This window comes from Saccostrea cucullata, unplaced genomic scaffold, assembly GCF_032062105.1.
Source record: "Saccostrea cucullata isolate Sc308-1 unplaced genomic scaffold, CSIRO_AGI_Scuc_v1 ctg1810, whole genome shotgun sequence".
Lineage (NCBI taxonomy): Eukaryota > Metazoa > Mollusca > Bivalvia > Ostreida > Ostreidae > Saccostrea > Saccostrea cuccullata.
Window position 1 is genome coordinate 74,007 of NW_026923076.1, and position 70,994 is coordinate 145,000.

A 70,994-nucleotide genomic window follows, 5' to 3' on the forward strand; every position below is an offset into this window, starting at 1 on the left:
TCTTTTTATATCTCTTTGGTCGTTCAACATATGCTTAATGTCTATGCATCATTAATATGTACTTTTAAAACTGTGTCTTAGATTTCATTCTCGTCCCTTAAGATTGACCCTATTAAAAATTATTGCCCCTTGTACGAAAAACATTTTTATTGCTATTGCTCCAAAACCGGAAACCGCAAAGACACGAAACCTTCTCTAATGTTTTATGGGACTTTAGGCAAAACTTTTATGTTCAAGTGCAAAAGGATCTGGTGACTCCTTGAATGAGTTACTGCCCTTAAATGCTTTTGTGCTTAATATTAAACCTTATAACTTTTAAACTATAAGTCATAGAGACATGGGGTTAATTACAATGTGACCCTTGACCTTTGACCTTAAATATGACTTGAAGGTCAAAGGTCAAGGTCACCAAAAAAAAAAAAAATCATTTTCATTTTTTTTCTTCTTTTTAGCCATTCCTGGTTTCTTTTTTATGAAATTTAATTTTAAAATGATAAATATCAAATGAAATTGAAATTCAAAAGGTGGAAAGACCTCTTATTGTTCTGTGAACAATAAGTCTCCTAGTTAGGTCTTTCCACCTTTCTGTGGAAAGACCTATTGATTTTCTTCTGTTTCTTATTATTATTCTTCTTCCGCTGATTTTTTATTTCGACATTAATCGAAAAGACTTTTTGTTCATCATAAAGGTCATTAAAAGTTAGGAACAAATTTGACCCAACGCGTATGAACTATGACCGCTTTCGAAGTTATTGCCCCTTTCGCAAGAAATGCTTGTTATCGCTACTCCTCCGAAACCGTAAACCATAGAGGTATGAAACCTTCACCAATGTCTTCGACTACTTAAGGGGACTCTGGAATCTATTCATTGCGAAAGTATTCGGTGACCCCTTCAATGAGTTATAGCCCCTGAAACTTTTTGTATTTTACAAATAATTAAATATTTTAAAAATGAGAAGTGATAGATACATGGGAACAACTGCATAAGATTCATTGACCTTTGACCTTTAAATTTATGCAAAGGTCAAAGGTCAAGGTCATTCTAAAAATGAGAAATTAACCTCTTTTTATATCTTTTTTGTCTTTTAACATTTTCAAATTGTCTTAGCATCATTTACATGTACTCTTAAAACTATTTTAAAGAATTCATTCTTGTCCCCAAAGATTGACCCTATTTAAAGTTATTGCCCTTTTTGCGAAAATCCTTGTTATTGCTACTTCTTCGAAACTGTACACCGTAGAGACATGAAACCTTCATTAATGTCTTCGACAAATTAAGGGGACTCTGGAATCTTTTCATTGCGAAAGTATTCAGAGACCCCTTCAATGAGTTATAGCCCCTGAAACTTTTTAAATTTTACAAATAATTAATTATTTTCAAAGTGAGAAGTTGTAGAGACATGGGACCAACTGCATAAGATTCAATGACTTTAGACCTTAATATTTATGCAAAGGTCAAAGGTCAAGGTCATTCTAAAAATGAGAAATTAACCTCATTTTATATCTCTTTTGTCTTTTAACCTACACAATTTATCTTTGCATCTTTAATATGTACTTTTTAAACTATTTCAAAGAATTCATTCTTGTCCCTTAAGATTGACCCTATTAAAAGTTATTGCCCTTTGTACGAAAAACCTTGTTTTTGCTTCTACTACATTATCGTAAAACGCAAAGACATGAAACCTTCACTAATGTGTTAAGGGACTTTAGTCACAATTTTTATGTCTTAGTGCCAAAGGATCTGATGATGCCTTAATTAAGTTATTGCCCTTTAATGCTTTTGTGCTAACTATTAAACCTCAAAACTTTAAAAGTATAAGTCATAGAGGCATGGGGTTAATTGCAATGTGACCCTTGACCTTTGACCTTGAAAATTATTTGAAGGTCAAAGGTCAAGGTCATTTCCATTTTTTTAAAATTTTAATTTATTTCATCTTTTAAGCCTTTTCTGGTTTCATTTTAATGAAATTTAAAATCAAAGGAATAAATATTAAATGTAATTAAAATTCAAAGAAGGTGGAAAGACCTCTAATTGTTCGAGAACAATTAGTCTCCTAGTTTGTATATTTGATGTACACATTACCCACTGTATAAAGTTAACAACTGTAGTTAAAACTGTATTTATAGCATTGTTTTTTAAATATTTGGCATTTTTAGCTCACCTGAGCCGAAGGCTCAAGTGAGCTTTTCTGATCACATTTTGTCCGTCGTCCGTCCGTCCGTCTGTAAACTTTTCACATTTTCGACTTCTTCTCAAGAACCACTGGGCCAATTTTGACCAAACTTGGTACAAAGCATCCTTGGGTGAAGGGGAATATAAATTGTTAAAATGAAGGGACATATCCCCTTGCAAGGGGAGATAATCAAGAAAAGAGAAAAATAGGGTTGGGTCATTAAAAAATCTTCTTCTCAAGAACCACTGGGCCAGAAAAGCTGAAACTTATGTGGAAGCATCCTGGGGTAGTGTAGATTCTAAATTGTTCAAATCATGACCCCGGGGAGAAGGGCGGGGCCACAATGGGGAATCCAAGTTTTACATAGAAATATATAGGAAAAATCTTTGAAAATCTTCTTCTCAAGAACCACTGGGCCAGAAAAGCTGAAACTTATGTGGAAGCATCCTGGTATAGTGTAGATTCTAAATTGTTCACATCATGACCCCCGGGAGAAGGGCGGGGCCACAATGGGGAATCCAAGTTTTACATAGAAATATATAGGAAAAATCTTTGAAAATCTTCTTCTCAAGAACCACTGGGCCAGAAAAGCTGAAACTTATGTGGAAGCATCCTGGTATAATGTAGATTCTAAATTGTTCAAATCATGACCCCCGGGGGAAGGGCGGGCCACAATGGGGAATCCAAGTTTTACATAGAAATATATAGGAAAAATCTTTGAAAATCTTCTTCTCAAGAACCACTGGGCCAGAAAAAGTGAAACTTATGTGGAAGCATACTGGTATAATGTAGATTCTAAATTGTTCACATCATGACCCCTGGGGAAGGGCGGGGCCACAATGGGGAATCCAAGTTTTACATAGAAGTATATAGGAAAAATCTTTGAAAATCTTCTTCTCAAGAACCACTGGGCCAGAAAAAGTGAAACTTATGTGGAAGCATCCTGGTATAATGTAGATTCTAAATTGTTCAAATCATGACCCCCGGGGGAAGGGCGTAGCCACGATGGGGAATCAAAGTTTTATAAAGAAATATATAGGAAAAATCTTTGAAAATCTTCTTCTAAAGAACCACTAGACCAGAAAAGCTGAAACTTATGTGGAAGCATACTGGTATAATGTAGATTCTAAATTGTTCACATCATGACCCCCGGGGAAGGGCGGGGCCACAATGGGGAATCCAAGTTTTACATAGAAATATATGAGAAAAATCTTTGAAAATCTTCTTCTCAAGAACCACTGGGCCAGAAAAGCTGAAACTTATGTGGAAGCATACTGGTATAATGTAGATTCTAAATTGTTCAAATAATGACCCCCGGGGGAAGGGCGGGGCCACAATGGGGAATCAAAGTTTTATATAGAAATATATAGGAAAAATCTTTGAAAATCTTCTTCTCAAGAACCACTGGGCCAGAAAAAGTGAAGCTTATGTGGAAGCATTCTGGGGTAGTGTAAATTCTAAGTTGTAGGAATCATGACCCCCGGGGGAAGGGCGGGGCCATTATAGGGGAATCAAAGTTTTACATAGAAATATATAGGAAAAATCTTTGAAAATCTTCTTCTCAGTAACCACTGGGCCAAAAAAGCTGAAACATATGTGCCCATGGAAGGATCATGGGTTAGTGTAGATTTCAATATGTCTAAATTATGATCAGTGGGGTAGGGTGGGGATGCATTATGTATAACAAGGGGGAAATCTGGTAAAGAACAGAATGGTCAAAGCTTCTCAGGTGAGCGATGTGGCCCATGGGCCTCTTGTTTGAAATTAATCTAATTAATGTTTCATATTTTTCAGGCCCATGACAGAGTAAGCAAAGCAGGAATTCCTCCAGGATTAAAGTATACTGGTCTTCTCTTTGGACCTAAATCCAGGTGATGAAATTCTATCTGTTAAAATAGTGAAAATTCAAGCCAGGAACTTCTGTTAATCAGACAGTGGCATTAAAACCGATGTGATGATGTGCGCCAAATCCATTGATGACATACATATATACATTTTATAGTTATCTCCCACTTAGATCTAAAATGAAATGGACAGAATTTAAAGTTTAAAGTGGATTTCAAGTGATTTGTGTATTGTACATATTAATTAGATATGAGATGTATGTAAATAGCAATGCATCCCTGCTCTTAAAATGTACAATCTTACAACTGTTCATGATAATTGTCAATATATAAATTGATTTTATAGAATAAATGAAAACATATTTTACAATAGTGTGATGTTTGTTTTAAGTATAATGTACTAATTGAGAGATACTGTATACAGTGGAATTTTCACCCTCGTTTTATTTCGTCCCTTTCGCCCAATCCTTGATTGGGCGAATTTAAAACTGGGCAAATTCAAATTACACCTCATAATCTCTTACACAGAAGTATGACTTGGGCAAATTTAAAACGAGGGAAAATTGTTTACAAGTTCAAAAGGGCAATAATAACACGGGGCGAAAATAACCCTGTATACAGTACATGTTAATATGATATTCTGTCCAAGTTGTATTTTTAGTATATACATTTAAAAAAAAAAAACTGTCCCTGATATTTTATTTTTTAAGGACACCAACATTCTATGTAAATAGGCAATATTTCTGTTACATGTAGTGTTCTTATTGAAGCTGAATGATGCTTAATTGCATACTCTAAAAATAGATTTTTTAGATCACTTGAAAAAGAATATCAAACACTTACATGTATTGCTGACTGGTAAAATTTTCACTGATGTGCCAAGATTAATGAATTGTAATGCCAAAAATAGTACATGTAATACCGGTGTGTCCTGATTCATTTACTTTAAGTTTAACTCATTAAAAACTTTAATTTGAAAATTCCATATTTATAAATCTGCAATAAGAGAATGATTTGGGGGTAACACATTGTTATGTAGGGTTTTTAGACTGAAGTAAATCATTTAAATACACAGAAAAATAAGCTTGTAGTATTTTAAATGCTTGGGAAACACACTTTTTGACATTTTAAAATTATGACTTGTTCACTATCCATAGGATTTTAAAACCAGTACAGGGAATGAAAATGACTCCATCATCAGCATGAATTCATTAGGCCGAAATAAAAAATACTCTTGTTTCCTGTCACCCGTCCTACCCTACATTTTACCCTCCACCCAAAAAGTTTTTATTACATTTTCATTTTTTGGGTTACTATTTTCCTAAAGTACTAAAGTTGACCAACAACATTAACAGAACTAATACATCATAAGTGTACAGGATACCTTTTCTTTATAAATCTTTATTAACAAACTTTTGTGTTATTACATACTATATGTTCTGGCAGTTCTGCATTCATTGAGTTTTGAAAATAAATTTTTTCCCAAAATGAATTTGTTTCCCTAACCTACCTACCCAATTTTTTTTTGTCAGGGGACAGGAAACAAGAGTATATTTTCTTTTGGCCTTAAAGCGTGTTCGTTATAACCATGATTTACTGTGTAGGTATTTCTTCCCTTATATCATGATACTAGACAGTGTAATAAATACATTTTCCTAATTGTTTAAGCCAGTAGTTTAAATCATCCAATATTTATATATGCTCTAGTGTACCATAGATTAAGAGTTTGCTGCTAGCCAGATAATTCTTTTCATCTTGATGATATACATGTGAAATTAAAACTGTTTATTAAGTACTGTACAAAACAAATTTTGCAATTTTAAAAATGAAAACTTAACATGCTTAACATGAAATTTACAATAACATTTTCTATCAGTTTTTCTGTTCTGTCTTAAGTAACCGCCCTTGGTAAAATGATCATTTTCTGAAAATTTAGCAAAATCTTATATCATCTTTACCAAATTTTTCTTCTACCACTATTTAGAAGCTAATAGTGCTGTATGAGGGCACAATATATTTCAAGTAGGATGCAAAATAAAGATAATTTTATGTTTGTTGTAGAACAACAAAGTACACATTTAAAATTTTAACTTCACAGAAACAATAAAAACAAAATTTCCAGTGTCTAAAAATTACAATTTATTTATAGTCATGCAGTGCCAAGTTAACCAATGAAATTATAATATAGATAAAATTACAAAGTGTCCCATAACATCTTTTACAATTTTATGAAATAGTGTAATCATGGAATTATTAGATTAATAGTTTTACAATTTATGTCCCATATTCAGACTTTTTCACTTGTGTTATATTATGTCATTAATAAAGTCTAATAAATAAATAAATAAATAGAATCATGGTGTTGGCATGAACAAATGAAGTTTTTATTCTTTATCACCAGTAGTTTCTTTCAACAAATTCACTTTCTAGAATTTTTTTTATTGTAAGTTATAAATCCACCATTACATCATAGTGTTCATGTCCTCTACTGTCCCTGTCCTCTACTTTTAGGAATGAAGAACACTTGTCTTTTTTAAAAAGCAGAATTTTGTTTGAATCATCAGTCTCCGACATCACTGTATGTAGATAGTCCGGTCCTTTGAATGAAACCATATAAACCGAGTTCCAGGGTCGCAGTTCATGTAGGTGTTGTACGAAAAAGATCTCTCACTTTTCAAAGGCTTTAGTGCTGAGTACAGGTTAAAATATGCAGCCCTTCACCGGAACCTGTTGGCGTCTTCATATGAATGAATTAGATCTAGATTCTTGTGTGCGGTGATGAAGCAACAAAACTGTTGACTGTTCATATAACTCCATTTCTATAAAAGTACAAAGAAGACAAGATTTATTCATTGATGATTGATCACCTAAATATTATTATTTTTTTTTAATCTCCCACAATTTTTAAAAATATGGGAAAAACACAAATAATTTTTTATAGCATATATAATTAATATATAGACTTCCTATTGATTAAAGTTTGTGTATCTGATTGAAATGAGATCTTATTTGCAAGGGTATAAATGGATTCATTAAAAAACAAATTCTACATACAGGACATACGTACTAGCTGCAGATCTGTAGCTCTCCGAAAAAAAATATTGATAGACCGGAGAGATACAGTGCCACCAATTGAAAAAACTGTATATTTATTGCGCACAAAATAGAGCGCTTGGTTTTCAATTTATTTCTCCATGTTTTTAAAACTGTAATCTCAACATATTACTAACCATGGGTTCCTAACATTTCTTTCGCTGTTTCCACAACCAAACATTCCTCATAATTGTTGTAATAGTCCTCCTGACCCTGATATTGTCGTCATTGAACAGTTTGCTTATTTATACTGCCATTTTGGTTTCAAAGATAATTCGGTCCGATACGTTTCGTTGACAGATGACAACTATGAGAGTACTTGATTAAGGATAAAGGAATTTTTTTTAAATCTTTCCTTTTTTGTAATTGAGGTAAGAATTTGGAAGAATTAATCAAGAACCGAGCACACTTTTTTGTGCGCAATAAATATATACAGTTTTTTTCAATGGGTGGCACTGTAGCTCTCCAGTCTATCAATATATTTTTTTTTGGAGATCTACAGATCTGCAGCTAAGGACATACAAACTACTTTGTATACACAATTTTCCACTATGAAGATGCTATTCATCAAACAAGGAAAAGAATAAGTAGTGAAAAAGTTTTAAAATAAATGTATGCATATTTTCAAGCACAGGTCCTCTCTCCTATATATCATGATTATTTTAGCTATTTCAAAATGATTTTTTGTACATACACAAATTCATTTTCCAGCACAAGTTTTTATAAAGTTTAACAGGTCCAGTCCAAAGACTATTTCTACCTACGTAGCTATTAATAGCTACCTAGGTATTTAGAGCTACCCAAAGTAGCTATTTTTACCTACTTTCTGTTTTACTTGCATTTTGTGGCCAAATGCAGGAACGGCGCAGCATGGTGAGCACAAAATCTCTTGATACAGTCACACTGATGATGGATATGACAAAAATTTGGCCAAAAATTGATTACTTCATATATTATCAATTTTCCATAGAAACTAATGTAAAATTGCCGATTCAGAAAGTAATCATTTTTTGTCCAAAATTTTGTCGTATTCATCATTAGTGTGACTGTATCAAAGGATATGGTATTTACCATGGTGCGCCGTTTGGTCTTTGGGCCACAAAATGCAGAAATCATAAAAAGTAGGTAAAAAAAAAGCTTTAAATGCCTAGGTAGGTATTAATAGCTTTGTAGGTAAAAATAGTCTTTGGAATGGACTTGTTTAAAGAACTTTTGCAATAAAAATATTTACACCAGATTCATTAACATAATATCAACTATTGCATTGGATTAATTATTACGTTTTGTTCATTACACCTCAGTCTATGATTAATTGCTTGCAGATAATATCGTCAAATGCACTGCGACTTTTATTTCTGACTTCCGTAAATTTAGAGAAAATTCGGATTGAAAAACTTCGTAGCATGTGTATGCCTATAAAACCCAATGGAATTTCGTAGTAATTAGTCATACTCACAATATCATACTTTTATTATATTGTTTAACTGATTTTTCATGTGCAAGCCTAACTACTTACCCCTTTTTCACCGATCTCAATATCAGCAATCCGTGGCGTAGCTATTCCACCTAAAAATTAAATAGAAATCATTGGTAATATAATGATCATCAATAGGTCCTCAAGTGCAGAACTTAGTTATAAATAGAAAGAATTTCATTGGTTATCCTTCCCATTGTTATTGAAATAAGTTCAAATAACCTCTACCTGAAGTGGAGGTTGGCTCCAAAGGGCAGTAACTCAATCTCATTATTGAAGGGGTAATTCCTATAATGAAAGATAACTCTCACTTCATACCTTCTATAGTCTTTTTCTCAAAATGTAGTAAATAATCTTCAACTCTGATCTCTCTCTGTTAACTGAAACTCCCAGTCATTCTTCCAGTCTTTATCATCCCAGTACACAACCTAAAATATTGTTTGTTTAGAGATTATAAACCTGTTCTTATCAGCTCCTTAGTTTATTAAACAAGTATACAATGTAAAATATAATTCATAGATGTTCTTATTTATAGCCATAAATAAGTAATTAAATATATATATAATTTAGAAGTATGGCGGATACAGTTATAAATATTTTAAGTTAAATAGATATTACATATATTTCAAATGAACATTTAGGCAATACACCTTACACCAAAAACATTAACATAAACAATGTATGAACATTTTAAAACATGCACAAGACATAAACATACTACCATTAATAATTAGACAGTTATGAATGCATCATATGAAGAAGAAAAAAAGATTGACTGATGTATGTTCAAATTGTTCAAATAGTAAATTGAAAGAAAATGAAATCTTGTGACTTTTTACACCTTGAAAGACTTATTCAATAATATCCATTTTTACAATTCTAATGAATTATTTTACATTCAACCTTTTCAGTCGTTGAAATTTTTTGACTTATTTCCACAATTCCTAGTATTTTTGATAATAAAAGCAGACTTTACTTTAATAAATGAGTAGTATGTTTCTCTTGTTAGACAATGGATATTTTCTTAAATTCTGAATTGACTTCTAAAAGTTCCCTTTTTTAAGTCATCTATGTACATATATGTACTTCAGTCTTCTATCTTTTTTGTGTGTTATATATTGTGCATTGTGTGTGAACATTTTATTATCATCAGCTTCTTTTCTGGGACTGCTGAACCAGTGACAACCAATTTTGGCATATAGCATCTGTGGGTAAAGGGAAACAGTCAAATATTGTGAATTTCATGCCCACTCCCCGCAGCCTATGGGATGGGAGCAAAACCATCAGAATTAATGCAATCTTTAAATAATCTTCTTCTTTATGGTTGGACAACAGTCAAACTTTTGGCACTAATGTAATAATTACAGAGCCCTTTAGCAAAATTAAGTGTCAAATGGACAGGGATTCTGGAGGAAGTGTGGAGCTTTAGGTAGTCATCATACAATAAAAATGCATTATTTCTTGGAAAATCTTTTTCTTTGCCCATGAGCTGTATTTTACATATTTACTTTTATAGATCGTTTACATTGTTGTATTGTACTGTTTTATTATTCTCGGCTGATCACTATGGCCATTTGACATCTTGTAAATTTATTTAGAGGATATGCTTTAAAAAATTGTTATTAAGTGCCATGCAATTTTGTGAAACAGTGTAAAATTATCATTATTGAAGATAAAATAATTGTATGCAAAATTTCTTTCCCTACCAAGTCATTTGCCTGCAAACTGGACAAATATTAGACTTGGGTTCTGTATATCTTGGTCTGTTTCCTCAGGCCCAGCAGTCTCTTATAGATTGATCTCTGATTTTTTTCAACCAAACTTTGGCAATTAATGATCCTGGATGGATTCCATCGGCCAAAAGGGAAAAATTTGTAAATTTCCTGAGTTTTGATGTTTTCTTTGTTCCTGATTTTGTTTTGGAGGTTTTGTGTAGATCTACAGAAAATGCTGGTGAATGGGTTTTAAGATTAGTGTTGATTTCCTTTATTTTGTTGTTTAATTTAAAAAGTTGTTCTTCTAGTTCCTTATCTTGTTCTTCAAAAATTTGTGGGTTTGGGTGTCCTTTCTTTATATTCCAGGCTTTTATTGAATAAGGTGGTACTTCTAAGATGGTGACTTTCGAGCCTGGATATTTATTCATAATGTTAATTATCTCATAAAATTTTGTTTCTATATTTTCTACGACTTCATTTTTATTTTGGTTTAGACTAATGTACTTATTGTTTCTACTGGTCAAATTGCAGGTACCTAACCAGACATAAAGCCACACATTTCCATATTTCCTGATTTTGTTATCTATGTTTCTTTTGAGCCACTCGGTACTGTCCTCAATCTTCGCGCCACTTTTAGAAAACCAAATAATGTCTACCTTGTTGGTTATTGCTCTTTCGAGCCATTTTCCCTTACTATCAGAGAGAACAACAGGCTGGTATATTTTTTTTCCAGATGGTTCTGGTGCGGGAAGGTTTAAATATTTCAAAAGTTTTGACTCAGTCATGATGATGATATGTAGTTGTCAGAGGAAGGTAGAAAGCAAGATGGTGGATGACGTCACGGAAGGATTATATATAAATGTGCACAAAAGTGATTGTTAACAGAATTTTTACCATAAATGCTGTGCAAAATGAAACGCAAACAAAACAAAAATGAAGATTGACACACACAAAAAACAAAGACAATAAACTAAATATAAAAGATGAAGAAAATGAACTAAAAATAAAAGACAAAGACAGTGAACAGAAGATAAAAAAAAAAAAAATGAAATAAAAATATGATATGTATATATAATATAAAATGAGTTAATATTTTCTTCATAAAAAATGTATTTACCTTTTATGGAAATTTCAGTCACTGTATCACTGTAATTTCAGTTTGCAAAATCCAATATTTGTTCAAGGGTTATTAAGGTCAAGGTATTCACAATGGTATACAGTATAGCGCGGAGTCCCACACTGACTGAGTGTGACTACCTTGACCTCTTGTCCTGCACAAATATTGGAAAGCAAGATGGCAGATGACGTCACAGAAGGATAGGGTGTTTAAGAAGCTGCGTAGCAGTGGTCAAATCTAGTTGTGTCTGAGGAAATATATAATTATATGTATATTTAGAAAATAATAACTTTTACAATGCTGACATTAAACTGATGTCATTTAACAGTAATATAAGTAGAACAATAATGTTTTACAATTTGTGTAAGTGCATTACCTCTGATAAATAGAAATCCCTCTTTTATGTCTGTGTTAATCTCTCTTTCAGTCAAATCATAAACGTCACTTTGTTTTCTTTCTTTATCACTCCAGTATAGCACCTGTAATGCAAAATGTGAAAATAAGTGTCTGTTCTTATCCTGCTTTTCAGTTATATTAATATATTTTTTTTTTTGCCATGAAACATACCAAATATCTAATATTGAAGATTTAACATTTCTATTCAAAAATGAGTGTAATTTTTTTAAATAGTCTTAAATTCATTAAAACTTTTCGCAATACAGACACAAACAATTAGACAAAAACAAAAAAAAAAAACAAAAATAAAACACATGCAGTTAAAAGGTGCACAGAAGTATTTTATGTTTGCAAATCCTTTATAAAAATATGGATTTGAAAACATTGATTTCAACATGCACTTTAAGATATGGCTGTATAATATTTATAGTCATATGGATAAAAATCACTTTGCTTTCAGTATGAATTGGTTTACTTATAAGATGTTCTATAAAAGCATGTTTCACTGTATGTCGATCTATTTAGAGTTTACTGATATGTGACATGCTAGTAAAAAAAAAGTATGTACATCATAAAAACTCTATGTAAGTCAGGAGCCTGATCCTTTTACTGAGATATTGTGATGAAGGTGATGAACTATAGTTAATGTACTTATAGCCTGATTAGCCTCCACCCATTATATGAAATTTTAAAGTGTATCTCAAATTTAATGTGATTGAAACATATTAAATGGCAAGTGGAAGAATTTTTTTTTTCTAATTACTTTAAAAACTCCATCCTTATAACTTAAAATCTGTCCTTCCCAATCAGAGTTCCCCCATCACTATTAGTCCATGTGTGTATTATTTCTTTCCCCACAAGGTCACTAGGAATCACATTAACACATGTTTGTCGTATATTCAGGAGTTGTAATAAATTATTTTTCAGTTGTATAATATCAAATTGTTTGCCCTTGCTCGAATACTGGCATAAATGTTTGTGCTCTTTGCTAATTTTAAAAACTTTTTTATACATATTTATCTGAGTTTTAAGAGCAGATAGTTTCTCCTTCTTTGTTTTCAACTTTTCAATTTCATTCTCAATCATATCCTTGTTTTCCCAAATTCCCTGCTTCCTCATATCCTCTAAAGCTTTGTCTACACCCTCTGTCTGTCTCTCTTTCTTCTTCTTTGTCTCCTCTTCTTTCTCCTTCAAACCTTGTATATGTTGTTGAAATAATATGTCTTTTCTTTCCTTCTGTAAGGCCATGAACTTTCGGTTTTCCTTCCGAGCATTTTCGACTATTAATTTTAGTTCACTTTCATCTTTCTCCTCTAGCCATTCCTTTGTATCATTGTCATTAAAAATCATCACACTTTCAATTGTATTTATATTGGTTGTTGGGCCTGCTTTTAAATTATAATCTAACTTTCCAAACAGTCTTTCTACACAAATATTGTTTGTGACACATGACGAACATTCTTCTAAAATATCTGGATTTATATTGAAATATTAACCACCTGTCATATGGTCATTAAAAATTTTCTCTACTTTTGTTTTTAAAACACCACAAAGTCTTTTCAAAAATACAGCGGTTGTGTAAACAACAATCAAATAAAAAGTCTGTAACATTGTCATAAAACTGTGGTCCATAAAATAATCGTAACTCTTGGTTTAGAGCCAGTAATGGGTTGTCATAATACATATTCAAAACAAATAAAAGTCTCTGATATACAGAACCCATATCTAATATTGTCCCAACTTCTGACGCCTTTGCAAAGTAAGGCTCTGTAATTAATTTGCATAAAATTCCTAAAGCTCTTAAAAGACATAAAATAACCTTATTTTGCAGAGATAAAACAATGAAATTCTGTAAAAAAGAGTATGAACTTTTCATAGAGAACATATATTCTAATAAAAGTTTATGGATAAAAAATGTACCTGCTGCATTATGAAAAGAAACATTAAACCTGTTTCCTCTGAAATTCATAATTGGAATTTTTTCTACTCCATGATATTTCATAAAAATGTCTGAAATGTTTGGATCCCCAGCACCATCTTTGTAAAAAAACTTTGAAACATTTCTTAAAAGAAACAAAATAAAAGGTTCTTTCAATGAATTTGAATACCCATTAAAATTAACTTCTAACTCCTTCTCAATATTAAAAGCCTCTGCAAAGCACACTTCTGAGAACTGTAAAAGTGGATGAATGCAGCATTTAAAAGAATGAACAGTATGTGAAATATCTTTGCTTAAAATATCATTTACTTTTTGTTCTGTTGCGCTTCTGTCTGTCATAAAACAATAAACTGAATTTAAAATATTTGAAGCATCATTTTTGCTAGAGGACAAATCATTTATAATCTCTTTTGTACAATTGACATATGTCTCACTCTTTCCATTACAAACTTCTCTCACACCTGCTGTTAAAATTTTCTCTCCTGTGTTAAATTTTACGCCATAAAAATGTTTGCCTTTTTTAGTCGTTGCGTCTCTATGCATTGTTGTATTTGTACAAGTTAAAAGAGTTTCATTTAGTTGATTTCTGGCAACAACACCCATTTCACTACTCAACACAGCTGCCGTACATTTGCTCGGTAAATTTTTTACATTAATATCAAACAACTTTAAAACAGCTTCAATAATAGGTGCAATATGTACAATGCCAACATTATGGCTTCTAAAAATATAATATAAATTTCTTAATTTAAAATTAAAAGGTTTTCCTTTAGACATATCTTTGAAATCTAAATTTTTTTCTACCTGTACAAAGTCTTGTGATTTTTCTTCATTATTTTCTTTCTCTGCTAATAAAAGATCCATTTCTTTTTTAATATTTTTGACATATGTTTTAAAAGTGTTACATTGGACACCTTTTTCCTCTTTTGTATTTTTTTTATTCATTTCTTTCTGTTTTAAAACCTTCACCTCTTCCTTTAAAATTTCAATTGTTTTTGTTTTTCTTTTTAAATTCCTATTGATGTTCCTCATATTTACAGACCTTAAGCGGTCTTTTAAAGCTGCGTTTTCTTTCTTTAATTGTAAAATTTCTTTTTGTTGTTCGTCAATTTTTTCTTGTAATTCTGGAGATTCTTGATTTTTATAATCTTCTTTCTGTTCCTGCATTGTATCATCTTTGATTTTCTTTTCTTTCTTTGAAGTTGGTAATTGAAATTTTTTTTGGCAATATGCATTATACTTTTCTTTGTTGGTATATTTCTTAAGACGTTCCATTTCTTTTACTATTTTTTTGACTTTCCATAACAATGCGAATTTACTTATTTGTAAACAAGAAACGCCTAGGGCACCACAAATGCTTTTGTGAATATTTAGAATGTAATCTTCACCGCCCTTATGTTTCTCATAAATTTCTTGGATGTTTACATACAACAGATCCATGATAATTGATAAAGTTAAACATGAACTAGAGTGAAAAACAGTGATCTAACTGATGTTAGAGATTACCACAAATTTGCTGTATAAAATGAAATGAAATTGAAATAAAAGAAAAAAATGAAAACAAAACTAAAAATTGAAAGAAAATGAAAGGAAAATAAAATAAACAAAAATTAAATTAAAGAAAAAATTTAACTGAAATAAAAGAAAAAAATGAAAACAAAACTAAAAATTGAAATAAAATGAATGAAAGAAAAATCAAATAAAAAGAAATGAAATGAAATAAATTAAAGAAGAAATGAAATAAATATTAAGTGTGCTGAAATATAATGCAAACATGTATATACAACATAGCACAAAAAAGTATATTTTACAACACATATATATACACTGAACACTGCCCGCACCTCAGATCTCCAGATTTCCGCATTATTCCGCATTTTTTCCTCATTTTAATATGGAAAAAATGTGGAAAAAAATACGGAGAAAATTAACAATACGGAAAAGCAGAAAATATACGGAAATAATCCGGAAAATAAACGGAAATAATACGGAGAATTGGACTTAGTCTATTTTTCATCTGGAAAAATATTAAACTCTTAACTTACAATATTTTTCATTCGGAAAAAATACGGAGCTCTGGACTTAGAATTTTTTCATCAAGAAAAAGATGTGTTTGTGAGACACAGTAGCACCTGGCGGCAACATTAAGTTCTAAAAAGCAATTTTTAGCAAATGGGTCTCAGTCAAGGTCACAAGGTCATTGTTCTTGGTGTCATTTTAAAGCACTTTATTAGTGTAGTATGCATACCAAATATTAAGTCTCTATCATCTATGGTTCAAAAGGTTATGGCGAAAATTCGAAAAAAGCTATATTTAGCACATAGGTCACAGTCAAGGTCACAAGGTCATTGATCTTGGTGTCAGTTGAAGGTGCCTAATTAGTGGAGTATGCATACCAAATATGAAGTCTCTATCTCTCACGGTTTTAAAGTTATTGCGAAAGTTCGAAAAAGCTGTTTTTAGCATATAGGTCACAGTCAAGGTCACTGACCTTGGTGTCAGTTGAAAGTGCCTAATTAGTGGAGTATGCATACCAAATATGAAGTCTCTATCTCTCACCATTCAGAAGTTATGGCGAAAGTTCCAAAAAGCTATTTTTAGCATAAAGGTCACAGTCATGGTCACAAGGTCATTGACCTTGGTGTCAGTTGAAAGTGCCTAATTAGTGGAGTATGCATACCAAATATGAAGTCTCTATCTCTCACCATTCAGAAGTTATGGCGAAAGTTCGAAAAAGCTATTTTTAGCATAAAGGTCACAATCAAGGTCATAAGGTCATTGACCTTGGTGTCAGTTGAAAGTGTTTTTGTAGTGGAGTATCCATACCAAATATGAAGTCTCTAAGTCTCACGGTTCAAAAGTTATGGCAGTGGCGGATTTAAGGGGGGGGCGCACCCGGCGCGCGCCCCCCCTAAAATTGTCAAAGTTAGCGTAAATCAAATATGTCTACTTGGTAGACCTCATTTTCACCCTTCAAAATCTCTAGAATCCAGGGGCTTCCGGGGGCTTCGCCCCCTGGGCCCCCACCAGGGCTTTGGTAGACCTCATTTTAACCCTTCAAAATCTCTAGAATCCATGAGCTTCCGGGGGCTTCGCCCCCTGGGCCCCCACCAAGGCTTTGCCCTGGACCCACTGGGGGCCTCAAGGCGGCCCCAAGACCCCTTGCTTATTTTGGCGCCCCCCCTAACTTCAAATCCTGGATCCGCGCCTGTATGGCGAAGGTTAAAGTTGACAACAGACAAACAAACAGACAGACATACAGCTAAACAGACAGACAGGACAAAAACAATATGCGCCCCGAAAAAATTTGGGTGCATAAAAACTGTCTTGGAGTTAACAGCAGTTCTCTGTTTCTCCTGAATGTTATGTACAATTTGATCGGGATCGGAAGAATGTTTCAAAAAGTCGGGCTCAGTGATCAATTAATTTAAACAACAGACCGCCAAAATTTAACCTTGGCCTCTATGTTGCAACGTCTGCTCTGTCTAAAGGAAGAAGTTTGTTGACCAGACAGCCTGAGATCGTATTGCTGTATCAACCAAAAGGTGCAGATACACGTATTTCATATGCGGTAAGTCAGTCATAGTTTTTTTAACATGTGTGTCACTGTGATGATGAAAATAAATACTCTAGGCCTAGGACTGAGCTACCAGGCTACGTAAGTTTCAGCCAATATGCCCATGATTCAAATATTTCAATCAGCTCATAGAATTTTATTATGGTTAACCACAATTAAAGGTGTTAATTTTGGGGAGCCATGGGCTGTAATCTCTAGCAATGATTTACCATACTTTTTTTTTTGGTAGCGTCTGTGCAAGAGGAGGAGATTTCTGAAAAAGAATAAGTGCTCATTCAACTTACTGCGATTTTAACGGGCTTAAAGCTTGGTCCATGGATGGTTATGTTTGAGGTATATATATTCTTTTTTTTTCTTTTTTTATTGCTTGTTTAATTAAAAACAGTCAACTATGATTGTCATTATTATAAATAATATTTTAAACAAATTGATATTAAATTGAAGAACCCAAACTTGTGTTTATAAAAAGATTTTAAAAGGAATAAAAGCAATGAATTTAAATTTTATTAATATTGCACCATTATGATTTAAGTACTTTTTTTATAATTGATAGGATTTGCCAATTCGACCGCAAGTGCTGCTGCAAGAAATTAAACATGCAGAGACCTTACAAATTACAAAGAAGTCTGAAGAAAATTTTTATTGGACAGATGGGTGTAAAGCACAGACCTGAGATATAAATTGAATTGTGAGAAATATGAATCAGGGATGCAGGTAGAAAATGGCAAATGTGATCCAGATTGATAAAAAATGTCTAAAATTTTTTCTTGTTTTGTAAATATTCAATGCTATGTCAATTATTTTTTCCCCAATACCTAATAGTGTTGAACATTTCACTCCCACTTTTGCTTAAATAGAATGAATAAATTTCCATTTATTTAATATGAATATTAAAAAATGCCACATTTTTTCCATGATGAACTTGTGGCTTAAATAAGAGTTCCAGTTTTTTTTCCATACATGCTCCTATTTGTTTGTCAAAGATATAAGATCCAATACATTGCTCATGAACATAATGTGTAATTTTGTTCATTCATTTATATGTTTTTTTCTCATAATGATATAATAAATTGTATATAATTTTGCACATTGTTGATGGTTTTGTAAATATTTATGTATGTATGCATCATGTAGCGGTTTTATTAGCCATTTTATAACCATGTGATTAACTCCGTATTTTCTCCAGATTTCTGTATTTCCGCATTTTATCAACCAAGTAAATACCTCCATATTTTGTATATATGGAAATGCGGAAATCTGGAGGGAATACGGAAAAAGAGTCCAAATACTCCCATCCACATTTTCTCCATATTTTGAATACGGAGAAAATCTGGAAATTTGAATCTACGAAAATCTGGAATGAATGCGGAAAATTAGTCCAAATACTCCCGTCCGCATTTTTTCCTTATTTTGAATTAGGAAAAAATGTGGAGATCTGAGGTGCGGGAGTGTACATAATAACTAAGTTTAAAGAATACATACCTTAATGTGGATAATCTTTGTGTTGGTATTTCACTCTAGTAAAATCTTTTCATTTAACAGCTGTTAAACATCTGTAATAAAATTAAGATTTATTATTTAGACTGTAAATCTTATATTTCCACAAAATACACAATTAAAATACATATCATGATGAACCTGTTTCAGCCGCTAGACCTTAATTGAAATGTCTTGTAACATCGTATTATTAATTTTTATGTATAATTGTATCATATGTAGACACTGATTTTTTCTGAAACAAACTATAACAAGGGCAGATAATCTATATACAGTATATTTGCTCTATTAACAGTACACCAGCGTTTTAAAAAAGAATGTGAAAAAGTGAGAACAATAATAATAATTTAATTACATCAATAATAAATAAAAGGTAATAAGCAATCATTCCATGCAACTTAATATTACTTAATCTAAACTTTATACAGACTAACATTAAAAATACTAATTCTCTCATATGTTGACAAGGCATTGTGTTACTTGAATTTTTTTACTTTTAACCAATATTATCGCCATTTCAAGAATATATTATCAATACAAATGCTAAACAAAACGATCTTTATTCTTGAATTGCAATGTCAGACAATTAAATCACACTTAGAGCCAATAAATTACTTACCTCAACCCTCGGATGAGACTGTCGTCTATCACAAACGTGAAAACATGGATCCCGTGCCTTCCGGTTAGTTACTATATTTAGATAAGATGGCGTCAGGTGGAATAGCTACGGTGGCGTGGCCTCACCAGTAGACTCCATAGCGTTTGGTGATCAGCTGATTCAGATTTGAAAATATCACGGGGTTATTGCTATTGAATTAATTTTATAATAATCGTAGGATTATATTGGCCAATTTGTCAGCAAGAAATACATTCTTTGTATTTATTTCCGACTGAAATAGGAATGCCTATTTGCGGTTTCGTTTTGTGAAAATCAAATCTGTAGTTTTAGTAAACCAGGATAATCCTGATTTTAAGTAGGTCAATGCTGGTTTTAAAATAGGTCAATGCTAGTTCTATCCTTTGCTTGCTGATGCTGATCCAAGTAATGCTGTTTTTTTAAATGCTGATGCTGATGCTAGCTCTATCCTGATCCTACTTATGCTGATCCTTATGCTGGTTTTTGTAACAAAATTAGTTCCCTGCACTGTACGTTTCGGGCAAACGGGGCTGCCGTGGCTGCCGGGAACATAGTGTAAACGTAGCATAAGATATGACAATTAATCTGCAAGAAAAAACTGCACGATATAAGTGCCGGTGTAACGACGAAAAGTGACCCTCGTAGAATATTGACCGGGGATCATTTTTCTACGTAGAAATTTGACCCCCTGATCAATATTCTACATAGAAAAATGACCCCCTTTTTCGTAGAAATTATGGCCTTGGGGTCGTTTTTCTCCATGTGCATTGTAGAAAAATGACCACGTAGAATAATGACCCCTTGTTTTTTTTATTAAAGAACATTCGTTTTGGTAGGAATATTCTCGTTAGGCGAATGTCTACTGGTAATATCAAGCAGTCTTATGATAAGTATTATTCATTTCTAAAAGCTTTTAAACTTAAATAAAGAAATCAAAGTTGTAAATCTTCGATTTTTCTTAAACAAATACAAATTAGATATGAATGTAAGAAATAACATATTTTTTTAGAGTTTTGTTGGGATATAGCATGAAGTTGTTACTTGCTCAAATCTACTATAACGTACTTCGGGCGTAAAAGGACTTGATCAAATAACAACCTTATATATATCTCAATAAAGCTCAAAAATATAAATATTTTATCTTAAATAAAATGTATTGTTATATTGTTGCATATTCACAGACAAGAGAAATGTTTTCACATTTAAAACATTTCGGTAGAAATAATTTAATGAACACCAACATTGCCTACGTATTGTTTTATGACCCTCGCACTTATCACAAATTCCTTCTTTTAAACTGTATGGTAAAAATTGATATGATTTTTATTTTATTGTTATGTAGACATTAGAACAGAAAGAAATACCTATTTTGAAGTATCCCAGAATGTTAATGTGTAAGACTTCTCCGAAATTTATTTCGGTAGTATAATTTATGAACAAAAGCCCATTTAAGAACTATCAAAATATTTTTGAATTCAATATAATGCTTTGTCGAACTTGTTAAAAAAACAAATTTAATTTCTAGATTAACATTTTTTTTTTTGAAAACCGCATTAAAAATGTAAAAACGAATTAAATTCCTTTGAACTGATTTAATGTAACAAACTGAATTCATTCAGTTATATTTTTTTAATTCGTTACAACGAATGAAATTTGATATAACTAACTTGTTAAATTTCTTATAAGGAATTCATGAATACTACCTACAGGCGCTAAATTTCGAAATTGAGTTACCGGTTTTAATTCAGTATAACTGATATTAGAATGCAAACCATTGTTACAACAAATGAAATCTTTATCCTAACAAATCCAACATTGTCGAACTCAAAAACATTTTCTGATTTTTTGTAAATAGGCTTTTGCATTTCGGTCATGTAATAGTACAAAATGAATCAATTTAAAGAAAGTCCCGGGCGGTTTGATACTTTATTCAGTACAATCTTTAATTTCTTTTTTCATTGAGTGGTTGCTTTTATTACATTTATCTAAAACATCAAGATATGTTCTTAATTATCCTGCAATACTTGTAACACATAGATTCAGGGAAATCTGACTATGCAGAGTAATTCAATAATGTAAAAATATATTTATGAATGCCTGTATGTATCAGGAAGCTTTAAATGATTTAATTGAAAGACTTTTTAATGATATAAATTCTTGATCTCCTTGCAGGGCTGTAAAAAGGCTGTGTGAAGTGAAATGAACTGCCATAGATTTTCATAGTATATATTTCTACTGTGTGCTTCATTTCTGACTTAAATCAATGGAAAAGTTCATGTTTTTGTTAAATGCAATTTGATGTCAAGACGCAACATCATTACATGTACCTGCATATATACAAATGTTAGAATATGTGAACCAGAACATCTAATATGATTTTAACAAACGAGAAAATGGAGTATTGTACATGTAGTCATTACCAATTTTTACTTCCATATATCACAATGATTAGAGTATACATTTACGGAATATTTTTCAATATTAAAATGAAAATATACTTCAAATGTTATTGATTTATTCTGATTTCTTAACATTATCTTAAAAGAGTCACCTCCTGTAAATTTACAGCAGAAGTCTTGAATATAAAATAAAGTCACCTGTTATGAAAATGACTGTTGTGATCGTCAATTCATTATACATGTGTAAGCGTTTTCGCTTTAACTGTGTAAAACTATAGACCCCAGTGTAATCAATTATAAAGAAATTCAACTAGAATTGAGAAAATTCGGGAAAATGCCCTATTTCTGCAACTTCTTGTGGCCTCCATGTATGGTTTGAATCAAAATTAGTGCTAGTTTTAAAACCTACACCAGTTTAAGTTCTTATCTACAAACTAGCACAATTCTACAATATGAAACTATGATTTAATTTTTTATCGAATAAGGGGCCAGGCTCAGGTAACCATATCTTGTCCTTCACATTGTAATAAGTTTCACATTAGCCTCACATATTTTTACTAAGAGAATTACCTTTATAACATTTATGGAATGCCAACTCTATGTCTTTGTAAAAAAAGATATATTCGACAAGTCTAGATAAAATATAGGTCGTTTTGAATCTAAAATCGAATATTTTGACCATTATCTCAAATTTACATCAATGTCCCCAAATTGTATGCCCCTGGATGAAAAAATCTCTGGGGTATATTGGATTTTTTTTCTTGTCTGCCTGACTGTTTGTTTGTCTGTCTGTTGGTTTGAGTGTCTTTTGTCAACATTAACCCAGACAATAACTATGGAGTGGGTGGAACTATCATGGCTTTCATATTTGACTGGTGAATTTCTTTTGACAATACTTTTCTATGGTTACAACCAAATTTGACTTCTTAACCTTGACCTTGGAATTTCGTTCATAAAAAAATACCACACTTTAACCTTGGCCATAACCTTTAAACAGTTGAAGCTAGAGCTTTCATCCTTCATATGTGTACAAGTATTTATTGTGAAAAGATTTTTCAGTTGGTATAATTTTTTTTTGACCTTTTGACCTTGACCTTAGAGTTTGACCTACATTTTAAAAACTTTAACCTTGCTCATAAGTTTTGAACAGTAAGAAATAAGAATTTCATAGTTCACAGATGTATTCCTTGTAGTAAAACATTCCTTTGGGTACCAACACTTTTTAGCTTGACTTTTGGAATTCGACATGCATTTAAGAAAATTCAATCCTCGTCGTAAACTGTTACTGTATACAAGGCCTAGGGGCATCAGTGTTTCACAAATGAAACACATCATGTTCTTCCACTATTTTGAACAACATGATACTTCTATCATTCGTTCTCAAATTAGACATTATCACTGAAAGATAAGTATTAAATTATATATTTTTTTTCTTTAATCGATGTACCAAAGTATATATTTTATTACGTGAAAATATATTTGCAGTGAGGCAAACAAAGGCTCTATAAAAACAAGATAACAAACTCATATTGTATTGATTCGACGAAAATGAATTTTTGTATAAACAGGAAGTTTCAATTCAATAATTCTGTTTGGTTCTATTTAGATATAATACAGAATGAGAGATTGGATTGTCGTTTTATGTTTTTCTGCTCACTTTTTCCATGTACAGTTTTGCAATGAAGAAAGAGCAAATGAAAATGGAATGGGATGTTTAGAAGTGTAAGTATTGTTTTATATATTTTTTTTATTTTTCATATTGATTAAAATATCAACAATCTAATATATATTGAACAAAACTCAATAGGATATTTTGACCCATGGTCCAAAAATCACCAGTATCATTGCCTTTTGAAAAAACATGACTTGTCAAGACTTCATTTCTCTCAAAGCCAGTTTATATTATTTATCGTAAACGGAAGAATTTGACATAGTTTTTTTTTCAATTGAAGTGATTGAGATCGCAAAAATTATTTCGAGTTTGAGGTTTACTTTCCTAGTAAACATCACGAGAAAGCTAAAATTACTTCTTGACTAAGAACTAGATACTTATATTTAACAACAAAATGCTACCAATTCTACATACGCCATTTAACCTTAAATTATTTGTTATGTCTACATAGGAAGGAGGGAAACAGTGAGTGTTGTGCTGATTTTATTTGGAACAGCAGCAGAAATGCATGCGAAAGTAAGACTAATAATGAAATAAAATATAATATAAAGCACTTACATGAATGCATCTTTCAAATACAATATATATTTTTAAAGGACATCTGTTTTAATTTTGAGAAAGAATTACGATATTGTGTTTCGAATATTTTTACTTATCTTTACATTTACAGAATTTGTTTTATTAAAACAAATTCGCTTAAAGAATAAAATATGAAGATGTAAACTTAAAATTGTACAAAATATTAATATTTATAAGTTTTCTTTTTTAATTTGAAATGAAGAATGAAGTAAGATATCACTTTTTATTTCATTCAAAATCCATGAATCATCAAATTTAATACAATAAGTATAAAAATCTGTATTAAAAAAATTTGTTCACAAACCTGTCAGTGCATTCTGATGATAGTTGTATTTCTTTATATTAATATTGCAACTGAGCAAAAAGTTTGCATTTTGTAGAATGTAAGCCAGGTTACATGGGCATTAACTGCTCCGATCATTGTGAGACAGGTCTTTACGGGGAGGATTGCGATAAACGATGTCCCTCTAACTGTACGAATTGTCACCATGTTACAGGGGAATGTTACACAACCTCAACGGGTATTTATTCTATTCGTTACTCAATTATTTTATCAACTTAAAATACTTTTCAAAAGCTAACGTTATATAAGACAGTCAACAAAAATAGTTGCATAAATAGTAACTTTAAATCTTAATCTCTTAACAAATCGTGCATTTCGCTTGAATATGTACCAATGATGAAATCATATTATTGTAACGTGCGCCGAATACACAAATCTATTTATAGCTCGTTTTCACCTGTGACACACTTACAAAAACACACCAACCAAAATGAATTAAAACTTTAACAAATTATAATGAAAAAACAAGCAATAGAATCAAATAAACACACAGTTACAGTTACACACAAATTGACATCATAAACAAATTCAGACAACGTTTACTCAGCTGTCCTCCGGTCCAGAACGAATTACACCACTCCGAGAACATCAGACACTATGGACGGCGATCACTAAATATGTACTTTCACGGTATTATAAACATCCTGGGCCGAATTACAAAGTACGACAGATCATCAGTCCATTGCCCAGTCTCTCCAATCCCGTATCCTCGCGCTCGTGCAGATGTTCTTCAGCTTCCGGAAATCCATGTGACGTCACACAATAAAAATAACTACTACAGCTGACGCAATATCTATAAATAATTTTAGAGTATCGTAACATTATAAATAATGGCCTTGTTTCAATGTTCCTCTCAGTTGTGCTCTGCGTATCGTCAATGTATCTTAAACCAATGAAAAGATGGTTGTTCTGGTTGATTAAGTAAGAGGCTTAAATAGTGAGGATAAAGATTAAGCATTTATGTTTTATCTCAAAACCTTCCTGAAAACAAAATAACTTGTTATTTCCTTGCATCGGAGATGGTGTGATGTTTTTACAAGCGTATGTGTGTTTTTGTCCTTATGGGAAATAAAAGACTTAGTGATGTAATTTGCATAGGAATCGATGTTAAATGCTGTCTTGATTTATAGATGTGCTCCTTGCCAGGGAATGCTCGGCTTTCCGCGGCCGGTGCCCATGATTGTCTCCTTTTCTTGATTTTCAACCAAAAACTCCGGGGAAAAATAGAAGCCCGGTTTCGATCTGTAGGAAAAGGACAATTCCAAGTTCAGCTTGCACTTTCAGTAGGGCGTGGCATTCTCGACGTTACACATATTAGCTTCTGAAATTTACGCAGCTTTCCTTCACTGTTGAAATATACATGTACATAGTTTAGAAATTCAGCCAAATGTCAAATAGTGTAGCAAATAGCCAATTAAAAGTTCTCGCAATTTACAGAGGCGGGGCTTTAGTCGTCTCGTCGTTGTCAACAACAATTGAAAGGTTTTGGTCTAGTTAATAAAGGTTTGCGTTTTGAAAATTTTAATGTATGTCATCTTCTACCAAAATAAAGTAGACGAACTGAAATTAATTTTACAAAATGAACGATCTATGGATGTGTTGGGGCTTTGTGAATCTTTTTTAAATGATCAAATAAGTGATGCAGTTTTGAATATAGATGGTTATGTACTTGAAAGAAAAGATCGACAAAATAAGGCAGGTGCTGGAATAGTTATTTATGTCTCAAATAATCTATCCTATAAGCGTCGACAGGATTAAGAAATTAGTAACATAGAGACAATATTGTTAGAAATCAATTTTAAAAAACACAAAACCTATCCTCTATTGTTCTGCCTATCGCCCACCATCTGCACCCACCTGCTGGGTGGAGGACCTAGCTAGGGAGATAAACCGTTCCTCCTGCTGTGATGACCAATAAATCATACTTACAGGTGACTTCAATGTTGATTTGCTAAACCCCCCCCCCCCCCTCTATTCTGGGCATCTGCACTAGAAGAATTTGGACTAACTCAATTAATCACCACACCTACTAGAATTACCAACACCTCATCTACCCTTAATGATCATTTCTACACTACCCAACCTGACCTCATCTATGAAATCCAAGTACCACCCATAGCTCTGTCTGACCATCACCCTGTTTGTGCAACACGCAGATCTAACAGCATGCAGCATAAGGGAAAACACACTGAAATTCAATACCGCGACTTTAAGAATTTTAATGAAGAAAAATTTCTTTCCGATTTAAAAATTGTCAATTTTGATGCTCTTACGAATTTGCACAATCCTAATGATATCTTAGCGAACTTTTACAATATGTTTAATACTCTTCTAAATAGACACGCTAAGGTAAAGACTAAACGTGTGAAAACTGAGTCTTGTCCAAAATGGTTAACACAAGAAATTAACGATGCTAGACAATTATGAGATTACTATCATCAACACAAAGACTTTGAAAATTTTCGACATTGGAGGAATAAAGTTACGATTTTGATTAATAATGCTAAATGTATTTGTTATAAATCAGCAATTGAGGAGAGCTCCAATTTTAAAGAACTGTGGAACTATCTCAACCATTTAGCCTCAAAGCCAAAATGTTTTTTTAGGTATAGTAAAATGTTGTTTGAAATTAGAAGGCCCCGGGGAAGAATAGTACCTTGTACTAATCGGGTTACCTTCTCTAAATAAAGCATTATTATTATTATCATTATTATCACTATTATTATTATTATTATTATTATTATTATTAAAGGTTCTGTTATTAATTACTAAACAAATGATAATCTGTTCGCCATTTCACAGACGCTAATTACGTTGCGCCGAGAATGTTATGCCTTACTGAAAGTCCAAGCTTACCTGGGAACTGTTCTATCTGGCTTTTAATTCATTTTAATTAGCATCTTTTATTTGGATTCATTTGTGTGATATTGACGTAAATTGAACCAGTAAAGAACATCCATATTGCTTAGATATCAATCTGAATTCAGGGAAATTTTGACATATTCAATAAGATCATGCTGAAAGATTTGTATTAAGAAAGACTTGTAGTGTAGACATATTTTCTGAAGCACAATGTACAACAATGATTAAGGTCAATTATTTTGTCCAAAATTTAATGGTTTTCTAAATGAAAATAATATGAGTTTGAATTAGATTGGTACATGTTTGCTAAAAGAGAAATCATTTTAAACATGCAATTGTCCTTTAAAGCTCAAGCGAAGCAGCTGTTATAAAATATATAGTTAAAATACAAATTGCACTATACAGAGGGAGAATGGTGCAATTAATATTACATTTAATTGATTAAATATCATTGAAAATACTAAATGTACCTCTTTTTTTCCTCTCTAACCCCCGTACATCAGTTTTTCAAATTATACTTTTGGCGACAAATTGTGCAGATGTTCAAAGCACCCATTGTTTTGACCTCTTTATGTGTCGAATATAAGGCGCCACTCTGTCGCTCATTCAATAGTGAGGAAAAACTACTTTTGGCATACATCGTTTACGACAACAGTTTTTAACAATATAGGACGAAATATACATTGATGCTTGGTACATATTGTCCCTGGCATCAGTATTTACAGGGTGACTGTAACCTTGAGGCAATATGATAGATGTGCATAAATAATTTGCATTCAATAATTTTATCATTAGATTAATTTTGTGCTATAATAAAAATTAATTTGAAACTAGAGCCGAGCTCGTTGCAAAGCAACGAGTAGGTCTTCCGTCGGAGCTACGGACAGAGAGAAATGACCTTGAGTCAAGGTCATGCCACGTTCTTATGATAAAGCAATCTTTTAAGGGTAGATATCATCTTATTATGTTTTCCTATTAAAAAAAGTGATAGTAAAGGAATGTTTGCGACCTTGACCTTTTCAAAATGACCTTGGGTCACACCATGACACAAGATGGTGATGAGCATACCCCATTTGTGTGCTACTGTATTGACAAATTCACACATGTTTTGTTCAAACAATGCATCCAGTCAAAATATCTTATCCTAAATGACCTTGATTCAAGGCCATAACACACTCTCCATGATTTAAGCCATACCTTTTTTTTCGATAGGCCTTGTCACAGCTAATATACATGTGTAAAAAGTTATTGTCAATTTTAAGCAATGTTTAAATTTTGGAAAAGCCAGATAAACTTCAAGGTCAAAGTTCATGATATACTAGTATTTGATATGATTTTATCACAGGTTACGTACATGACATTGTGATGTTTGTGTAATATGAAAGCCCTATCTCTCCTCATTAAGAAGTTATGATCAAGCCTCAAGGTCAAGTTGTCAAAAGTCAGTGTATTTAGAAAAGAGTTGTCATAGGTAATTCATAGGGATAAAATAAAAGCCCTACCTCTTCACAGTCAAAAGGTATGAGTATTGTTAATGTTTTTGAAAAGCAGGTCAAACTTCAAGGTCAAAGGGTAAAAAATTAGTGAATTTTAAGAGGTGTTGTCACAGTTAACACATTTTTATAAAATGGAAGCTTTCAAAAGTTATGGTCAATTTAAAGTAATGTTATTTTTTTTAAGTAGGTCAAGCTCCAAGATCAAGGTCACAGGGTCAAAAATCACAGTATATTTGAAAATCAGATGTCACAAATAATGCTCATATGAAATATCAAAGTCCTATTTCAACTCATTCAATAGTTATTATCAAGTTTAAAGTTCTCGTGACGGATGGACAGACTGGCTGACGAATAAAGTTTAATGTTCCCTAAAAAATAAACACATGTAATTTGAACATGATAGATTGAGAAGTACGAATAATTAAAAAAAATTACACAATAGAATATATTAGAATATAAATCAGGTTTCCTACATGAGATTTCCTTAAAGACTTATTAATACAAATTATTCAAGAACATGCAATACATGTTCTTGGAGGTTCAAGACGCGGAGACCGGTCATTTCGATGAGATGTCTCGTTGGTGGTGCCATAAAAGGATTTAATTCGCCTGATTTCACCTCTGATTTTTTTTTTTAAAAGTCTGTCTTTGCGCTGCTAGTGATTTATATTGTTTAAACAAAATTTAATTTTATGAAAAGAATTATTTTTAATGCTTATTTTTGACATATGCTTAAGTTATTAACCTATCAATCTGAGTTTGAATAGTAAAAAGGAATTTGTCACTAAGTATTTATCTAAGGAATTAGTGTCAGTCCTCTACATCAAAGAGCGTCTGACTTGTATGTATGATATAAATTGCGTAAATGTGTTAATTGAAATTTGAGTGAATCCCGTATGTTGTGTGAGAGAGTTTTTAGATCCGCCGTGGACTATCCCGGACGTGAACATTAGATGTACAGGACATTCCGTCATCAAGAAAATATAGTTTCACACTGGACTATTCCGAGTTACCAAAACATTTGTGTGTGTGTCGGTGTGTGAGCTTTACAACCTGTCTTTGTTTTCTGTGACTTGATTTGATTTATTTTTCAAAAAACAAACTTTAACTTTTTATTGCTTGACTTTCGTTTAATAAATTTTCATCACAAGTTCACTTGTGTTAATTTAACCAAATATATTCTATTAAAATAATGATTCCATCTTCTTTGTTAACTTTAAATTGCTTGAAATATAGTGTAAAAATCCAGAATGAAAAAAATGAATGTTAGAAATGAAATTATTAAGTGTCGGAAAAGCATTGCAAAATTCCGGAAATTAAATGCAGTAAAAACTGTCCCCCCCCCCTTACCCAAAGAAACTAATACATGTATACACTTCGATGCTCGAATGAACACTTTAATCGGCACAAATTTTAGAAATTAAAACGTTTATATATAGGAAAGTTTGGTGGCGCATACTAATCTTTTTTTTCATTTTTTTTGACGACCTGTGAATAAAAAAAAAAGTCGCGTATGATTGTTGGTTAACATTATAATAGGTTATGGATTAATCATGGATTTCAACACCAGTCCTGACCTGTACGTACCTGAACAAACTAACCAACTGACATTCTCGACTCTGAAGGAAAACGTATCATTTGAGGGAAAGGGGTTACGTATCGCGATGAGAGGAAATTTAATTATCTCTTTTAGTCCAATAAACACGAAAGAATGGCTTGGAATATTTGTATGCAACTACATGACTTTCTCAGAAACAATTTTGAATTTGTTAAAAAAAATTTCTAATTATTCATTTTTTTCTCTCGTATTCTGAAAGCTCGGAATGTATATATTTTGGGGGCTCTTCCGTGTAAAACAGCATATATTTAGTTACAATCATGTACCCGTAAAATCGTGTCATAGTGATATTCTTTTTATTCGAAGAAATAAAAGGAATACATTCGGTACAATGCAAATATAAGTTATGTATCAATTCATGCAAATCTCAAAGTTGCTTCATTTACGATTTTCATGAGAATTGGAAACGTCACTTCCACTTACAATTTACTGTGCAATGTTTATAGGTATTTGCTAATTTAAACAACATCGCAAATTTTTCTGATATAAAGCAATTAGAATAACTTGATATAGGCCCGTATACATATAACGATTGCAATTACTTCAAAGTGGAGGGGGAGACGGGGCCTAAAAAATCGTCGTACTACGTGTGTACCTTTCCAATAATAGAATCATCCGCACAAATCAAAAACAAGTTGCATTATTGATATCCCCATTTTTTTTTTTTAAATAATGAGACTATAATGGACTTCACAAGGGTAGAATTGAACATTAATTTATCATGTTTATGGTACATGTGCAATTAAAATCACTATCAAAATTGGCAGAGTTATCGATAGGTCATCCTGTGTCACCCTTCAGTGTAAGCGATGAACTCGTCCATAGATACCTCAGCAGATGAGAAAAGCGCGTGTAAACGCAGTCCCTTTTATTCATTCGTCAAAGAATAGAATCCGACATTCAACACTTTTAAATCATGTTCAAGAAAACCTTAAAATTTGTGTATAGAAATATTCTTATGATTAGCGCAAATGACATGTTTTCTTGATCTTAAATCTAGGACTCTAGTAAAAATCAAAGAGCGGTAATGTTGACCTCACGAATGTATACAGTTCAATGCGCGATCGATAAACGGGTTTCATAACCATGTGATAACTGTACACACAAAACACGCACACTGTACACAGGAAACTTTCAGGGTCCGAGGAAAATTCACGATGCATGAATTGAATGACAGTGAATTATCTTAAGCTTGATTTTTTTAAAAAATAAATAATGCTACATTGAATATTAATACTTAAAAATATTTTTCCTCTCTCCCGTCTAGTTCTTTACACTAAGCACAGAAAGAAAGTTGTCTCTGAGTAATCTGTACGACATCCAGCTAGAGAATACGTTAAAAATCTTATTTCAACAAAGTTTAACATTCAATTTAGCTAGGTATATTATTCTTATCCAGTTAATTTCAGTTATACGTGTTATACGCGTACGCATATAGAATTCTTCTTCACTTGCCGTATAAAATCACTTACCTGTACACGGACTATAAAGTTTTCTGCTCATCTTATAAAACATGACTAGAACAAAATAACGTTAACGTTTTCATGAGATCAATAACATGCTAAAGAACCCATTTCAAATCGATAACCATATCGAAATATTTACCGTTTTTAAGTTATAAAGCAAAAACTTTCGAGCGTCCTTGGCCCCTAATTTGAGGCGCCAGCCCCTTTTTAATGATGTCAAATGAAAGATCTTAAAATTATGCACAATATTTGTGAAACATATCTTAACAAATTATTTTTAGTTTAAAAGATACATAAGGAAATAGATGTAAATTTTTGCGCTTTTAGGCATTCTTATTTTTGACCCCTATCTAGCACCGTTTTGAGCGCAGAAATCGAAAAAGAAAAACCGATGTGCACAACTTCAATTCTTCTAGTATTTAAATGCAGTAGACATTGTGCTCCAGCTTTTGTCGTTTCTGAGCCTTTGTCTGGAAACAAACAGCACCAAATTTTCATTTAAAGGGAAATAACTCAAAAGTGGAAGGGAATTTTTGAAATATATGAAAACATTTAAATTGAGTTTTGTAACGTCCAAAAACTCTGAAAATTTGAGCGAAATCCGTTAAGAAATGAGCGAGTTACGAGGTCTCAAAGTTGGCGTCTAGGAAAATAAAAAAAAAGAATAATAGGAACTAGAGCCGAGCTCGTTGCAAAGCAACGAGTAGGTCTTCCGTCGGAGCTACGGACAGAGAGAAATGACCTTGAGTCAAGGTCATGCCACGTTCTAATGTTAAAGCAATCTTTTAAGGGTAGATATCATCTAATTATGTTTTGCTATTAAAAAAAGGATAGTAAAGGAATGTTTACGACCTTGACCTTTTCAAAATGACCTTTGGTCACACCATGACACACGCTGGTGATGAGCATATCCCATTTGTGTGCTACCGTATTGACAAATTCACACTTTTTTTTTTCAAACAATGCATCCAGCCAAAATATCTTATCCTAAATGACCTTGATTCAAGGCCATAACACACTGCATGATTTAAGCCATACCTTTTTTTTTATAGATAGGCCTTGTCACAGCTAATATACACGTGAAAAAAGTTATGGTCAATTTTAAGCAATGTTTAAATTTTGGAAAAGCCGGATAAACTTCAAGGTCAAAGTTCATGATATACTAGTATTTGAAATGATCACAGGTTACGCACATGTGATGTTTGTGTAATATGAAAGCCCTATCTCTCCTCATTAAAAAGTTATGATCAAGCCTCAAGGTCAAGTTGTCAAAAGTCAGTGTATTTAGAAAAGAGTTGTCTTAGGTAATAAACAGGGATAAAATAAAAGCTATATCTCTTCTTATTCAAAAGGAATGAGTATTGTTTATGGTTTTGAAAAGTAGGTCAAACTTCAAGGTCAAAGGGTAAAAAATCAGTGAATTTTGAAAGGTGTTGTCACAGTTAATACATTTTTATAAAATGGAAGCTTTCAAAAGTTATGGTCAATTTAAAGTAATGTTATTTTTTTTAAGTAGGTCAAGCTCCAAGATCAAGGTCACAGGGTCAAAAATCACAGTATATTTGAAAATCAGATGTCACAAATAATGCACACGTGAAACATCAACGTCCTGTTTCAACTCATTCAATAGTTATTATCAAGTTTAAAGTTCTCGTGACAGATGGACAGACTGGCTGACGAATAAGGTTTAATGTTCCCTAAAAAAATAAATACATGTAATTTGAATATGATAAATTGAGAAGTACGAATAATAAAAAAAAATTTAGAAAATATTAGAATATAAATCAGGTTTCCTACATGAGATTTCCTTAAAGACTTATTAATACATATTATTCAAGTACATGCAATACATGTTCGTTGGAGGTTCAAGACGCGGAGACCGGTCATTTCGATGAGAACATATACACAACTGTCTCGTTACGGGGTAGGTGGTGTCATAAAAGGATTAAATTCGCCTGATTCCACCTCTGATTTTTTTTAAGTCTGTCTTTGCGCTGCTAGTGATTTATATTGTTTAAACAGAATTTAATTTTATGAAAAGAATTATTTTTAATGCTTATTTTTGACATATGCTTAAATTATTTACCTATCAATTTGAGCTTAAATAGTAAAAAGGAGTTTGTCACTCAGTATTTATCTAAGGAATTAGTGTCAATCCTCTACATCAAAGAGCATCTGACTTGTATGTATGATATAAATTGTGTAAATGTGTTATTTGAAATTTGAGTGAATCCCGTTTGTTGTGTGAGAGAGTCAGTTTTTAGATCCGCCGTGGACGATCCCGGACGTGAACATTAGATGTACTGGACATTCCGTCATCAAGAAAATATAGTTTTACTCTGGACTATTCCGAGTAACCAAAACGTTTGTGTGTGTGTCGGTGTGTGAGCTTTACTATCTGTCTTTGTTTTCTCATCTTTGCTAGCCAAGGGTTTCTGATACGCTTCTCTCCTTATAAATCCTTGGCATACGGTGAAGTCAAAAGACGGGATTGTTTTCCGTCACGTGATCTCGAATCTATCAGGTACGCACAGATTGTGTCATCGCCAGAAATAAAGACACGTGTTAAAAAAAATTTTCAAGAATAATTTAGAAGCAATAATTGAGTTATGTTTATTTATTATGTATAGAACAAATCTGAAGCTTCAATATAGATTCTTAATCACATATTTAGAAGATATTGGATGACACCATGGCTATTCATAGAATTGAATGTTATCTTACGGATCGTTGTTTACTTGCGTTTTTCATTCCGAGATTAAAGAGTGAAGATGTATCCCGAACGCAAATATCGTCATTTACAAAAAACAATTGCTGATTGGTCGACCTGGTTGTACTGAAATCCAATCAGAACTCTGGAAAAAAATCCCTATTTCCATGAACACCGTAGGCCAAGGGTTTATGAGGAGAGTAGCGTATCAGAAACCCTTGGCTAGCGAAGATGTTGTTTTCTGTGACTTGATTTGATTTATTTTTCAAAATACAAACTTTAACTTTTTATTGCTTGACTTTCGTTTAATACATTTTCATCACAAGTTCAGCTGTGTTACTTTAACCAAATATATTCTATTAAAATAATGATTTCATCTTCTTTGTTAACCTTAAATTCCTTGAAATATAGTGTAAAATCCAGAATGAAAATAATGAATGTTACAGTGTAGAAATTATTAAGTGTCGGAAATTCAATGCAAAATTCCGGAAATCAAATACAGCAAAAACTGGTACCTCCCATTACCCAAAGAAACTAATACATGTAGTACATGTACACACTTCGATGCTCGATTGAACACTCTAATCGGCACAAGTTTTAGAAATTAAAACGTTTATGTATAGGAAAGTTTAGTGACGCATACTAATCTTTTTTTCATTTATTTGACTACCTGCGAATAAAAAAAATGTCACGTATGCCTATTGGTTAACATTATAATAGGTTATGGATTAATCATGGATTTCAACACCAGTCCTGACCTGTACGTACTAGCTGAACAAACTAACCAATTGACATTCTCGACTCTGAAAGAAAACATTGTATCATTTGAGGGAAGGGGGGTTACGTATTGCGATGAGAGGAAATTTGATCATCTCTTTTAGTCCAATAAACACGAAAGAATGGCTTGGAATATTTGTATGCAACTACATTGCATTTGTTAAAAAAATTTCTAATTATTCATTTTTTTTCTCTCGTATTCTGAAAGCTCGGAATGTATATATTTTGGGGGCTCCTCCGTGTAAAACAGCATGTACTTAGTTACAATCATGTACCCGTAAAATCGTGTCAAAGTGATATTCTTTTTATTCGAGGAAATAAAAGAAATACATTCGGTACAATACAATTATAAGTTATGTATCAATTCAAGCAAAACTCAAAGTTGCTTCATTTAATTTTCGATTTTCATGAGTATTGGAAACGTCACTTCCACTTACAATTTACTGTGCGCATTTGCCATGTTTATTTGTATTTGCTAATTTAAACAACATCGCAAATTTTTCTGATATAAAGCAATTAGAATAATTTGATATAGGCCTGTATACATGTAACGATTGCAATTACTTCAAAGTGGAGGGGGAGACGGGGCCTAAAAAATCCTCGTACTACATGTGTACCTTTCCAATAATAGAATCATCCGTACAAATCAAAAACAAGTTGCAGTATTGATATCCCCATTTTTTTAAATAACGAGACTATAATTAATGGACTTCACAAGGGTAGAATTTAAGTTTAATTTATGTTCATGTGCAATTAAAATCACTATCAAATTTGGCAGAGTCATCGATAGGTCTTCCTGCTTCACCCTTCAGTATAACCGATGAACTCGTCCATACACTGTAGATACCTCAGCAGATGAGAAAAGCGCGGGTAACGCAGCACATTTCATTCATTTGTCAAATAATAGAATCCGACATTCAACACTTTTAAATCATGTTCAAGAAAACCTTTATATTTGTGTATAGAAATATTCTTACGATTAGCGCAAATGACATATTTTCTTGATCTTAAATCTAGGACTCAAGTAAAAATCAAAGAGCGGTAATGTTGACCTCACTAATGTATACAGGTCAATACGCGATCGATAAACGGGTTTCATAACCATGTGATAACTGTACACACAAAACACGCACACTGTATACACAAAACTTTCAGGCTCCGAGGAAAATTCACGATGCATGAATTGAATGACAGTGAATTATCTTAAGCTCGAATTTTATTTTTTTTAAATAAATAATGCTACATTGAATATAAATACTTAAAAAGTATTTTTCCTCTCTCCCGTCTTGTTCTTTAAACTAAACACAGGGAGAAAGTTGTCTCTGAATAATCTGTATGACATCCAGCTAGAGAATTCGTTAAAAATCTTATTTCAACAAAATTTAACATTCAATTTAGCTAGGTTTATTAGTCTTATCCAATTAATTTCAGTTATACGTGTTATACGCGTACGCATATAGAATTCTTCTTCATTTGCCGTATAAAATTACTTACCTGTACATGGACTATAAAGTTTTCTGCTCATCTAATAACACATGACTTGAACAAAATAACGTTTTCATGAGATCAATAAGATGTTAAAGAACCCATTTCAAATCGATAACCATTATATCAAAATATTTACCGTTTTTAAGTTATAAAGCAAAAACTTTCGAGCGCCCTTGACCCCTAATTTGAGGGGCCAGCCCCTTTTTCATGATGTCAAATGATGGAGCTTAAAATTATGCACAATATTTGTACAACATGTCTTAACAAATTATTTTTAGTTTAGAAGATACATAAGGAAATAGATGTAATTTTTTGCGCTTTTAGGCATTCTTATTTTTGACCCCTATCTAGCACCGTTTTGAGCGCAGAAATCGAAAAAAAAACCGATGTGCACAACTTCAATTCTTCTAGTATTTAAATGCAGTATACATTCTGCTCCAGCTTTTGTCGTTTCTGAGCCTTTGTCTGGAAACAAACAGCACTAAATTTTCATTTAAAGGGAAATAACTCAAAAGCGGAAGGGAATTTTTGAAATGTAAGAAAACATTTAAATTGAGTTTTGTAACGTCCAAAAACTCTGAAAATTTGAGCGAAATCTGTTAAGAAATGAGCGAGTTACGAGGTCTCAAAGTTGGCGTCTAGGAAAAAAAAAAGAATAATAGGAATAATCTTAACCATCAGAATCAGTAAAAGGTCTTCCGCCTGAGCGGAAGACCTTAATAATCTTAACCATCAGAATCAGTAGAAGGTCTTCCGCCTGAGCGGAAGACCTTAATAAAAATGATTCCTTAGAGGGTTGGAACTGTTTTTCATTAGTCATAAAAATGGGATGATCGTTCGCGTACTAATTTTGGTTATCATCAAATGTGCAACTCAATCAAACAGTAACAAGTATATTATTATCTTATGCAATGTACTTTAGCGAAGCAACAGTATAACACTAGTGAAACTGCATTTTTTTTTTACATCAATAACAATATTAATTCACTTAAAACTAGATTCGAAGGAAAATGTCCATAAAGAATATTGCAATAAAAGTGTCATATTTGATTTGATCAGAACAAAAACATGCAGTTTTTGTTCCCCGCTTTCGTTAAAGCAAGGTAAATTAAATCCCATTCGTCTGTCCGTCTGTCTTTCTGTACCATTGTCACTAAACTTTAACCTTGGTCATAACTTTTAAATTCTAAGAGATAGGACTTTCAAAATTCAGATGTACATTACCTATGACAAGATGTTTCCGAACATTATAGGATTTTTAATCCGTGTTACTTACCTGCATGCTTGACCTAAGTTTCAATAAAATTACCTTTGGTGATTACTTGTGAATGACATAATTATGATAGTGCGTTTATATTTGACACGGTATGCCATTAGAATGGGATCGCACACTTTAAGACACCGAAAGCGCGGGGGCACAATTCTTTAAATTTGCTTGTTTGAATAGTGAAACATGTATTTTAGATATAGGTTATGCACTACAAATAATTGAATATCTTTGGCAGATGTTGTTACATGTAGCACAGATACACTGAAGATATCATCATTTCCAGAATTGGAACCGAAGAAGGGCTCAAAAAACAACAGTATATTAAGAGCAGTAATCATTATTTTTGGAACTGTGCTAATTTTAACTCTATTCTGTTTTTTACTTGTCCATTTTCATAGATTATTTAAACTGAAAAGTGTTTCTGAGGTAAGACAGAATGTTGAGCAGATTTCTGAGACACAAGAAACACCTGTGTATGAGCAAATTAACGAATTAAACATGTTGAGAAATGTGAGGAATGTAGAAAGATGTATAGAGAATTCTGAATTGACAAATGGTTTTGTGTGAATTCTAGTTTATTTATAAAACTTACCTGTACATTATGACAATTAGAGAAAAGTAAAGGTTTATTAAAGACGAAAAAGGTTCAGAGTAACAGAACTTTCCAATCAAGTTACTTCAGGTTTTTTTTTATTTATTTATTTTTTTTACAGGAAACGTAGCTCAAATGCTTTGCATGTCATTATCTTTTTATTTGAAAATTATTTGAATATCCTGTAAAAAAAATATACACTTGTATAAATATTTTTTCATGCGAATGTTTCATGTGAAAAACTTTGTACGATATTCACTTATTTTTTTATATCTTTCATGTGAGGGTTTCTTTGTAAAAGAGTCGTGTTATGCTCTTTATGAAGAGTATGTCAAAAATCTCGTTTGTCGTTTTTTTTTTTTCAGGCTAACAATTCACGCTAAATTCATGTGAAATTTATGTAAGCCACTTTTGCCTATATACAGATCATAATAACAATATACATGTATTACAGATATAACCTAGTTTTTCTACAGATATACATGTAACAAATTTTAGAGTGCAAATTAAATCGACAATTTTCTTTTAAACTCAGGGGACATAAAGGGAAAGATTAAATAAACTTCCTTCCAAAACAATTATAGAAAGTGATGCAAAGGGAAGCATATCTAAAACAACTTTTGAAAAATATTCAATAATCTGTATGACATTGCTTTTTGACCTTTGGGATCACCAACGGGAACAAAAAAAAAAATACTTCAATCGAAGTGTATTTAATAAAATTTTAGACGTACATGTACGATCCTTCACTTCAATCTGAGAGCTGAATTAATCACATGCACTAGGCTCAAATTATCAAACTAAGTTATCTTTTTGTACTTCCGTGTGGTTAAATTGTATTTAAACTCTTTTAAGCATTTTTGGCCAAAATGATAGAATAAAATTTGAAATTCAAAAAATGCTATGTATCCATTTGTACCTAATTCGTCGATGTTTAGATGCTGGGAGCATGACTTTTACAAATTTGAGAAGGTAAATGTACATGTACAAAGAAAAGATTCAATTATTAAACAGGCCATCGTATCTTTACATAATTATGTAGCTTTTTGTTTTCTCTCTCTCTCTCCTTTTCTTTTGTTTATTTGTTGTTTTTTTTTTTATGGCTGATTTTTTTTTTATTTGGGGAAGCGATGTATGTTTAATCTATGGCATAAATTCCTAGAGAACTTTTTGGTATCCAGCCCTAGGCCTTGTGTGGCATGAGCTTAAAGTAACTAAAGAAAAAAAAATATGACAGTGATCACGATTTGCATAAGCAAAAAAGTATAAAGTCGTAAAGTCTGGAATACGCTCACACATTCCTACAGCATAAAAACGTTACAAAATATAATGATGACTGATAAAATAAAAATCAACTGAGAAATTTGATTTTTTTTTCTCGAAGCAAAATCTTGTGAATTGCTCTGAAGTAGACTTTTATCCATGACCACGCCGCATTCTTTAAACAATGTAGCTTTACCGACATTCAAATATAATTGAATGTCTGAACAGTGGGTGAGGGCACCGAATTTTTGCAAGCTCTCCGTCTAGTCTCTTCAAGACCCTTTAAAAAAGAACTACAAAACGTTGATCATATGCACGTATTTCTAACCGAATCTTAATAAAAAAAAAATTTCAATCACAACTTTTCCACTAATAATAATAAATCCCATAATATGAAATGCCTTTCCGCAGCTTGTTTTTGTTGCTTTACCCACTAGAGAAAACATGAGAAATGAGTTGAGTGAAAACATGTCATTTATTAACTAGATAAATGACGCAAGTGAACAAAAGCACATAAATATACAATATTACATACAATCTTGTAAATTATAGCTGGGATAAGGACAAATAATGAATAGTTTCAACTTAGATATAATATATTGCGACTTATTGCTTATCCTAGCTATTGTTATATAATGATGACCAAGTTTGTGTAACAAGAAGGTGGCGTAAACCAAGAGGCCACACAGCATGCTTAATGCTTGCATAAGGCATGCCGCGCCCCGATCTTAACAAGAGTTCGATCCCGATGTTAAAACAATAAATCGAGAACAACTGTAAATTTTATCTTTGTCAAACAATGTAAAAAAATTGTATATAAAATATTTTATGAAACATAAAATTTTATTTCTAGATTAAGTAAATATACCCTTTTCTATTATGACCTGCCTACTTTGACTGATAGTACTTTCATAGCAAAATTTTATCTAAGATTGTCCTATACCTTTGTCAATTTGAAAAAAAAATCGGGCTCTTTGGATACATGTACCCATAATGGCTGAGACTTAACATCTATTCTGGATTTATAAGGAAGAATTCTTTAATTAGTAAAATAGATCTGATGGTACACCTCTGTAGTACACATCTCTTTTCCAAAGTCCCCCCCCCCCTCATCCTCCACATGAAAACCCTAAATACAATCCTGTATCAAGCTGTATTTGGATTTATTTAACGAACCTTGATGCACGGGCAAATTATTCTACGGACAAGTCTTGTAAGTGGCAAAATCTCTAGCATTATAGTGAGTATCATTCATGAGGACCATTTTATAGTCAACTCAATCTGTTCTATCGTTCATACGTGGATTTCTAGTTTCTGCTGCTAATAGTTTTATAAATTCCTAGTATTTATAATAGTTAACCAAAAACATACTTGGTTCGTTTAAACTATGTGAATTGATATATTTCTATCTCCTATAGTATAAGTCATTTAATTTCAGAAATTTCAGATGCAAAACTGCTTATAAAAAATTTCCATGTAATTAATATTTTGTTTCACTAAAAATATTTTCACAGGCGATAATTGTAAGATAATCTTGTTGATGGATGCATATTATTTTACAAGCACAGAAAACAATTTGATATTGTAATTTAAAAGGCAACGGTTTAGTATGTTTTCTAATAAGAATTAGATAGGTATGAGAGTAAATATTATTTTTATATATACCTCATATTTCTCATATCATTTTGAGATAAAGACAATTGATCTTTCTATTTACTATATCAAATTTTCTTCACTTTATGATTTGACAAATTAATTCATTTCTGAAAAAGTAAACAACACTTCATCCTTAATCCTATTGTTGTTGATAAAATCAAATGTTTGGATTTTTTTAAAAAATGTAAAATTTGGAAAAGAGGGATACCTTACATTATACCCTACATGACTAATTTCTAAACGTAAGAAAAAGCATATCTTATTGCATAGAAAGGCAAAAGGACGTCATTGACCCCCAACTATAATATTTTAAGAAATCAAATCTCCTATATTTTTCAAAAAATAGGGGAGGGGTAATCGATCCATACTTCAGTTCCCCGTGCATCAGATACAGAAAACCATATACTAACTTAATTTAAAATTTATATTCTTGTAAAACGAAGATATAGAACTTGGTCTGCGTGAGTCTCAAGATTTTCACATAACGTAATTAAGACTACCTGGGTAATGCGTTTAGACCAAAGTGAAATACATGTATGCAGTTTCATGGAAAACAGTGTATTACACTTGGAATACCGATATGTCCTGCCTTTTATTTTACTAAAATCAAAAATATTTATTATTAAGATTTATAGCAATGAAATACCGTTCACTGTTATTTACATGGATCAATTGAATTTGGTTGATTTTTTCACAGATGTTCTAGATATATTTTTTTTTTATTTTTGAAACTAACAAAAGTCATTCTCAGAGTGTAAAATAATAATTTAAAAAAAAAACCTACTTTCTTTTATTAAAAAAAAAATAAGAAAATCTTCCCTATAGGGTTCATACTTCATGTAAGAAGTCACTAAATGAGTTGAAATGGGTTGGTGGGTGGGAGCAACATGACCAAAAAAAAAAGAGTTACTTCTAAAGTCAGCATCAGTGTTGTCACCAAGACAGTACTTCTGGTAGAGTCAGCGGCATTGAGCGGCATTTCTCCAAAAGAGACTTTCTGGTAGAGTCAGCGGTATTGAGCGGCATTTGTCCAACACAGACCTTCTGGTAGAGTCAGCGGTATTGAGCGGCATTTGTCCAACACAGACCTTCTGGTAGAGTCAGCGGCATTGAGCGGCATTTCTCCAAGAAAGACCCTCTTGTAGAGACTCTTCCAGAGGTCTGTCTTGGACAAACGCCGCTCAATGCCGCTGACTTTACAAGAAGCACTGTGTTAGACAAATGCCGCTAAATGCCGCTGACTCTAGCTGAAAGTCTGTGTTGGTGATAATACTATCAATGTAATCAGACCAACCTAATATAGTTGAAAAAAAAAACACTGAGATGTTTATGTTGTGATACATATTCTTACTGACAGTCTCCAAAAAATAATTCACGTAACTGGTTTGCATTTTTTAAGCTGAAAAATAATACTTTTTTTTTATACTTGGATTGAATTTCAATAACCATTTTTGAACCATTCATCCACTCACGACTTTTTCTTTTCTTTTGTACAAATAGCTTTCCAACCATTCCAACCATTCTAACATATTACCGGAGATACCATACATATTTAATTTTTGAATAAATCCCCTATGCCAAATTCTATCAAAAGCTTTTGATAAATCACAAGAAAACATATAACAATATTGCTTTCATCAATACTTTTTACAATAGTATGATAAGTTTCTAAAAGTTGATACACAGTTGAGTGACCAGGCAGAAAACCTGCCTTATTTGTAGAACAAATTATTTGTGAGAAAAAAAATTATATACATGTTTGAATGCAACTCTTTCAATTATTTTACATACACAACTCAAAAGAGATACAGGTCTATAATTTGAAATGATTGATGGGGCGTCTTTTTTAAATAATGGAAGGACATGTGCTGGTTTCCAACTTTCAGGATAAACTTTGAATCTAAGAGATTTATTAAACAACAGACAAAGTGGCTTAGCTGTTGATTCTTTACAAGATTTTAACATTTTGTGGCTGATGCAATCAAGGCTCTGTTACAACGCACTTTGAAAAATTACGCACTTTGAAAAATTTTTTCAAATTTATTTTCAAAGTGCGTTAATATCGACCATATTAACGCACTTTGAAAAAACAAATTGTATGGCTTGGTCAATATTCTTGCAAATCCTAGGTATGATAAGTAATTGAACATGTTGGATAACTTTTCAGTGATAATTAAGGTCAGTTCAAGATGTGGAAGTGAGCGATTTTGATTTTATTTTACTTTGAAAATTCTTTCTCTCTTAAATGTTTTACTGTACTTAAATTTGTACTTTTGCAGTTTGCATGCATTTATCATAATTTATGTCAGCTAAAACATATTAAAAGTTTTCAATGTCATAGCCGTTATACAAATACAAACGAGTATGTTTAGATGTAGCATAGGCATTGGTGTGTGTGTGTGTGTTGGAGGGGGGGGGGGGTTAAGCACACAGTTGTTTTTGTAAAAATTAACAAAATATAGGCATTGAAAATCTGGGCTTACCTTTAGGGGGTGGTCCACTTTCAATTTGCTATCGACGGCTATCTACAGTGTATTAGAAAAAAAAAGAGTTAGGCTGAGAGACCTACTTGTCTTCTCCTTGTTCTCAATGAGGGTAAATCAATACATGAACATTAAGTTTTTCGTTAAATATAATTATAACAAATTGATTCTCTAAATTACGAAAATTCAAGTCTAGAATTTATGCTTTATACATTTTTTTTCAAAGTGCGTTAAATGTTCCCATGGCAAAACATGTTAATATACACTCTTAACAAAAAAATTTCAAAGTGCGTTGAGTGTGTCCCAAATTTAACGCACTTTGAAAATATTTTTCAAAGTGAGTAATTTTTTCTAAGTGCGTTGCCACAGGGCTCACAGCTTTATTTAAGGACAGGATACAATGTAGAAATAATATCAATAATCTCACTTTCATGGATATTTTCGTCACACAATTTTTCTACATTTTTGGGCTCAAAGTCGGGTAGCTCATATTCCTCATCTTTTATGTCAAATATGGATGTAAAAAAATTATTTAGTAATTCAATTTTTTCTTTATCGGAAAATGCGTATATAGGATCACCATTTTTATTCACCTGTTTAATTCGGGGTATTTCGGATGAAGTTTTAATATGAAAGACATCTTTTAGTAATTTCCAGCACAGCTTGTTATTATTTTTGTTTGCGTCGTTTAAATGAGAATCAATGTTTTCACAGTAATTTGCTATGGCATATTTATTCATATTATTTACTTTATTTCTAGCTTTCCGAAATTCTTCTTTATCTGATTCTTTCTTGGTTTTCTGTGCTTTATTTCTTAATCTATTCCTAAGTCGTATTTTATTCTTAGTAATGAATCCATCCATGGTTTGTCGTTTGGTCTTATTGTAACAGCTTTTTTCGGGTATACATTTGCGTATAATTAGAAATAAATTGTTGTGTCAAGTTTGTTTTTGCGATTTCAATGTCAGTTAATTCTCAAAAGATTGCCCAGGATTTATCTCAATATCCCCAGATAAAGAGTATTTTCAAAATTATGAAAAGCTGAGAAAGATAATTTATAATAATTAGATATGAACTCATTTTTTCAGATGAATTCAAAATAATGTATTCAGTTTATGTATAAAATAGAATATTATCAGCAATGTTGAAAACAACCTTGAATGAAGACCTTATCATTTTTCTTCTACATTTCACATAGAAAACCCCGATAGCGGAACGATATTGTTCTACAGTATTACTCATTATCAAAAAAAAAAGAGAATTAAAACATTGAAATAAATCGCCGCAAACGGGGTAGCGAAGTCAGATACAGATGTATGGCTAGTATGTGTTGTAAATTCAATATGTAAATAAACATGGAACATATTAAAACAATATTGAAAAAAGTAAAAAATGAAAAAAGAGTCAAAGATCATGCATCCTGTCAACACATAATAAAGGTCGCTGACCACATTGAAAAAAAAACTCAAAAAGGTGTAAACAGCAAAAACAAAAACATGGCGACAGAAACTGATATAGCAGTAAACCTGGTTGTTACAAAATACGGCACCTTCGTTGTACGAAAGCGTGGCAAAACATTTAGATGTGTTTAGTCTGTTAAGACAGACTGCTATAACATATACATGTAGCATTAAATAAACACGTATGTCACATAACAAGTTTGGAATGCACTGGCGAAGCTCCTAAGCTAAAAAGATTTAATGTGTTTATGCACATGTTTCTATATTAATTTCTTTTTATAAGTTTTAAATTAAGAAAGAAAACAACATTTTGTCAAACACAAAGTCAGTTTAAGTTTGAAATATAAGCTGTTAAGCACTAGAAGGAAAAAAAAAAAAAAAAACAACAACACTATTCCTTTTGCGATATGTACTAATTAATATGGTTTTTAATGCAATAAATCAAACGTTATTCCATTTTTTTATTATCTTTTTTACATGCCGCTACTTTAGCTCAAAATATCTGATAGGTAATTATTTAAAACTAGAGGTACTGTGAGCAATGAGCTCACTAAATGATACCCCCCACCTCCCATATGAATATAATGGGAGTGTCCATGTTTTGTTGTGGGAAACCCAAAATATGTGTCAGATCAAAAAGTAAAACAGGAGGTGGACAATGGCAATGTGTAATAAAGATTCTGTGAAAGTTTCATCAAATTTCATTCAGTTAAGAGAGGAGTTGCGGATAAGAGATGGGTACCCCAAAGCTTACAGATGGACGGACGGACGAACGGACATAACGATTACTATATACCCTCCCGCTTTTCAAGCGGGAGGTTTAATTATTATACAGTTCTATTTATGTACAAGTCTGATTTCCGGTTATATGCATAAATCCTAATCACTTGCACACAGTCGCAAACTCATTGACATTGTTTGACATTTATTTATCGGAAGTAAAATTAATGGTTTCAATATTTTTAATGAGGAATTTTTTTTTCTACCGGGAGATGATTCTGTGTCAACTAGAATCTAAAAACAGAAGATGAGAAGTTGCTTTTTGTGTTATTGGACGTTCGTTTTACTGTTCTGCAATGAAGTAAGATCTGGGGGAAATGCAATGGAGTGCAATGAAGTGTAAGAATATTTCTTTTTTATTCCATATCATATATATTATAAAGAAAATAAGAAAACGGAAAAATGACACTTTCACGTTTTCATCTTTAAAGATACCATTTAAAGAAAATGTAAAATGTTATTAGAGATGAATCAGATCCCTGCAATTATTTTTGATACACGTTTACCTACGTTTTTGTCTTGTGTTTCTGTTGTTTTCATAATTTGTTTTTAGCTCAAAATGTTTTCGAGTCTGAACTATGTTTGTATTACATGAACCTGTCATATTGTTTCATTCAATTCATAGGAAAAACAGGACAAGCAAATGCTGCGCTGATAATTTTTGGCAGAGTAATAGTAATAAGTGTGAAAGTAAGTATACTATAAATCAAAGTACCGATTTCATGAAATAATTAAGCACAACCTTTTTTACATCAAGATTTAATGTCAATTTTTTTTAAACGTGTAAATATTTTTAGAGTGTAATCCAGAGTACATTGGCATCAACTGCTCCGATCAGTGTCCAAAAGGATTTTACGGGGACGGTAGTGACACAAAATGTCACTCTGACTGTAAAGAATGTCACCATGTAACAGGAGAATGATTTACATCAACAACAGGTATTTATGGTGATTGCTTTTTATTGCATAGCACTTTCACTTACAGTACTTCATAATACCATTACCTGTGTTGCAACACAAAATGTAAGACAGGTACGTATATGTAAAACGCTAAATAAAAAAAATATAAATATATTACATTCTCGTTCACCTTTTGTGTATAAATTGTTGCAGCAGGCAAAAAAGCATGTGTTATATACAAAATGTTTTTAAAGGGTTACTGCATAGTGGTGGGAATAGCAAAATAGGGTTTAAACAGAAATGAACGCAGTTTGTTTTTGTAAGAAATAAAATTTTATGTTTCATAAAATATTTTATATGCAATCTTTTTTACATTGTTTGTCAAGATAAAATTTACAGTTGTTCTCGATTTATTGTTTTAACATCGGGATCGAACTCATGTTAAGATCGGGTTCAGCTTGATCGGGATTGGGTGCCCATTATATTTTAACATTTGAAACACGAGGTTGTGGTTAAATTTCCGCCACCTCCCAACCTCCTCCCAATTAGTAGCAATATTTGAAAGGAAATGTTTAAATGTTTCAGTTTTTGTGATATAGAATTTTCTTCATTATACAAAATTTTGCATATAGCATGCCTTGTGGCCTCTTGGTTTACGCCACCTTCTTGTTACACAATCTTGGTCATCATTATAATACAATAGCTGGGATAAGCAATAAGTCGCAATATATTATATCTAAGTTGAAACTATTCATTATTTGTCCTTATCCCAGCTATAATTTACAAGATTGTATGTAATATTGTATATCAATGTGCTTTTGTTCACTTGCGTCATTTATCTATTCAATAAATGACATGTTTTCACTCAACTCATTTTTCATGTTTTCTCTAGTGGGTAAAGCAACAAGAACATATTATGGGATTTATTATTATTAGTGGAAAAGTTGTTAATATAAATTACATTATTAAAAATACAATGTAATATAAGTGAAAAATAAAATTCAGACTTTCCTTTCATTATATTTGAAAACACACGAAATCTACCGTGGAAAATAATAAATGCTTAATTTCTCAAACATGGTACATGTAATTTTTTTTTCTTCGGTCTATTAAATTAAAAAAAAACATATATGTATGTTTTGTTTCGTAGTCAAGGTACACAGAAAGTTATATAACTTCATTCAATTTTCGCTACATTTTCTGTTAATGTGAATAAAGCTTCTTGAGAGAAAAAAGTTGTTAGTAAAATGTGTATTAGTAACGATTCCACCACGATTATTGCCAGTTCAAAGAAATGCGGCCGACACCTTAGCTTTTATCTTTCAAATAACATTTCGAGACCAAGGACGTTATCCTGCAACATTCATGTTGCATTTTATGTAGAGTTTATTTCCAAATTAACCAATACATCGGTCGGAACATCCTCCGGCTATGAGACAGTAAATTGAATTTTGTAATGTCATTCATTTGGTAAGCACTTCCATAACAGCATAGTTCGTAGACAATGTAATAGACCAAAGTACTTGAAATAACATTGCATAAAATTCGTTGAAATTTAAGACAAAGCATATTTTGATCACTTCAAGCGCTTGGAATAACTGGTTATTAAAACCATACTACTTCATGCTCTGCTATTATTTAGAAATATAACCTCGTTTCCTAATACTTCTATCTTATCTGTGATAGATGTAATTACAAAAAAAACAAAGCAGAGGTGACAATATCAATTTTACAGAGTTTCTACTCGAGGAATCAACGAAGAAGGAGATATGGACAACAATAATCATTACTGTTGGTTCTATGGTTATTGTCATATTGCTTTGTTTTCTATTTATCCATCTCCATCAACTGTTTAAACAGAAAAGATTATTTGAAGAGAGACATAATACTGAACAGTTCATGGATTGACGAAGAGTGCCAGTGTAGGAACAAATTAATGAATCAAACATGTTGAGAAATACGATCGTCTTGGTAGAACAGGAGGATATCTGTCATGTCGGATAAATATTTATCCCGCTTCAGACAAATTTGTAAATTACCGATTGGATAAAAGCTTATCACATGACGCCCTGAAATTTTCCGTATTACGGCGCCGTCAAGGAATAAAATGAAAATCGGGCACGCGATTCCGTTCGAAGCGTTGTTATTGTAAATAAAAATGGCAGCAGCTAAGAAACGGTTTTACATAGGTAGTTAAGTTAAATTTCTTGTTACCGTAACGATATCAAAAATTTTTGTGTTATAAAAATCTGAAAGAATGTTGTCTTGTTTTCGTAATTGGTCAATGAATTTTTTTTTATATACATGTACATGTAAAAGGACTGTTGATATCTTAAGCCTGACTCTTAAAGTGTAAAATATTGAATTATGTATTACTTCATATTTAAAAAATATGTCAATTAAAAAAGGGAAAAAACAATATTTGTAGACAAAAAATATCTTTTCATCTAGAATTAATTGAAATAAAACTAGAGGTACTGTGAGCAATGAGCTCACTAAATGATACCCCCCGCCTCCCATATGATTATAACTGATGACAAAGTCCATGTTTTGAAACCCAAAATACGTGTCGAATAAAAAAGTAAAATAGGAGGTGCACAGTGGCAATATGTAATAAAGATTCTGTGAAAGTTTCATTAAATTTCACTCAGTGGTTTAAGAGGAGTTGCGGATAAAAGATGGGTACCCTAAAGCGTAACAGACGGACGGACGGACGGAAATAACGATTAATATATACCCTCCCGCTTTTCAAGCGGGGGGTATAAAAATATCTATAATTTGTAAAATGTATACATTCTTATAGTTAGAGTTGACAATAAGGAAAGTGAGGAATGACTTGGTTCTTTTTTCATCGTTTTAAGGTATATGCACCTAGGAACTCGTTTCACAATAAAAAAGTGAAATTTATCTGTAAAATTGAAAAATTCAACAAAACTAAATATTATTGATGATTTTCTGTATGAATACACTATGTTTAAAGGCATATATCACATCATATAAAAAAAAATAGTACAGATACAAGATAAAATACAATTCAATTAGGAACAGCTTATAGAGATTAAACATGGAGACAAGATGGGAAAAAAGAAATAAATAAAAATTTTATACATGTACAGGAAGTAATGTTTTGTGGAAGGAAATATATAAACCTGTATGTGTGAATGATATAATTATAAAATGATATATTAATCTGACAAACAAAAATCATTGCTCTAGATACTGGCAGGAATAAAACACATGAAAATTTGACAATTAATAGAAACAAATAAATAATACACTTCTTCCTCTAGTAGAATAATAGTATAGACTGAAAGTCCAGTATTTCTGCCTCAGTAACGTTCTAGGGGAGATCTGGTCTATAAGAGAGGGAAATGGTGCATGTTCTCAAACCTTCACTTTATAAATAAATAGTGTCCCACGTTTGATAATATTTTCAAACTTTGAACACAATCAGTAAGTCTACGATAAACGGACCAATTCAAGATATAAAACATTTTTTAAAAATAATTTCTCAAAAAACAAAATGAACATCATAATTCTCTAAAGGACATACCAGTGAACCTGAAAAAAAGAAGTGTCCACAAATCTACCACCGTTAACTTTTACAACAATTTCAATATTACATTCAATTTGATTTTAAGGTAATGTTACGGAAGTTACTGCTTGATCAAGCCTTATTATTTTTAAGTAATGCTGACCTGATTTTTTTATGTTTCTGGTGTTCAGTATAGAACACTAAAATACATGTTTGATTCATGAAGTGTCGCATAAATCCGAAATTAAATTAAAATTTCTATAAAATATCGTTACGGAAGTTAATTCCGCAGCAATAAAAGTTAAAATTCTCGACGATAGTTAAATTCAAAGCTTGTTTTAAGATGTTAAACAAAAGTATTTGTCTCCCAAAATAATAAAATATTGTATAACTTTTATGCAAAAGCTTTCCTGAATTACTTTTTTTTCATGACAATAGCAAGAGATTAATATTCTCTTCAGTTCAATTTAATTTTATTCATATGGAGTAGAATTTGTGCAAAATCTTATGCGTGAAAAGAAGAAAATACTTGCTGTGGCCTTCAACTCGACATTTAGATATATCGACGACGTATTATCAATTAACAAAGGTAATTTCCATACCTACGTCGATGCGATATACATGTATCCTGATGAGCTTGAAATAAACGATACCACCAAGACACATCTGTTTCATACTTAGATATTTTAATTGAAAAGGACGTTAATGGTAATCTAACAACCAAGCTATACAATAAACGTGATGACTTTAACTTTTCTATCGTCAACTTCCCTTACTTATGCAGCAATATACCTTCATCACCTGCATACGGAGTATTTATATCTCAGTTGATTCGATACGCAAGAGCATGCTCTACGTATGAACAATTTCTTAAACGAGGTAAATTATTGACAAGCAAGTTGATGAAACAAGAATATCAACAGTCTCGTTTAAAGTCATCATTTCGTAAATTCTATGGTCGATACAATGACCTTGTCAGCAAATACAATTTATCATTGAATGAAATGCTGACTGACGTTTTTCATACCAATTGTTAGTCCATTATTTATACACTGAATTGACTACGGATTTTTTCCGTTATTTCCTGATTATGACAATGAGCACACGGCGGGTGTGACCGGTCAGCAGGGGATGCTCACTCCTCCATGGCACCTGATCCCACCTCTGATGTTTCGGAGGTCCGTGTTTGCTCTGCTCTTGTTTTGTATATTTGTTTAATGGACGTTGAGATTGAATACTGTTCGTTATTTCCATATCCTTATTATTATTGATACGCAAGAACATGCTCTACCGTTGAAGTCGCCCGCGTGGCGCAGTGGTTAGAGCGTCTGCTCTAGAGTCGCGAAGTAAGGAGTCAATCCTTACGTCGCGGGTTCGAATCCCACTGTGGGACGTGGAGGCCGGTCCTTCGGATGAGACCGTATATACCGAGGCCCCGTGTCGCAGTAGGTGCTGGCACGAAAAAGATCTCTCACTGCTCAAAGGCCCTGAGTGCCGAGCATAGGACAAAATTTGTAGCCCTCCACCGGCAAGTGGTGGCGTCTCCATATGAGTAAAAAATTCTCGAGAGGGACGTTAAACAACATACAATCAATCAATCTACCGTTGAACAATTTTTAAAACGAGGTAAGTTATTGACAACCATGTTGATGAAACAAGAATATCAGCAGTCTCGTTTAAAGTCATCATTTCGTAAGTTCTATGGTCGATACAATGACATTGTCAGCAAATTAAATTTATCAAGAAGTCAAAAGCCTACTGACGTTTTTCATATAAAGGTTTGTATTGTTTATTAGATTTTTGTAGATCGAACACAGTTCATTATCTTACTTTTTGGGTTTTTTTTAAATAAGGTCGTTTATAGCGATCGCTATTAAACGCATTTAATTGATTTCCGAAAAACACAGGGGGTAGGTCTTTTGACACTTTCCCCCGATTGCCGCGAGTATAAAAGAGGGGCGCACGTGGCGTTTTCCTCCTCTTTCTCGATAGCTTTCCCAGCGTTTCTGTACGTTTGATAATTGTTTTGAAGTACTTAAAGCCTCCGAGAACGGTTCAGCAAAAATCGAAAAATCATGCCACCCATTAGAGCCAGAAAGTCCCAAGCCACCGCCAAGTCCACCAAGGCAGTTAATCGGACCAAGGGAGTCAGGCAGCAGCAGGGCAGAGGGTGGGGGAAGAAACCTAACCGCTGTCCGCCACGATGACACCAGGGCAGACCCCGAGATCGAGCGGATTGTGACTGGTACAAGTACCCAGGCCTGGGAGGAAGACGTTCAAGCCTCCACGGGAATGGCGGAGGAGCATGTGCCGCTTATTACTAATAATAAGGGTAGGCAATTAGATTTTTCTAGTTCGTGGCCTGCCCCGGAGGAGGATGCCCTGTCACCGGCAGATAATTTCGGGGCGATGCCAAACACGGAGGTTTGTGCTGGGGACAATATAGGTGCCCATGTTCCAATCGCTTTAAAACAAAAAGTTTGGGCGGGGAACTATATAAACTTAGCCCTGCTTACAAAGGGAAGCGCAGAACTGCAGCAGAATCTTTGTCATATCCGTTGAATGTTAAGAGATAAGGATTTCGTAATTCACATGTACTTTACCTGTGACAAGATGTTTCCGAACATTATAGTATTTTTGACCCCTTGATACTGACCTTCACGCTTGAACTAATTTTCAATATAATTACCTTTGTGGATTACTTTTGAATGATATAATTATGATATGGCGTTCACATTCGACACAACGTGCCATTAAAAATAAATTTGGACCCTTTATGACACCGGTATCTTTGAATTTGATTGTTTGAATAGTGATAGGCCTAGATATATTTTAGATACAGGTTATGCAATATGATTAATTGAAACTCTTTGGTAGATGCTGTTAGCACAGAAACACTGAAGATATCATCATCTCCAGAATTGGAATTTAAGAACTATTGGACAAAACAATAAACACTAATTTTGGATCTGTGATTATTTTAATACTATTTTGTTTTATTACTTGTCCATTTGTATAAAATATTTAAACAGAAAGGTATAAGATAAGACAGAATGTTGAGCAGTTTTCTGAGACACAAGAAATACCTGTGTATGAGCAAATTAACGAATTAAACATGTTGAGAAATATGCATGAGGAATGGAGAAAGTCAGAGAGAAAGTTAAAGTTGACAAATGAATTTGTGTGAATTCTAGTTTATTTATAAAACCAAAATGCGCATAATGATAAATAAAGAAAGGTAAAGGTTTATTGATAAAAAAGCTGAAAAGGCTTCAGAGTAACAGAACTTTTTTAATCAAGCTACTTTTAGGGGGTTTTTTTTGCATTGTTTTAACTTGAATTGAAAAAAAAGTTGGGTTTTTTTTTAAATAATGCATTTAATTTGCCTTTCTAGTAACTAACAATTATTGATACAGAACATAATAACAATAAATTACAGATATTACCTAGTTTCCCCAGAGATGTACAAATTTTAGATGTACAAAATTAAATAGATACTTTTTTGAAGTTAAATTAGGAGTTTGTAAAGGAAAGGCTTAAATTAACTTCCTTTAAAAACAATTCTAGAGAGTGATGCAAAGGGAAGCATATCTAAAAAAAAAATTCTAAAAATCTCCAATAATCTGTCTGACACTACTTTTTGACCTCTGGAATCACCGATTGGAACGGAAAAAATATGTTAATCGAAGTGTCTTTGATAATATTTTTAGACGTACATGTAAGATTCTTCACTCCAATTTAAGAGTTAAATTAGTGACATGTAATTGGCTCAAATTATTAGACTAAATTTATCTTTTTGTACTTCCACATGTTGAAATTGCGTTGAAATTTTTCTAATCATTTTTGTCCCAAATGAAAGCAAAAACTTTGAAATTCAAAACATACTATGTAACCATTTGTACCTCATTCCTCAATGTATAGATGCTGAAAGCAGAATTTTAACAAATTAGAGAAAGTGCATGAACGTAGAAAAGATTTAATTATTTAACAGGTGGTATCATTTGGCGTTTTTTGTTTTGTTTCTTTGGTGGGGGAGGGTTATATGTTTAATCTATAATGGAATAAATTCCTAAACAACTTTATTTTTTTTTAACTTTAACTTTAACTTTATGTTAACCATACGGTGTTGATGTGACAGTGGCTAAAATTTAATTTAAAATTATAAATATAAGTAAATCAAAGCTTGTAAACAACTTCAAAAATTAGAATATGTTACAGAATTGCTTTACTATAACTTAACTAAAAGAAAAAAGTGTGTATAATATTGATTTTCAGTTCTAAATGATCCTTATTAAATAATTATACGTATTCAAGATCAAAAGTCCATAAAACAATACAAAACAGGAACAGAGCAAACACAGTTTGCTGTGGATAAGTGAGCATCCCATGCCGACCGGTCACATCCGCCGAGTGCTCCTTGTCATGATCGGGATATGATGGAAATTTTATTAATTTGTATTTGCTGACAAGGTCATCGTATCGACCATAGAATTTACAAAATGATGACGTTAAACGAGACTGCTGATATTCTTGTTTCATCAACTTGTTTGTCAATAATTTACCTCGTTTTAGAAATTGTTCATATGTACAGCATGCTCTAGGGTATCGAATCAACTGATATACATAAACTCAGTATGCAGGTGATGCAGGTATATAACTTAAAAGAAATGTCACTTTTTTAAAATATTGTTTGTTATTTCAATATGCTTCATCCATATATTCTTTGTATTTTATTGAGTAAGAAATACAAAAAAGTAAAAATTATTTTAATGTTTGAGATTATGTTTACATTTACATCTACATCTACATAATGCAGAGTTCCATCAAACTTGATGATTATTATGTTTAGATGTATGAATTATGTATAATTAATTTTTAAATCGTGGAAAATTTACACCGTATATCTTTAATAAAAAAAAAATCACACTTATATCCTGATAAATAGAAAAACGCTCCGTTTCCCATGAATCTCTTTCTCTGTGGTATATATACAGTATTAGCTATACATGTGAAACTCTTTTCAGAAACATAATGAAAAAACAAAGTAATCGATTTCAGAACTCACTGCATTTCCATGTATTTACATTTGCAAAAGTTTTCCTTTATATAACACTACTGAAGGCAAGCGTTTTTATAACTGTATAAATACAGGTATGGGGTCAAGAGGTCATAGATGTGCGTTTGGATAAACATTCGACGTAATTTCTCTGTGACGTCATAAAGGGTCGACGCGCGTTTAGTGGATTACATACATGCCGTTGGGTTTGAAAAATTAACGCATTTCACACGTTAAAAGTAACAATCAGGCAAATATAAAGTATGAATAAGTCACAAATGTAAATATAAGTAATAAGGTATCATTTTTTGAGTTTTATTGAGATGTAAAACGGGTTGGCACATGATCAAATCTTCCATAAAGCCCTTCGGGCTTTGATCACGTGACCAACCCGTTTTACATTTCAATAAAACTCAAAAAATGATACCTTATTTCTTAAATAATAGAATGATGATATATAATGCATGTGACACTTAACACGCTTTTATTTAATGTTATGCATGTGACGTCAAAGAGCAGTTTGAGCAGTTCTGTCATTTGAAAAGGTGCACAGACATATTGAACTAATTGTTGTTAATTGGTTAGGTTTGGTATATGAATAATTTTATGCATGTTTTTTCAAGCTTAAATCAAAATTTAATTTTATGACTGTGTATGTTCAACTGGCACTATATTTTGATGATGCACGTTTTACAGACCCTGATACTGCTTTGATACGTTACATATTTTCTCGTTCATTGAAGGTACTCACATATACATGCCTTTTTAATGCACGCAGCACTTACATAGCTTTAATTAATCAAGCAAAGGAAAAATGAATAAAATCAGATGGTATTTTAAATAGTCATAATGTGTAACAGCTAATGGGATATGCATATTTAACTTAACTTTGTTAATGAGTTAATTAGTTTGACTCGAGATCTTGAATAATTCATAAAACTTTCTTAAATAATGTATTCCCTTATAACACAAAGACAATTCAAATGTACATTAAATGCATTGAAAAGTTAGTGAAGAGGGTTAATTGTCTCATGTCAATGTTCGTGAAACATTTCTTCAAAAGGAATACTTCATTCTAGAATTCCTTTTGAAGATCGTTATAGAATGCCATTATTATTGACAAGAAGCATTAAATGATCTGCAGGGAAAGACGTATTGACATATAATTTCATTACTTTGAAATCATTTTTTAATATACTTGGAATTAAACTGTACGCATAATAATTTGGGATGTTTCCATACCCCTTATATATTTTTTCTCTTTATTCGGTAAGACATACTAGCAATAAATATATAAATTTTTCTATGAATATGCGATAACATGCGATAACATAAAAAGACCATGTTGATTCTGTCATAAGAGAATCAACACTGCCGGCAGATGTAGAGAACAATACCAGTGAAATATGGTGAATAAAAAGAGTCTTATCCTGATGCTTATGACGTAAATATAACTGAGTTGTGGAATTAAAAAAAAATGATTTACAAGAAAACGCCAAAAATGTAATTTTTTTTACATTTATAAAGAGATCAGTTATTTCAAAAATTTGTGTATGATTCTTAAGCCCCCAAAATACAGAAGTTATGTTGCATCAACGCAATTGCAGTTCAGATACGCTAATCGTAATGTCGCAGGACAATCTTATTGAAAATAAAGTACTATAAGTGTAAAAAAAAATTATAGACCTTGAAAACTGCTCTCGAGATGAAAAAATTACTGCAAATTACAATTTATACTTCCCCCCAAACGGTGGCATCTATCACTAGTTTCCGATACAATTTTCATTTTCAATAAATGTAAAGCATGTCAATATCTGGAGGAAGTTATTTATTTTGTTTCAATTTTAATGCGTGTATAGCATATTAAAAAAATCACCTCAAACATATATAAAAAAAAAACTTAGAAATGGTGGTAACCATGGCAACCATAACTTTCTTATAATCCTGATGATCATGGCTGATACTTTCATATCATGGTATTTAAGGTAGCTAAGGACACCTGACCCCAAAAAAACCTGTCAATAGATTTTGTTGAAATTTTCACACGGCGTAAAGGGATGTGTAATGAACACTTAGTCGAAATATGAAAATGGCATTGTGGGTAAATTACGGAACCAGGGGGTAATGAGTTACCTCCCCTTTCCAACCACTCCAAAAATTATAATACAAGATAATTATTACCCATAAAAATTTATTGTGCAATATGCATTCAATATCAAAAATTATTTTTAAACAATATTGATACTATTAACTTATTTTAACAATGGATTGTCTGAACATATATAAATTAAGAGAATAATCCATGTAGAACATTTGAAATTCGACAAATTTGGCCATTTTCATGCACACAAATTTGACACTTTTTAAATTCTAAAAAAAAATCTGTCCAATAGAATTTTTATTTTTTATCATTATATGAAAGATCTGTCTAATACTATTCTTCACTCAAAAAATCTTGCAATTGGTCACATTGAGGGCTAATAAAGGTACTAGATGATCCACAACTACCCCCCCCCTTTTGGTTTCCCATCGTAAAGGTAAGAAAAATGATTAAAGTGGCTTTTAAAAAAAAATGCATAGCAAATTAGGGAAAAACTGAAGAAATAAATCAGAAGTAAAAATCAAATGCTAATAAATGACTAAAGAAAATATTTTTATGAAATTAGAAATAGTATTTATAATACATTGAAGATGTAGAGTAATAACTTGAAGAGTTACCTCCCCTCTCCCCTCACAATAAAACATGTAATTAAACCAGTATTGAAATAATCCATAAAAAATTCCTCAACAAAATTAAAATATGAATTTATATTTCAACAATAAATACTTGAAAAAGAAATGTAATTAAAAAAAAACACATTTAAAAATTCTTCAATATGATCCCTTTTGATTAATTTCATGCAAACAAATTCTATGATTTCTTATAGATTTCTAAAAAATATATTGTATGACAAAAATGTCCAATACTATTTCTCACTCAGAAATCCCAGCTGCATTAAGAGGTAATTAACTATTAAGTTACAGAATGGTCTAATACACCCCCCTCCTTTTATACATCTGATATTGTTTTCATTGCAATGTCAAAAATCCCCCTAATTATTAACATGTCAAATGCATTCTACTTTGTCCGAAAATACATTTTGGTCATACAGAATAAAGAAATCCATCTGACATAGCACTGCAAAATTCACAAATTTCTATTTCATAGAATAAGAATATCATTGAAGAAATCAGTACTCTTTCAAATTGAACAAAAGTCATTTTATTCCATGAACAGGTAGGATAATAACATTTAATAGGCCATTCCAAGTCTTTTTTCTGTTTTGGCATCCAATTGCACCTTGGTTTTTGACACCTACATGTATCAGAAAATCAAACAAAATCAGAAGCCCTACACTTGATTATTTTTGTTGAAATCTTTTGAGTTCTGTCAATTTCTCAAATGTGTACAATAAATATGTCATAGGTGGTGTACTTTAGGCATTTATTATTTTGATTTTGCTGAAGAATAGATATTTCTATCAGAAAAGCAGATTGATGAAATAAAATCCTCAGATTTACACTATTATTATAACTATAGACATGATACAAGTACATTCTGTGTTTTATTTTTTGGTTTATATTTCTTTTTTACAAATAGGTACATGTAGTTAGGTTTTTGATTGAAGGTTGGACGGTAAACAGAGAAAAAAAACTTGAAATGGGCTTAGTCTAAAACCATCCTTGACATGAGACATAAAATTACATAAACTATACCTAAAATTAAAAACAAAATGACAATGCTGCACTGGGACATAACACTTGATGCAGGACATTAAATATAAAAAGTTCAAAAAAAAAAATTCACATGAATATCTGGAGCAGCTTATTAAAAAGCCTGAAAAACACTCACAGTGTAGATTATGCATGATAATAGAGAATATCTGTTGATTGGCCTATTACTGAACCCGACATCACAAGTCGACATTAAATTATGCATACATTTTTTTAAAAAGAATAATCTACACTCTACAGCAGTGTAATACTGCACCTGACATATACAAAACATAACATAGTGCATTAAACATGAAAGGGTGCATGTGGAGTGATCTATTACCACACCAGACATACAACAGGGTAGATTAAATATGAAAAATGGAGAAAAAAAAAAATCTATATGTGGAGTGATTAGTTTCCACTTTAAATGTAACACTCAAACAAGAGATGCATGTACCCCGTAATATAAAGCTGACAAAGAAAAGTAGTCTATTGACTATGTTAGTTTATTTTCAACAAGCGATTCTTGTCCTGCTCTTTTTTGGAAGGGATGGAAAGTCATTCTGCCGTCGAGCTGCAGTAGTTGAATCATCATCAGCATGAATGGTCTGGACTTCATATTCACGTATCTTGTACTCTGTACTGATGAATCTATCTGTAATTTATAAAATTTAACAAATACAATATTATCCGCAGTTGACGTCAAAATATATTTCCCACGACGTCTATATCCTATACAGTGTATATAGAATTTCGGTGAAAAACATGTATATGTAACAGGAAAAGAGAAAATGTATGGATGGACGGGGAATCAAACCCGAGACCCCTGCATCACAAGTCATGTGCTATATCGACTGAGCTACCCTGGACAATATATATCCATGGCCCAAACCATTACATATTACATACATGTATATATAAAATGTATGAAATGCATGTAAAGTATATTTTATTGTTGATAGTTTCATGATAATTATGATAAATTGGTAGCAGACAGATACTAGACCAATTATTTTGATGGTCCAGTGCTTTTCCGTTGCGTTGTATCGAAGAAAAACATTTGATTTTTAGAGTCAAGGACTTTTGATAACTGCACTTGTTTTAATTAATCGTCATTTTTTTTTTCCTATCAAATCTAATTATTTTATTTAAACATACCCCGTTGTTCGTGAAATAAAGTCATAACACTGATTATTAATATCGTTTACATGTAGCTATGCTATGGTTTAAATACAGATATAGACAAGGGAGGTAACTTTTATTATGTACGAATTCCGCGAATTCAAGAAACCGCGATCGTGTCAGATGAGAGAAAAACGTGAAAATTACAACACGTGAAATTAATCCCCTATACAGTATGTCTGTGAAAAACCCTATAGGTTTACATCATACATCTTTAAAACACGGTCAAAAATTATTTTAACAGATATTAACACGTCAAGTACCATGTGATATCAGCTAAATAAGTACACTGTCAGTAGAACTAGATAAATTATAAAAAAGTTGTATCAAAATTTATAGACAACATCAATCTTTTCACTATAGTGAGGCAGCTGTGTCTGTTTTTATGTTATCAGCTCCCTGTGTTGAGCCTCAATAGTCTTCTTACTCTCCTTATGAGGGCCTCCACAAAGATGTATTTGGTCCTGGACTTACAGAATTCCTACACAAAGAAACAAACAAACAATGGTTTATATAAATCCAAAGATATTTTCATAGTGAGGTGATGAATTAAGCATAGCTCAATAAAAATAAATTGTATTTCTTATTTTAAAGTATCCAGTGTGATATATAAATGCCATCTGGATCAAGTAAAAATGTACCCTATTATGGAATAAAATATGCTAATTCCAATGTTCCATATGATAAGTGAATTTCCATTAATCATTAATCTCGCAAAACAATGGACCAAGCAGGCTGGAGGAAATGGATGGATGAAACACTTTATAATTATGGCTGTGGAAGAGTCGAGTTAAATGTGATAGCTGAACCACTTTTACTGTGGAGATTGGGAAGGGGTACATATATTTGAACTATATCTTAAGATGGGCCGGGGGAAAGATTTGGCTGAAACACTTGGCTGTGGGTGAAAAGTGAATTGCTTTAGTGGTTGTGCTGGAATGGGGGGGGGGGGGGGGGTTGAACCATTTTTTTTTTAAATGTTGACTGTGGGAGAGGTATGGACTAATTTTTTTCTTTCATTTTTGTACATTTTTTTCTCAAGGTTTCTCCCTTTATTTGGAATCATTATCTGTCATTTCACTACCTGGTCAATCTTTTGTATCTTTTTGAGGAGCGAGTCGTGAATGGCTGAGTTTGTTGTCTGTTTCAGTGTCTCTATATCTTCACTGGTCACCCCCATCATAACCTGTCTGTCTTCGTCTAGTAAAGAGTCAGCATCAGATTCTCCCAATGCATGATGAATGAGAAATCCCCGTCAAATCTGTAAACATTTAAAGATTAATTAACTTATCAGATATCATTATACCTAGAAGTACATTACACACTGAGATAAAAAAAATTATTGTATGCAACATTATTTTCATTCGGGTTTATTTTTGCCCACTAACTTTTTCAAACAATTTTGCCTTATTTTAAATTCACCAAAACTTCTCACCCAAACTCCGTCATTCTCACACTTGTGAAGAAGGTATAAAAAATTGAATGTAAAATTTTCCCTGCATACAATACCCTCGAATCATGAGTTTTCGTGGCATTACGGTTAATTTGTAATAAAGTGCTTCAAGACTCAATAATTGAGATGTTTGCTATTTACCACATATACAAACAATAATTCTCCTTATTTTAAAATGATTTTAACTCACATATCATTTGTTATTTGTTCAGAAGGTCATTGAATTCTTGCATAGTTGCTCTTTCGATTTTTTTGATGACGTCATATGTTTTCGTGGTATTTATAAAACAAGTAAACTACGGAAATCTAGTCGGGCAAAATCCTTATAAAATTTACAGTGTCAAAAATACTAGTTAATTGACAAAATGATTACATTATTCACATGGAAATTTATTTGTTATTAATTAAGACCACATCTATCTAGGCGTGCCTAAGCTACATTGCTAAATAATGTAAAAAATTTCTCTTTCTCAAGGGTGGCCTAGAAGTAATTACGTAAAGCTTTATTTTAACGTTTCATGTTTTAAGATATAAATTCCATGTATACTTAAAGAAACTAAATGTTTAATTCAATTAATTATCAATGGCATAATATTTTTTTTAGCTTATAACTTTTTAACACCCCCGATATTTTCTTTGAAAATTATATAAAAAATGACGTTACTAGATCACCGTAGAAAAAATATCAAACTTGGGAAATTCCAAAATTATTGTCACATGACCGGAAGCTGTATGGATAGTTAACAGACGATGATATGCAGGATATGCAGGATCGCCGGCAGTTTGTTAGTTTGATATTCTAGTTCAAAACACGACGAATAAGCGTATATTACGCAAATTGTCAAATATATGAACTATGCATAACTCACTCGCTATAATTTATTTTGGCAATGGCAAAAAGGTTTAACATTTGGTCATAAAACATGCACAGGGTTCCCCTTTATTAATAGCAAATATGACGTCATTCCGATCTCGCATTGTGGGATTATTCCTAAAAATAAAAAATACCACGAAAACGTATATACCACGAAAACACATGACGGGACGCTACTAATATTTCACTGAACAAAAAAAGATGAAAAGGTATAAACTCGTCTGCAGGAGAAACTAAGAACTTGTCTAACCTTGAAGCCTCCTGAGTTGAGTGAGTCTGCGAGTCTGACTCTGGTATGTAGATGTCTGCTGATTGACAGGAACGCAGTGAATGAGATAATACTCCAGGTGGCGTCACAACATAAACAGACAGTTCTCCAAGATGTCTGCAGCACAGTCAAGGGAGATTACTGATATATGTTTGTTCTAGCTTTTCAATGCTTCTACCTTATCCTCATGTTTGAAAATGCACAGAACTTGCCAACATTTAAAAAACAAGAGGCCCATGGGCCTTATAGGTAACCTGAGCATCATGCAACAACTTTTCAGTGATTGAATTTGATTCATGTTTTAAGCCAGATGCTATGGCATTCACAATTTTGAAAAAGGCACCATTGATCATCATAACTATACACTTAACAATTGCTTAGTTTGGTTACTTAATACCCATAGACAGGATAGCGGAACAAAAAATGCATTTCATCTAATCAGTAATATTCAGCAATAATTCAGTAGTGCCCCCACCACACATGAACCCCAGCTAGACCCTAGGTCCACACATTGCACAATTTTTGAAAAGGCACCCTTGCTTTTCAAAACTATTTGATAAATACCAAGGAGCACATTTCAAACAATTCATTCATTTTCAGTATATAAGTACAGCCCCCACCCCTCTGTGGTACCCCTGACCCTGGGGCCTTGAAATTCACAATTCTGGAAGATTAGGGTCCTTGCTAATCATAACCATATAGGTAGTTCATCTGCTTAATACCCAGGGGCAGAGAAGAAATTTTTCAAAGATTTAATGTATTTTCACTAAATAATTAATAGAGCCCTGCCCTAACACCAAAACCCCTGATCCTGGGGCCATAAAATTTACAAATTTGGTAGAGGCAATCTTGCTCATCATAACTATGTACTTAGTTAGTTTATTTAATACCCAGAATCAAAGAAGATTTTCAAAGAAATAATGCATTTTCACCATATACTCATTTTAGACCCACCCTAGCACTAAAACCCCTGACCCCAGGGCCATGAATTTCACAATTTTGGTAGAGGACTCAATGCTGATTACAATCATGCTAACAGCTAGTTTGACTGCTTGATGCCCAGGAGTAGAGAAAAAGATTTTTAAAGATTGCATTAATTTTAGTGGTTTTGGCCCCACCCCTCAGGCCCCAGGGATAGGGATCATGAAATTCATAATTTTTGTTCCCCTTCACCCATAGATGCTTTATGTGAAATTTGGTTGAAATTGGTATAGTGGTTGCAGAGAAGAAGTGAAAATGTTCAAATGTTAACCCACAACGCACGACGAAAACGGATAGCAATAGGTCACCCAAGTTTACTCATATGACCTAAAAATTGCTTCAACTTCAAACAAAAAACTTTTATGCCTATTTTATAATATCACTCTTCATTCATAAAGGATACAAGCAAAGTAATGCAGTTGTTCCTCTTTGTATTGCACGATTTTGGTGAGGCGAGTTTTAGCGAGTTTCTGTCTCTGATGAGATGTAAGCTTCTCTTCTACAACAGAAAACTAAATAAACAGATAAATACATAATTTATAAAAATAAATATACATAAAAGACATATATTCTAAATGACTAAAAATAACAACCTTCTCCGATTTCATATCTTTTGTCGTATGTTATGCTTCGATTTTATTATCTCTGTACCTGTTTGAGGTCGTCTGTACTAAGATCAGCCAGACTCTGTAGTTTACGGAGGTGTTGTTTGTGTCTTTACCTGTTTGAGGTCATCTGTACTAAGATCAGCCAGACTCTGTAGTTTAAGGAGATGTTGTTTGTGACTCTCGTACACAGACATAAAGTGGTTAGCACACTGACGGAGTTGGTACACAACCACCCCTAGGCTGGGGGCCTGGACTGTACTGCTACTCAGGAATGAAGTGTCTGCAACAAGATATGTTACAAATACATTTAAAACAAAAAATGTTTAAAAATAAAGACCTCTACCCTTTTATATAATAATATACAATTATTGCTGTTTTTAGGTCAATACGATGATTTAGCCACCTTCGAAGTACAATATTTGGGCTCAGTGAATATTGTACTCCTCAGGTGTCTAAATCATCATATTAACCGCAAAAAATAGCAATATCTATCTTATCACATGATTATAAATGATAGCAAACTCCTTGCTTTAATTGAAATTAAAGGTTTAACAAGAAATTTCAACAAGAACACATTGTTACAGAAAAAATGGAACATGTCAATAATTAATTCATTATATTGACCTGCAATAATTCCTGATATTGACCTGGAGGGTCACATGATTTATTATATTGACCTGCAATAATTTCTTATATTGAAAGGTGACGTGCAGGTCAATATAGCGTATTATTTTTCTAACATTGTTGGATCTCAGCCAATCAGAGAGAAGGAAATTATTCAATATAACAGGTACTGACCTCTGACCTCTAGTGCTATAAATAACTTACCGTCAGTACTTCCTAGGTCTCTAGCAAGGGCTTCATCCAGACTCGGTCGGAACAGAACTCGAGGAAACTGTGAGGTTGGTCCTATAAATTGAAAATTAAATTCCACACTACCATATTCACAAATGTCAAAGTCCTGTAGAGGTGTAACGTTATATACCAAGAAATCTGTCAATTTCAATTTCAAGTCTTTATATAGCTTAAATTTACATTCAATACATGTATAAATTTAAAAAAAAAATCATCTGAATCTTTTGCTTTCCTACTTATGTAGCAAATAAATCCCAACCTGGTTTTCAATCTCTTTTATTCATTTTTATTTCATATCATTTGTCCAAGTTTCTTTTCATTTCTTGAAATCAGTTTCATTTTGTCCTTGGTTGTTTTTATTTCTGTTTCCTTATCAATTTTCATTTACAAGGAAGCTAAGTAAGCTTCTTCTATTGTTTCAGTGAGACCATGTACATCAGGGGGCACTGGTGCTTGTATTAGAGCCAAGTGCTTTCCTTCTATGAGGAAAAATGATCCCCCACATAATTTACAAATTGCCCTAAAAGCTGCAGCTTGTACCGATGTTGAAAGTTCAAACTGCACATGTAAAGCAGGCTCTGGACATTGCAGCCATATTTTAGGCCTTATGTACACATTAGCCCACTATCAAAAGCTTGATTTAAAGACAGTGCCACGTGTCAAGTCTAAGACATCAATGCCTCAAACATGGCATATACCCCAACGGTTAGAGGGTATCCGTCCTGAAGCAGTTGAGGATGTACATATTCAGAAAACTACCTGTAAAAAAATAAAAAGAACAGATGGTGTGAAATCAAAATTTTATTGTCCAATACAGCAACCTATACCATATCAGAACATTTTGGAATCTCTCAATCAAAATATAATGGCAACAAATGCTCAATTTAAAACCATACTGCCACCTTCCTCCAAAATTAATTCCATTGAGACCATTGAATCAAAAGTTGGACCAGTGCCTAAAGGTTCCCTTCTTTCTTATCCGCAAAAGAAAATTGACGAAAATAACGATACAATTATAAACAATCCTGCGTTTCCTACTTTTCCTGGATATAATTTACCTATTCTTGATCAAACTTTTAATACAGCTCTAAATCTGAGTGAACAAAATTTTTATGATGGACTTGCCGTGTCAAAAACCGATTCTGACGACATCGAACAAAATACAATTGAACAGTCTAAAAATCCCTACTGGAATTCAGCAAGAAAACACAGAATTACTTCATCTAAAGAACTATATGCGGTATATTGCATATATTTGCCCCCGCAAAAGTCAAATTTTGAAAACTTCCTGAAATGTGCTGTATTCAATAAATTTTATGAGAAATATAAATTAACAGAAAATTTTATAGTGTCAAAGCAGTTTATACACAATTTTTGCTTTTATGACGTCACAATCTAGTCCGATTTTATATCCTTTTTCAGAAAGAGGACACAATGGACAAAATTTCAACAATTTTAGCTTTAAAATTTATAGAGCGCAAGTTTGTTCAGGAACAATATTGACATATTTCATTGATATTATCATGACTACACATTATATCAAAATATTGATCCTGAATACACATGCGCTCGGTGACTTTTTACTCAAAATATCGACGAAATATGTACATTTTTCTGTAAAATTCATAAAAAACTGAAATTTACGTCATGTTTGTGACGTCATTACGTACATATGGCGTCATTACTTATGAAAATATTCAGTGCTTTGAAATCAGCATATACTCCCCTGATTAAGAACTTAATTAAAATAACTCCATCAAAGTTTGATTTGGGGGGCAAATATTGGTTATTACCGAATAAAGTTCTTTAAAAGAGTTTGTTCACGGAAAAAAGATTTCGAAACTTTGGCTGACGCATTATTAAAAAGTAACAAAATTCAAACAGCAGCAATGAAATTTGGACTTGAACACGAACAGGAGGCAGCAGAAGCATACGCCACTATAACAGGAAATAATGTGTTTAAAGCACTGGCTTAGTCATCAATCCCTCATGTTTTTATCTGGGAACTTCTCCTGACAGGAAAGTCATAGACCCCAACTCTGTTCCTATGTATGGACTCTTAGAAATTAAATGTCCAAATGCAGTCTCATTCTATCACAAATTTAAAATATTTAACTCTTGTGAATAACAGCTACAAACTAAAATCCTCCCATGAATATTATTATCAGATAATGGGTCAAATGGGTTTGACTGGTGCTTTGTGGTGCGATTTGTTCATTTGGTGTAAAGATGACTACCATCTGGAAAGAATTAACTTTGCACCAGGAAGGTGGCAGGAAATAAAACAAAAACTTGACATATTTTACTTCAATTACTTTTTACAAAAATGTGTTCGATACTGAAAATAACATCTATGATGGATCATAAAAAAAAAACCAGAAGTCTCTGTCGAAACTGAAGCTCTACTGGTTTGAACTTATAGCAAAGGAAGAGAAAAGTACTTAAGCAGCTGGGATTTGAAACTTTACAACAGCAATAAATAGAATAATGATCGTTGATAAAGTCTCTTTATGTTCTAAGTGTAGTCTACTTGTGTGCCAAGTTATATTGAAATCAGACCAAAACTGTAGGAGGAGTAGCATTTTGAAACAATTTTACAGATATTTCTATTTTTAGTAACCACGGCAACACCGTCCATCGAAATCAAAAACCGATACACAGATTTATGTATTTTAGTGTAGTCTACTTGTGTGCCAAGTTATACTGAAATCAGACCAAAACTGTAGGAGGAGTAGCATTTTGAAAGAATTTCACAGAAATTTCTATTTTTAGTAACCACGGCAACACCGTTCATCGAAATCAAAAACTGATATACAGAATTATGTATCTTAGTGTATTCTACTTGTGTGCCAAGTTATACTGAAATCAGACCAAAACTGTAGGAGGAGTAGCATTTTGAAAGAATTTCACAGAAATTTCTATTTTTAGTAACCACAGCAACACTGTCCATCGAAATCAAAAACCGATACACAGAATTATGTATCTTAGTGTGTTCTACTTGTGTGCCAAGATATACTGAAATCAGACCAAAACTGTAGGAGGAGTAGCATTTTGAAAGAATTTCACAGAAATTTCTATTTTTAGTAACCACGGCAACGCCGTTCAAAGAAATCAAAAACCGATACACAGAATTATGTATCTTAGTGTAGTCTACTTGTGTGCCAAGTTATATTGAAATTAGACCAAAACTGTAGGAGGAGTAGCATTTTGAAAAATTGTTTACAGACAGACAGACAGACGGACAGACAGACGGACAGACGGACGGACGCCGGACGCATTACTATCGCATAAGCTCTTCTGGTCTCTGACCAGTAGAGCTAAAAATTGTACATGTGAGTACCTGCATGCTGTTATTTTTGTTTGTTTGGTTTCTTTGTTTTGTTAATCCAAAAGTTCAGATAAGCTTTTTTCTGATTAAAGAGAGTCTGTCATATGTTTATTCTTAATGAAGTACCCCCATTCTCTCTATACATGTATGTAATGGGGAGATGATTGGGAAAGAATGAAAATTTGGCATCATTATTTTTTTCTACTTAAAAAAACCCCACTTTAATAGCCATAAAAGGCAAAAGCTTCCTTATATAGTGTAGATTCAAGTTTGTTCAAATCCAAATTTGTTCAAAGCCTTGACCTTTTCAAAATAGTTGTCATTTATGTTCATACAAAAAAAAAAATCATGCAACATAAATCTTAATAAAATTGCAATTGCGTTGATTACCAAAAGTAATTATGATAGCATTGCATATACAATATAATTTAAAAATTCAAAGTTACCCAATCCTTGATAAAATCCCATGGTATTAATGTTTTTCCAAAAAGATCTATATCACTTGAAAAAATATCAATGAAAATTTACAAAGAAAAATCAATTTCCCAAAGCATGCAAAGGAAAAAAGTGTTGTGCACTAAAGCCATATTTCTGTTTTGAATATATACAGGTATGTGTACCCTCTCACTTGTACATGTCTGGTATATCAAATATGCAGATGATGTTCATTTACATGCCACACACATAAACAGTATCAAACAATTGAAAATATAACTGTCAAAATAACTTTTCTTTAAAATTTGTTAATAAACAACACACAGACCAAATCTGGTTTACAGTCCCAGCAACAGACAATGGCAGAACATTATCAAAAATATGGTACTCTTTACACCTTCTGATAGCTCTTTCTACATGAATTCTTAGTCTTGCTATTTGCTGAGTTTTAGTAACTTCATCCTTACTAAATTTAACTTTATTTCCTAAAAAAGGTGGAATAATCAAGTGTGCACCAACACTGTCAAGTAAATCTTGGATTAAAAAACCTTTGTCAACCACCACATCATCACCTTGTTCTAATAGATCAAGTATACCACTTCTTTGTGTTACATCTTTATCAGAAATATTGCCAGTAAATAATCTGCTAACAAAACATACAGCACCATGAGGGGTTATACCAATCAAGCCTTTAAAGGTAGTATGAGATTTGTAATTTGAATATGACTGAGAGTTAAGTACTTTGGCACTTGGAGTCTGCACACATATTTCTGTATAATCCAAAATAACTCGTGTATTGGGATAAGCAGTCTTAAAACATTCGGGTATATTCTGTTTAACAATATCTAAATCTGGCCATATGGGTAAACATCCCAAAATACAATACAAGTAATTACTCCAAGTAATAATAATACGACTAACAGTGCTTTGAGACACACAAAAACGTTGTGCTAAATCTTCTTCAAAAAAACCTTGTCTAATTCTACATAAAAACATAAAAAATTGATCTACAATTGACAAAGACTCTTCTCTAAAAGGATTACAAACAATGTTCTTATTTCTCTGAACTTGTGACCACCTGATCATATTTGAGGCTGTTGGCTCAACAACATTATATACAGCACAAAAAATATCATAAGTAGAAAAACCAGTGTAAAAATTTATCAAATTTGGATCTTTGGAAAATCTTTCAATTCCGAACTTCTCTACTTTCTTCTCAAGGTGCTGTACCCTTTCTTCTAGTTTAGAAATGTGTATCTTCATGGCCTGCAATATAGTACATGTATTACACAGTGATATATGCACATGGTTTATCTATTCCAAATTAATATCAACATTACCACAATATCAAAGAGACATTTTCTTCTTTTATTTAAATTTGTATGAG

At 32.3% G+C, this 70,994-nt stretch overlaps 1 protein-coding gene, 3 long non-coding RNA genes and 1 pseudogene across 6 annotated transcripts; 2 read left to right on the forward strand and 3 right to left on the reverse strand.

Moving 5' to 3' along the window:
• Positions 1–8,654: 8,654 nt before the first annotated feature.
• On the reverse strand, positions 8,655–19,544 carry LOC134263092 (uncharacterized). Of its 2 annotated transcripts, XR_009991180.1 has the most exons (6): positions 19,446–19,544; positions 18,812–18,882; positions 11,794–11,896; positions 11,418–11,664; positions 8,904–9,013; positions 8,655–8,677 (listed from the first exon to the last, which is right to left on the reverse strand). It is a non-coding gene; the product is annotated as an uncharacterized LOC134263092 (long non-coding RNA). The 2 variants fall into 2 exon arrangements; XR_009991179.1 differs by lacking the exon at positions 8,655–8,677 and having other exon boundaries at positions 8,833–9,013; positions 19,446–19,543.
• On the reverse strand, positions 12,600–14,871 carry LOC134263087 (uncharacterized; annotated as a pseudogene).
• Positions 17,442–18,413, forward strand: LOC134263091 (uncharacterized). Its single transcript, XR_009991178.1, has 2 exons — positions 17,442–17,662; positions 17,883–18,413. It is a non-coding gene; the product is annotated as an uncharacterized LOC134263091 (long non-coding RNA).
• A 4,451-nt stretch (positions 19,545–23,995) lies between the features above and the next one.
• On the forward strand, positions 23,996–38,655 carry LOC134263093 (uncharacterized). Its single transcript, XR_009991181.1, has 3 exons — positions 23,996–24,050; positions 24,494–24,634; positions 38,379–38,655. It is a non-coding gene; the product is annotated as an uncharacterized LOC134263093 (long non-coding RNA).
• A 19,954-nt stretch (positions 38,656–58,609) lies between these two features.
• LOC134263103 (uncharacterized) lies at positions 58,610–67,922 on the reverse strand. 2 transcript variants are annotated; one of them, XM_062745413.1, is made up of 5 exons: positions 65,818–67,922; positions 65,103–65,269; positions 64,785–64,880; positions 63,383–63,517; positions 58,610–60,278 (listed from the first exon to the last, which is right to left on the reverse strand). In XM_062745413.1, exons 2-5 carry the CDS (start codon positions 65,181–65,183, stop codon positions 60,120–60,122), a joined length of 471 nt encoding a protein of 156 aa, XP_062601397.1. In that variant the 5' UTR covers positions 65,184–65,269; positions 65,818–67,922; the 3' UTR covers positions 58,610–60,119. The 2 variants fall into 2 exon arrangements, with proteins under 2 accessions (XP_062601397.1, XP_062601399.1); XM_062745415.1 differs by lacking the exon at positions 58,610–60,278 and adding an exon at positions 60,563–61,286.
• Positions 67,923–70,994: the final 3,072 nt, after the last annotated feature.

Bases quoted from the DNA above. Each gene is read 5' to 3' on its own strand.
- LOC134263103 (XM_062745413.1), bottom strand. From the start codon at position 65,183: ATGTCTGTGTACGAGAGTCACAAACAACATCTCCTTAAACTACAGAGT. The intron at 64,881-65,102 runs GTAAAGACACAA...TTTCTGTTGTAG, and splicing joins GTACAGATGACCTCAAACAG to AAGAGAAGCTTACATCTCAT. The intron at 60,279-63,382 runs GTTAGACAAGTT...TATAAATTACAG, and splicing joins TCAACTCAGGAGGCTTCAAG to ATAGATTCATCAGTACAGAG.